We start from the raw sequence: 72,089 nt of genomic DNA on the forward strand, positions 1-72,089 counted from the left end.
TTTCTAAATAAAATTTGATTGGAACACAGCCACTCCAATTTGTTTCTGTATTGTCTGTGGCTGCCTTTGGACCACAGTTGTAGAGGTGAGTAGCTGCAACGGAGACTGTGTGGCCCACAAAGCCTAAAATATTTACTATCTTGATTTTTACAGAAAAAATTTTCTGATCCTAATTCTACAATATCACCTTGCCACTAATCTCATCCAGCAATTCCTATTGCCATATCTGAGAAGCCCTTAGCCAATGTTGCTCCTCCCTAAATGATTGCTTATTTAAGATAGGTTCTTCTCCATGCAGACACTCAATGTAACTTTTGGGATCTTAGAGCCCACTCCTGCTCAGTCAGCCACTTCCAAGAGCCTCTGAGAGCCTGTTCACCAATTGCGCTCTGCTTGTAGCCATTGCTATCATCTGAGGACTCACATTCAGACTCTTTGTGGTTGATGCTGTGCCTAGAATTCTTGTCCAGGCTTCTGCTGTTATGGAAGCTGGTGCAGACCCACTTACCTTTCCTGGGTTACCTGGATGCAGCCACTGCACGGACTTCTCTGTGTCCTGCTGAGTTGTGTCAACCTCTTCATTCCTCTTCAAATGGTTACTCACTCTTTCTGGAGCCTAGTCTGTCTACCTTGAGACAACCCCATTTTTCTTGGCTGCCCTCTGCTATCCTCAGTGAGGGTTTTGCTACAGAATAACCTGTACCCAGGCACTAGAGCAATGAAAAAGAATCCTGGAAGCACATTATTCACTATGGACTCATTGGCAGTGGGGAAGAAAATTGATTTTCCTATTCACAAGGAATGCACGTGGGTATTCACTATTTAATTTAAAAACAAAAACAAAAACAAAACAAAACAGTAAGGTAACAAACTAAAAAGGAAATACTGTGTTTCTGCTTGACTCACTCACCTACATAATTCAAATATGCTCCAGGTACTTTCTGTACATTTTTCCTTTTAATTCTCCTAAGCACTCTGAGTATTATGATCTATTATGATATTTTACGGATTTCCTGGTGATAAATCAAACCTCTGAATGTTAATGCCATGAATTTAAGAACTCGCTATGCTGACTGATGTCAGGTCTTACACAAATAAGCTTTTGGGTTGTGGCCTTCCTTTAGAGATCCTCTCTGGACATTTTCTTGCTAATAGGACCATCTTTCTCGGTCTGTGGAGTTAGGATTTTTATGCTTTTTATGTGACTCCAGCTTAGTCTTTAACGACTAGGAATCTTTCTCATCCGATTTATGGAAGGGATTTTGTATTGTTTCTAGTATCTCTCATTTCATTTTTTCACAGCTTTATTAAGGTATAACTGATGTATAAAAATCTGCACGTTTAATGTATACAATTTAATGAGTTTGCACATGTGCATATACCTGTGATACTATCACCACAACCAAAGTAATAAGTACGTCCATCACCTTCAGAAGTTTCTTTATGTTCCTTTGCTTTTTTGTGTGTGGTAAGTACACTTAACATGAGATCTAGCCTTGTTTTATTCTGCTTGTCTTGCTATAAAGGAATACCTGAGGCTGGGCAATTTATAAAGAAAAGAGGTTTATTTGGCTCATGGTACAGCAAGCTGTACAAGAAGCATGGTGCCAGCATCTGCATCTGGTGAGGGCCTCAGGTTGTTTCCACTCATGGTGGAAAGGGAAGGGGAGCTGCCATGTGCAGAGATCACATGACAAGAGAAGAAGCAAAAGAGAGAGGGGAAGAAGATGCCAGACTCTTTAACAACCAATTCACAAGGAAACTAATAAGAGTGAGAACTCACTTATCCCCTCCCATGAAAAGGGGATTAGTCAGTTCATGAGGGATCTGCTCTCATGATCCAAACACCTTCCATTAGGCCCCACCTCCAACATTAGGATCAAATTTTAGCGTGAGGTGTGCAGGGACAAACATCCAAACTGTTGGAACCCTCTTAAAATTTTGAGTGTGCAACACTGCATTGTTAACTATAGGCACTAAGTCGTATGGCAGACACTAGAACTTATTCATTTGTTTATCTGGGACTGTATACCCGTTGTGCAACTTCCCATTTTGCCCAAACCCTCATCTCCTGGCAATTATCATTCTATTTTTCTTAAAGAAATATCTGCACTCTTTAATTTATAACAGTATTATTCACAATAGAGGAATATCCTTCAACTCAACTGTCCATCAACAGATAAATGGTAAGTAAAATGTGGTGTATTCCTTAATGAAATATTTTTCAGCCTTAAAAAAGAAGGAAATCCTTCCATTTGTGACAACATGGATAGACCTGGAAGACACATTCTCAGTGAAATAAGTCTGTCACAAATACTGAATGATTCCACTTACATGAGGTATCTAAAATATCAAACACATGGAAGCTCTTCTTTCATTTTGCATAAAGCTTTCTGTGTTTTTTATATTCACAAGTCCCTATTATTTGGTTGTCCTGACATCATATGGTGGCTATAAAGGAATACCTGAGGCTGAGTAATTTATGAAGAAAAAGTTATGACACAATGTGGTGTCAGGACAACCAAATAATAGGGATTTATGGATATAAATCCATAATAATAATCAATGGATATTGACTCATTGATTAGTATCTGATGGAATTGTCACTCTCCTTCAGATATGGTTTTGGAATATTGTGTCCTTACCACTCATTTCCATATGCCCTGGGAAGAAAGGTCGTTGATGTGGCCTTAGTTTTCTCTTGCATCCATCGGTTCTCAAGGTTTTCTTTACTCTCTAAGAATGAGCTCCTCCCACCAATCCACATTTTGATTTGAATTTTGCATATGTACTCAAAATTCTATAACACATTGCATTATCATTATGATTCAAGAAATAAAATGGAACTGAGAAACATTTTGAGCTTTGTCAATGTCATTAGAATAAAATACACAGGAAAGTAGAAAATGTTCAGAGAAGCTCAATATTACCATAGCATTCAGCATCCCTGAAATCCCCCATGCTCAAATAAGGTCTATGCTGAGTTATAACTGCTGAGCCTTGTAGACTCTCTTTTGGTAGCTGTTGCTTCCACACCGTCTTTTATGTATCAGAAAAGATATGTTTTCCAACAATAGTAGACTTTTTAAGCACCCAAACCACACACAAGTTTATCACAATTCTCCCTTGAGATGGAGAATGGAAACATTGTTGAATATGTATTTTATTTTATTTTATTTCTTGACTTTCCTTTTATTTTCCCAGATTGACTACAATTCACTCACCTACACTCTTAAGCCATTAATCATCCTTATGTGATATTTTTTCACAAGAAGTGATGTCATGCCTGCATCCATTATTTAAAGTTGCCCTTCATATATCTGATTATGGACATCACATTCAGAAACAAATGCAAAACGGAGGTGTCATTTAGCTGAAGTCAGGAGAACACCGGATGTCCTGATGTTTGCTGCTCCTGCAATGGGTGTGAATTAAACTACACTTTCTTCTCTAGCACTGAGTTTAGGTAATGTTTTTACCACACCGATCACTCACTCGGTCTGTTTTCTGTTTATGCCTCTGTAGGCATTGTCTTTTTTAGGAAGAGACTGGAGGATTTCTTTTGACTGAACTATCCAACAGCCTCCTCAGCACTTACTTCCATTGCAATGTGTAGCTAACCATGAGACCTTCCCTGAGACTCAGGCCAGGAGGTGTTGAGTGGTCTACTTAGCATAAGATGAAAAAGATGGAGAAGTCCGGGTGCAGTGGCTTACACTTACAATCCCAGCACTTTGGGAGGCCGAGGTAAGTGAATTGCTTGAGGCCAGGAGTTCAAGACCTATGTGGACAACAAGGCAAAACCACATTTCCACTAAAAATACAAAAATTAGCCAGGCACAGTGGCACATACCTACAATCCCAGCTGCTTGGGAGGCTGAGGCACAAGAATTGCTTGAACTGGGAGGTGGAGGTTGCAGTGAGCCGAGATCGAGCCGCTGCACTCCAGCCTGGGTGACAGAGCGAGACTCTGTCTTAAAAACAAAAACAAAAAACAAAACAAAACAAAAAGATGGAGAAGCATGGCACCTGGAAAACCTGGTAATTGCTTCAGGAGAAGGCTTATTCTTCAGTAGGAACTGGTCCAGGGTAACTTTTCTTATCTCTTACTTTGTCATATTAAGATTTTTGGAACAGAATTATTGTCATTGGGATTAGTGATATTTTAAGGAAAGTGTTGTGGTTGCTTCTCAACAAGGAAGCCTAGCTGAAAACAGTCATATTGTAAGCAGAATGATATATGACTTGGAGTGCTCACTGAGTCCAGGGCTTGCCCCTTAGCCCCTGGGCACTCAACATTGTCAGAATCCTAAAGCTAAGCAAGCTTGAGGAATGCAGAATCATGTTAACCAAACTCCAGAGAGAGAATTTTATACAATAGATACCAGTTATTCATCTGGAATGAGGAATAAAATAATGCCCAAGGACTGGATTTCCCTGTGGCATACACTGCTGGAGCCTCTACTCCCTGAGATCAATAAGTGGCATGGGAAGCCTTGTAAGTCAGAAGGTTAGTTCTTGAGCTTAGAACTGAGATGATTTTATTGGCTAGGCTATCTTCATGCCTCCACATTCACAGAAGGTGTTTATCTTTTTCCAGGAGCAGAGTGTGCTCAACTCCATGGCCGGACACCTCCTTCTATGGGGAGGATACATGAGTCCTACAAAATCTGCTTCCCTGGTTCTTCATTTCTAATGCTTTCATTGCTGCCCAAACTTTTTACAGGAAACTTTCCCCCTCTGAATTCAATAACATCTCAGTCAATTGTTTTCTTTGCGTTCAGTCTCATTATACGAATGTATATCTTGCTATCCTCATTTCTTATATTTTTGTCTGTAGTAATTCTCAAAAGACAGTCTTAGTATAAGTTCAAGGTCACAGAGTTAGGGTGACGGCAGGGAGAAGATTTATTGCTGCCTCAGATTAGACAACTCCTTCCTCAGGAGGGGAAAAGAAAGATGCAAATGTGGGTTACACAGCCCTTCAACCCAAACAAAATTTAAAGTATATGCATCATGCATTTGCTGTTATTTCATTTTCCTTCTATATTGTGCCTCACTTCCTAGTCCCTAAATTCATCCTGCTCAAATCAGTTCTCTTTAATTGCAGTTACCCTGGCTATCCCTTACATGCCCAGTGTCTGAAGTTGTTCCCCTCTTTCTTGATATCAATCACCACCATTGAAATCTTTTATTTTCTTAAGTGAGAATTAGAAAACAAAGTCCATTTGGTCATGATGATGTAGGATGAGTTCAGGTTGATTATATCAGCTGTATTCAGTCTAGGATTTCATAGGAAAGACACAAAGATGATTGGCCAATGCAGGATCTGAAAAGGTGAGCTTTAAAAGTGTGTTTCTTAGATTACCTTATGGATGTTATTTTTTACTTTTGCATCCCAGAATGAGGGTGATGAAATACAGAGTATGAAAAATCTGAAAGAGTTATCATCACTCGTATTAAACATCATACTAGTCTTACCTAGTGCAATAAGACAAGAATAGGAAAGAAAATATATACAACTTGGAAAGGAAGAAAGAACTGTCTTTATTCTTAGATTATATGATTTTCTATGTAGAATCGACAAGAGAATTCCTGGAACATAAATGATTATAGCAAGATTTAAGGATTCAGTGCTAACACATAAAAATCAAGTAATTTTCTATATATCAGCAATGAAGAATTATAATTTGAAATAGAAAATACAATAGTATCAAAAAATAAAATATTTAGGCCTACATCTGGCAAAATATGTTCAGGATCTTTATGGAGAATATTACAAAACCCTGACAAAAGAAATCAAAGAAAATCTGAATCCTGATGAAAGAAATCAAACAAAATCGAAATAAGTGGCTAGATATTCCAGGCTTATGAATTGGATGTTAACATGCCAGTCATCCCTAAATTGATCTATAGATGCAATGCAATCCCAATTAAAATACCAGCAAGCAGTTATGTAGACATTCGCAAACTGATTCTAATGTTTATAGAAGATGTAAGTGGTCTCTAACAGCCAACACAATATTGAGTAAAAACAAAGAGGACTGATACTCATTGACTTAAAGACTTACCATAAAGCTACAATAATTAAGACAGGGTGATATTGATGAGAGAATAGACAAATAGATCAATGGAATAGAATAGAGAGCCCAGAAATAGACCCAAATAAATACAGTCAACTGATCTTTGAAAAAGGAGCAAAGACAATACCGTGGAGAAAAGATAGTCTTTCAAATAAATAATGTTGGAACAACTGAACAGCCACATGCAAATACAAATGAATCTAGGCATAGACTTCACATCTTTCAAAAAAATTAACTTAAAATGCATCATAGACATAAATGCAAAATGCAGAACCATAAACTATCTTCAAGAAAATAGAAAACAAAAATCTAAATGAGCTTGAGTTTTTGTGATTTTTTAAAATATGTTGTGAAAAGTGCAATCCTTTAAGAAAATATTGTTTGTTTAAATATTATTAAAATTACAAAATTCAGCTTTGTGGAAGACCATTAATAGAATAAAAATACAAGCCACAGTTTGGAAGAAAATATTTCCAAATGTCTTATATCCAACCTATATGAAAATCAAGAAAAACAAAGCAGCAAATCAAACATCACAATTAAATAATAAACAAAAGATCTGATCAAACGCTTCACCAAATAAAAATGCAATGGCAGATAGGCATAAGAAAAGATGTTCACATCATTTGTCATTAGAAAAATGCAACTTAAAATAAAAGATCTGATATCATTGCACACCTATTCAAATAGCTACAATCAAAAATAAAAACCTGGCAATACCAAATGCTATTTAAGACATAGGGCAATAGAAACCCTCATTCATTTCTGGTGAAAATGCAGAGGATACAGTTACTTTGGAAGACAGTGTGGCAGTTTCTTACAAAGCCAAGCAGAGCCTTGCCATACATACTATATTAGTCTATATTCTGTTGCTTATAAGAGAATGCCTGAAACTGGGTAATTTATAAAGAAGAGAAATTTATTTCTTACAGTTACAGAGGCTGAGAAGTCCAAAGTTGAGGGGCTGCATCTGGTGAGAGCCTTCTTGCTGGTGGGGACTCTGCAGAGTACTAAGGTAGTGGAGGGAATCCCATGGTGACAGGCTGAGTGAATTAATATGTAAGTCAGGTCTCTCTTCCTCTTCTTACAGAGCCACCAGTTTTATCCCATTATAAATCATTCATTCATTAACGCATTCATGGATTAATCCATTCGTGAGGGCAGAGCCCTCATAATACAATCACCTCATAAAGTCCCAACCTTTCAATGTTGCCACATTGAAAATTAAGTCTCAACATGAATTTTGGAGGGGACATTTAAACTGTAACAATTCTACAATTACACACCTAGGTAGCTTCCCAATTATTTTGAACACATGTTCATACAAAAACTTGCTTGAGAATGCTTATAACAACTTTATAATCACCCCAAACTGGAAGCAATCCAGGTGTCCTTCAATAGGTGAAGGGATAAAATACTTTTTTACGTCCATGCAATAGGATATTATTTGGCATAAAAGGAGAGAAAAAATGAGCTCTTAAGTTATAAAAAGACACAAATGAATTGTAAATTCACATTTCTAAGTAAAAGAAAAACTTCATACTAAATGATTTCAATTATATGACATTATGGAGTGCAAAATTATATACAGAGTAAACAGATCAGTGGTTTTCAGAGGTTTGGGGAAAGCAGGGATGGAGGGGGATGTTGAATGGGTGAAGCCCAGGAGACTTTTGAGGGTGGTGAAACTATTCTGTATTCTACTGTAACGGTGGATACATGACATTATGGCTTTGTGAAAAACCTGTAGAAATTTACAGCACAATGAGTTAACCTTAATGGATGAAAATTATAAAAAAAAAAAAAATCACTGAAGAGGTCGGGGATTCCAGGATGGAAAGCAGAATGTGACAAAACCATCTAACTTGATTACAAATGCATGAAAACATCCCACTGAAGGTGATAGATGAATAAGGTGCTAAACCAAAAATGAATGAAGTCCGCAAGACTAAAGGCAAAAGTAATTTTATATAAGCATTGCACTCTAGTTGTTAAGCTGTTTGCCACTGGGATACGAGTTAACCATTCTCATACAGATGGACCCTGACTTATGATGGTTCGACTAATGATTTTTGAACTTTATAGTGTGTGAAAGCAGTACACATTGAGTACAAAGCATACTTTGAATTTCGATCTCTTGTGTCTATTTTTACTATTATAGAATAGGCTTTGTGTTAGATGATTTTGCTTAACTATAGGCTAATGTAAATGTGCTGAGCATGTTTAAGGTAGGCAAAGGTAAGCTATGATGTTTGGTAAGTTAGGCATATTAAATGCATTTTTGATGTGATATTTCCAATTTATGATGGGTTTATCAGGATGTAATCCCATCGTAAATTGAGGAGCATCTGTACTGTTATGCATGTATGCTGGAGTCAAATACATAAGTAAATGGGTGATAGATGGTTGGATCCAGGTTTTTCATTGTTGGAGCTGGAATTACAGATCAACAAGGGGAGAAGGAGGCTAGAGTGATTCATGTGGTAATGGATTAGGGTTAGAGACAATAGCATAAATTCTTTTTTTTTTTTTTTTTTTTTTTTTAGTATAGTGGCGTGATCTTGGCTCACTGCAACCTCTGCCTCCCAGGTTCAGGCAATTCTCTTGCCTCAGCCTCCTGAATATTTGGAACTATAGGCATATGCCACCATGTCCAGCAAATTTTTTTTTGTTTTTGGTAAGCCTTAATGCAGGTGTATCTGTAGTGAGTGGGGGCTAAGACAAAAGAAATTAGAAACCTTTAAAACTCTAAAGAGATTGTTCATGAGGCATATATACTCTAATCAGATCCCAGTCCTGGGCTCTTTGGAAATGTGCTTCTCCAATTAAGCCATAGAAAAATCCACAAGGCTGCTAGTTTTGAGTGGGGCCCAGACTGAAATAAGCTCTGTAGCAGTTCCAGGCTGCGATATGAACCTCCCTTCCACTTGAGCCCTAAGATCCAGTAGACTTAATGATGCTCAAGGAGAGGTCTCTAGTAAATAAGGATGGCCCTGGCTGTCCCTGAAATAAAAATCATGAGGCAGACCCTGGGGGGTTTAGAACAAAGCCATGCTTTCTTCTGTTGATGATGATACACCTTTTAATAGACAGCTTCTTGCTTGCCATTGAGTCCTGACAGAGACTGCCACTTGCCATGAAGCACCAAGTGACTATAAATGGGTACTAATTTCATGTGTATGCCCAGAATGCTGGTCTCGACAGGTACCCATTATCTAGGAGCAAATAGTCTGATCAAGCCATGTTATGACAACAGATAACTTGCTTATGACTGGAAGAGAACCACCTTAAAGAATGGATTGCTATTCTATCAGATGGAGCATATAATGAGCCAGGGCCTGGATATAAATAACTTTTGCAGGGGTTTTGCTTTACGTGCCTAAAATCCTGAAATCTGCTGGTCTAGAGATCCTAGTTTCCAAGAGAGGAATGCTTCCCCCTGTGGACACAACACTGGCCCCTTTCGGCTGGAAGTTGATACTGCCGCCTGGCTAATTTTGTCTCCTCTTGATTGTAAATCATTTGGCACATGAGGAAATTACTGTGCTATTTGGAATGATCAATCCCGGTTATTATATTAAATAGGGTAAATTGGATTGCTATTCACAATGACAGTAGTGATTAGATCTGGAAACTAGGGAATTCTCTAGAGTGCCTCTCAGTAATTCCAGCTTCAATGGTAAAAATCAATGGAAGACTTCATGACTCAATAAAGTGAGGACCATTAAGGGACTCTACCAGGTGAAGAACACAAATCAGGGAAGTGCTAATTGAGGGCAAGAGTAACCTGGAATGGGTGTGGGTGACAGAAGTAATAAATATTAATTACTCCCTCTTTACTAGTTACAGAAAAGAGGACTGAAACAATTACATATTTCCGTTGTATATACAATAGCTGAACATTTCCTTTGCACTCCTGCATATGAGGAGTGTTGCTGCTATTTAGTTCAAAGATTAACAGATCACATAGAGTCATATCCACACCTCAAGCGGGGAACTGTAGATCTGTGGGACACTGGGTGTGAAGGGGATACGATGAGCAATGGGGCTTGTCTTGTTTGGGGAAGGTGCAAACGTGTCTTCATTTATGCAACTGTTAGCTTGTGACATAGGGAAGAAAAATTTTAAGTACGGGCAAATTGGCGAGAGCAAGCAGTGAGCAGCAAAGTATATGGGCTGTGCTGAGCTTGCCTCGTTCAGACCACCCTTCTTCTTTCTCCTCCTCTGCTTGGTCTTGCAGAAGGGCTGATTCCTATAGGCTGAGTGTGAAGGCTTCTGGGTCAACTGCCTCCTGTCTGAGTCAGTCAGTTAGGAGGCATTGGGGGATACTAGAGGACAGGAGGAAGGAAGAGAGAGCAGTATCATAGGCAATAGCAATATCTTGTGTATGTTTGCAGCTTCTGGCAGACAGACCCATTGGAATTCCGGTTTTTGTGGGATGACTGTAGCTGCTGGGCTTCAGAAAAGCCTACTCCTGTGTCCTTCTGGTCTAAGGGTTGAAAATGATGGCTTCCTGATATTGCCCATTTCTGGTGTGCTTCACTGTGTTTCTTAGTCTTCTCAGCATTTTCATAACCTGAGTAACCAACTCCCTGAATTCAGTTCTCTTCGTTTCAAGTACTTAAGGTGCCTTCTGGTTTCCTGGTTGGGCCCTAACTGACAGGGCTGGGTTCATGGATGTGTAACCTAGGCTACTGCACAGGGACCTGGCCTAGGAAGGGCTCGTGCTTGCCTTACTGCTCAGCTGTTGCCGTATTGAAAAAAGAATCTTCAATTTCATTTTGCACTAGGCCTCATAGATTGTGCAACTATTCTTGCTGATGAACACACTTGGAAAATCTTAGAATTGCTTGCTGTAATAGAACATGTCTAGAAGGGGTTTGTTCTTGACAGGTCACTTGCCAAGGCTTCTAGACATGGGGTGGGTTGTTCACTCTGACATGTAGACAGAAGGGTCACCTAAAGCTTCTGTTAAGGACAGAAGCAATGAAAGTGACCAGGAAAGTGTCATAGAGCATAATGACTGAGGTGGTGAGGTAAGACTATAAACAAGATTGTAAATAACAGAGTGAGAAGCTGGGAGAATGGGCAATTGCTTGTTGTGGGTGTCAGTGGTTTTGCCAGACCATGAGCAATGCAAGGATACTGCAGACCCAGTGTTCATGGTGCTTGAACATCTTAAAATTCACACATTTTTTCCTCAGCCTATTTTCTTTTCTAGAGACACTATAGTATGAAAGACTTGGGGTTTTTTCACACATATATTCATGCTGTTATTGGCTCATTTGAGAAATATGGACAATTTCTTCAATCTGTAGCCCAGCAGGCCACGATGTTCCAAAATAATGTTTGTACCTATACCAGGAATGAGTCCTCAAAAAAAACAATCTTCTGCAATTGAGCCAGAAAAAGTCCAGCACTGCTGTCATCTCCAAAGACAACATATTCTTAACCTAGAGCTCCTGCCTCCATCATCTTGACCCATTCACTCTATGAAGGAGATTTCTATCCAGAACATTATGAGGCTTACAAACCCTCAACGGAGAGAAGAAATTCAAGTCTTAGTGTCTAATAGCTACGGCATGGATGTTTGTCCCCTCCAAATCTCATGTTGAAATTTGATCTCCAGTGTTGGAGGTGTTGGAGACGTAGGGACAGATTTGTCATGAATGGCTTGGTGCCATCCTCACAAAATGAGTTATCAACTATTAGGTCTGTGAGCTCTTGTGAGAGCTGGTTGTTAAATAGAGCCTGTCACCCCACTCCCTCTCTCTTGCTTCCTCTCTTGCCATGTGATCTCTCAACATGCCAGCTCCCCTTCACCTTCTACCATGAGTGGAAGCAGCCTGAGGCCCTCACTGACACAGATGCTGGCACCATGCTTCTTGTACAGCCTGAAGAACTGTGAGCCAAAGAAACTTCTTTTCTCCATAAATTACCCAGCCTTAGATATAAAACACAATCAGACTAAGACATTAATTTATAATGAAAACAACTGCCAACATTCATATAAGGCATAATATATTTCAGGTACCCTGCTAAGCATGTTCCTTTTGTTGTCTTCATAAAAATTTGATGAGGTAAGACTATTGATATGCCCCTTTCACTGTTGAGAAAACTGAGGATCAGAGAATTTAAATAGTTTGTGCAAGGTTCCATAGATAGTAAATGTTGGAGTTGAGATTCTCACCCAGGCAGTATGCCTGCAGAAACAATTTCCTTAGCTAAGGGACTTAGCTCCTTGTTCGATGTGAAATGTAATTCTGGCCCCATTAACATAATTGTTTATATTGAATATGGCTAAGAAGGTTAACGTTATGGGATTAATTGCTTGTTTAATACAAACTCTTTATTTTAATCCCTGACCCACCACATGAGGAGCTCAGACCCTTCTCCTCACTCCTGTATCACCCTAGGTAGTACCCGACTGTTGCATTGCTTAGAACACTGGGTTTGTCCATCTGCTAACCAGCCTGCCCTCTTCTTCAGTCCTGGGTCTCTTGAAGACAACAGTGTTGTAAATCTGATACCAGCCTTTAGAACAACGTCTAACACATAAAATCACGTCACACACTTCAACTGAAAAGGTGGCTGAAGGACTACGTATAATTCTAGACTGGAATTTGGAGATCAAAAATGAGGTTCTGTCCACCACTCTCCTGAAGTTTGACTTCTGCCAGCCTCGCCTTCCGTGCCTTCTGTTTTCGCATGCACTATTGACCACCCTCTTTGCAGTCTCCTCATTCCTAATGGTTGACATTTTTTTAATGACAGTAGCTAAAAGGAGATTATTGTCTAGCTTAGATCTTTTTGTTTACTTTGTTACTTTATTTTTCCTCTTCATTCTTGATTCCTCCGGAAATCAAGAACATCATAGGGAAGATTTAGGGAATCTTTGAAGCCTTTCCAAGCAACATAGTAACAGCATACTTCTAAGAAAGTTAAGTTCTGTCTTCAGGTAAGCCAGGGAATTTGAGGAGTTGAGTAGAGATACTTTGTTGATTCTGGGGAACCTGGATTTTTGGCAATCTTCCCTACTCCCTACACCTGCTACCTTTTATTTCTCACCTTTCTCATCTCAACCCCTGTCAAGCTACCATTTTCTTGACTGAAAAAGATTTGGGAGCCAGGAAAACGTACCATTCCTGTTTAGGTGTGTATTTTTTATTTCCACCTTCAAAGCTGTTTTTATAGCTTTTGCTTTTTCTCATTCCCCTCCAGCCCAGCTCCTGGGATGAGATGATTCCACAGAAGCTGTTTCCTCATTTGCTGTGCCTTCTGAATCATAGGGTGATGTGATTAGTCACTCGTGAAAAAGGCCAAACTAAATCAAATTCGTATTCTGATCATGTGGAATCATTTCTCATGTACGAAGGCTGTAAGGTAGTATTGTGTAATGAAGCAAAACAAACAAACCCTCCTATGAAATAAAATAAAAATCCTGACTGGCTCTGGTTAAATCCCAGGACATTCTTTAGATATGGAATCTCAGAAAAGTTTCTTTATCTTTCTGAATCTTCTTTCTTTTTCCTGTAAAATGGAGGCACTATTGAACTGTGTCATGATTTAATTAAAGCAACCACCTCCACCACCACCCATTTGCCTGGGTAAGGTATCTCTAATAGTGTCTAGCAAATACTAGGTGTTCCAGCCATGCTAATGTGCTTGCCAGTTGTCTACATGAGAAACGAGACATCAAACATTCACATAGTATAAGCACTTCATCCTTTTCCAGTATCCTAAACAGCTAGATGTTCTGCCTTTGCTTGAAACTTCCAGTGATGAGTAACCCTCTGCCCCCCATGGCAGTCTATTCTTTTTTTTTTCATAAACCAATAACATAATCGCTTATTATTGTCAAGTATTATGTACTGTACATAATTGTATGTGCTATTCCTTTTTATTTATTTATTTTATTATACTTTAAGTTATAGAGTACATGTGCACAATGTGCAGGTTTGATACATATGTATACATGTGCCATGTTGGTTTGCTTCAGCCATCAACTCATCACTTACATTCCATATTTTTCCTAATGCTATCCCTCCCCCAGCTCCCCACCCCCTGACAGGCCCCGGTGTGTGATGTTCCCCACCCTGTGTCTAAGTGATCTCATTGTTCAATTCCCACCTATGAGTAAGAACATGTGGTGTTTGGTTTTCTGTCCTTGTGATAGTTTGCTCAGAATGATGGTTTCCAGCTGGATCCATGTCCCTGCAAAGGACATGAACTCATCCTTCTTTATGGCTGCATAGTATTCCATGGTGTATATGTGCCACATTTTCTTAATCCAGTCTATCATTGATGGACAGATGGGTTCGTTTCAAGTCTTTGCTATTGTGAATAGTACCACAATAAACATATGTGTGCATGTGTCTTTACAGTAACATGATTTATAATCCTTTGGGTATATACCCAGTAATGGGACTGCTGGGTCTAAGTCATAATAGTAGAGAGATCTTTCTTAGCATGAGCTGAATAGACAGAGTAGCATCGGCCAGAGATTGCAGACATTTGCCTCAGCCTCCTGCTTTCATACCCTGATGGCCCAGGGTAAAGTCTTGATGTTTCTGTGTACATCACCCACCAACCCTGAAAAAGGAAAGATTATAAACTCTCTTATGCCTGAGAGTTTTGTAATAAAGTTTGAAACAGGTAAGAGATTAAATTAGCCTCATAAATCATGAAGCACAAATTATAGTTGTGAAACAAGTTAGTGGTTAAGAAGAAATGTAGCTAGAATTTTGGTTTTTGTTTGACTGTTTGTTTTAACATTTCCTTTCCTACTTCTTTCTAAGAAAGACCAGTGTGGCTGTCAAAGTCTGAGATAGTACCCAAGGATCCCTGCCTCTTGGGGCTCACATCCTTTGGTTAGATTTTCCTCTTGAGCACGGACTTTTATCCAATAGAATAAGGCCAAAGGAGATGTTACTTCCATGACTGAAGTTGGTACACTTGTAATGTGTGTCTTTCTAGAAGACTTTAAGGTTCTATTAGATGATGGTTCCCAAACTAATTGGCTTGCTTGTAATCACTCAGGAGAACAGAGCATCTTTTGAATTTGTCCTCGGTCTGGTGGGAGGCCCACATACACAGGCGCTGTACTATGGAGCCTGTGTTTGCAAGTGTGGCCTTGGGCCTGCCATGCCTTCCTACAGGCCTACCTGCACCTGCCACCTGCCCTGAGCCATAGCTTCACTGTGATGCCCTCTCATTAGTTTCCTCCCTATCTCCAGCTTTGGTACCACAGTTTATTGAGGCTTTTGTGGCTGTCTTTTTTTGTTTTTGTTTTTTGAGATGAGTTTCGTTCTTGTTGCCCAGGCTGGAGTACAATGGTGCAATCTCAGCTCACTGCAACCCCCGCCTCCCAGGTTCAAGTGATTATCCTGCCTCAGCCTCCCAAGTAGCTGGGATTACAGGCACCCACCACCACGCCTGGCTAGTTTTTTGTATTTTTAGCAGAGACGGGATTTCACTATGTTGGTCAGGCTGGTCTCAAACTCTTGACCTCAAGCGATCCACCTGCCTCAGCCTCCTAAAATTTTGTGGCTATCTTACTGCCCTACCTGCAGGCTTCTGGCACATTCCTTGACTTCCTGTTGAACATATCTTGGACACACTATGCATGCGTTAGAACCCCTTGGCCTGCTATCCTAAAGCCCTCTAGCAATGTGTCACATGGGCAGCCTCCAGTGGTCCTGGCCCACGGTTGCCTGTGCCTAACCCCTTTCTTGTGTCCTTTATTGTAGGGCTAGGTGTGAGAAACTTAAAAATAGTTTTTGCAAGGAAGAAAAAAAAAAACCTAGTTCTCCGCACCTACCAAACTAGTCGAGGAAATTTTATCCTTGTTGGTTTCCATTCTGCTATCTTTGTCACTGCTTCTTAGGTCGGTTGAGACACTGGCATTCAATAAATTTGCTAATCATCCTGGCTTTTGTCCACTTGAAAAAATGATAAATGTATTGCCCAAATATTCACATCCATGACACTTTTTTAGGACAAATCTGGACAACATATTGTCTTTTTCTCCAACGTAGTTTAAAAATTTGACATATTTTTCCCACATAGTTTAAAGCATATACAAATAGAAGATTTGCCTTAACATTTAATGCAACAGCTTGAGAGAAATTTAAGACTCTTGTGCTTAAGAAATCACATCCAAATTACGTCCAAACTGATTCTGCTTCTTTATGCTTAATGGATGATTAGGTGTTTTAGGCTTTAATTTTGGAAGGAATATAAAAGGTTATAGTATACACAGCATGAAAATGTATGTGACAAAATCTTTGTCATATGTGAGCTGCATTTATTAGCATGGACTCTTCTTTAGCATAATGTGAATCTAATGCCAAGTTTATGTTTACCTAAACTGATGATGTTCTGGATGGAGATGCTTAATCTACTCTATTACAAGAAGGGGGTGAAGCAGAAAAGTAGATGTGTGGCCTCTTCCTTCTTTCTCCCCTCCTTCTTCCTCAATGCCCTGCAAGACGAAGCCAGGGATCTCACATTATACAGTCAGTGGCTTCTTAACCTGTCTCAGGGTATGTGAAGATGGATGGCAATTAAGAGCATTCATCTGACTGGGCTAGACACATGTCTCCACAGCACTGATCAGGGCTCCCAGCTTCTTTATTGCAGGTCATCGGGTAGTAATAACTTTCAGTCTTCACAGTGCAGAGCTATATACAAACTGAACAAGGAGAAAATGCTGTAGCTTCTTAAAAACCTATTCCTTGAGTTACTGATTCTTAAGAAACAATCTAATTTTCCTCCTGATGGTTGTGTTTTCAAAAGGACTGATAGTGGCTCATGCCTAAGTGGAGAAGCCTTTGATGTGTCATAACTGTGTGTCCACTTTAACAAGCTGGTGCCATACAATAATAATATTCATGGTTCCCACGTATTGAAAGGTTTGATGCCTACTATACTCTTTCTTTAGAACCCACAACTTCCTTATTATGTAGGTATTAGTATTTTTCTCTTAAAAGCAAAAAACAAAAAAATAAAAAAAGGAAGCTCAGAAGAGGTACATGTTCCGATCTACATAACTACAAAGTCCCGTTATACAATGATAACAGCCCATTTTCCAACAGGCAAACGCAAACATAGTTTGGTAATGAAGCATCCTACAATGTGAGATAAGCTTGGTACAGAGCTGTAAAAATACTTGTGTCAGTTTAAAAACAACAATAGGATTTCACATTTTTATTGAATGAAAATGTGCATATTAAATAAAAATTAGGCAGATGGTTATTTAAACAGTTGTTCATTTGATTAAAGTGAAAAAACACCTAAAAAGATATAATCATATTGATGAACTTTGAGCAAGTTTGAAATCTGATCCTAGTGCCTTTTTGGTTTCTTTTTCTTTGAACACACATATATAAAAACTACAGGAACATTTATAGACTCACAAATTTCCTGGAGTTTGACAAATCTTCAGTACCAAATCACAGAAGTCATCTGCTTGAGTCAAGTATATGGATTCTATTTATTCTTCTTAGCCAGAATGGAAACTTTCTATTTCATACATTTTTTAGGAAAGGAAAAAAGTTATTCCCTAACTATGCATCCCCAAAACTCACTTCTTCTAAATCTATCCTCCCATCAAAACTAATCTGACTGTTTTGATCCCCTGAGTAAAAGCTGTCGGTGGTTCCCCAGAAGCTACCTGTTGTCAAATTCTTTCAATGCTGCGGTAAGTTGGATGATTGGCCCCTGTTCTTCACCCCTCACTGTATCATACCCTCTGCCTCTTTGCTGCGGTATTCCTACCACAAAAGCAAAGTGTACTCACTCACCCCTTGACACTGGGCTGTGCCTTGTGACTTGTTTTGGCCGTTGGGCTAACAGCTGACTTGGCACAGGCAGGGGCTTCCCTTGTGCTTGTGCAGTTGGGAGAGCTCCCTCATGCTTCTGCCACTGCCATGGGAAGGGGACATTCTGCAGTAGCCAGCTGGTCCTGCATGAAGGTTGAAGGACACATTGAGGAGAGTCATCCTGGCTTGTCCACTAATATGCGAACAAGACATAATTACTGAGTTCTGTGTGCCAGTGACATTTGAGATTGTTTGCTATGCAGTGACCGTAGACTGTTAGAAATTCTTTGCAGCACTTTCCAGGGTCTTGTCTCTTCTGATCCTTTGCTTCCCCTCTCCCCACTGGTGATTTTTCCCCAGTGACTCCCACAGACTGGTGGCTCCTGAGCATGCCTCATCAGCTCATGTTGTTTCCCTGCCAGCCTGCATTCCTGCTGTGATTTTCCTGAGCCTTGAGTCCCCCTACTCCTTTCAGAGAAGATGATAACCACAGGGCTTAGGGGATTGGCTTTGGGTGTCAAATGGCCCTTCACGGTAGACACAGACCTAAGCTTTGGGCACATAACTGCTCTAGCCTCAGTGCTCTCATCTGGAAAATATGGGCAATAATATCTCATGGGGTTTTTATGAAGATTATGTGTATTTAAATCACTGGTTGCTCTAGTTTAATGTGCTCAATAAGATTTGCGAATGTTAAGTGTTTTTACATAAGATCCATGTAAAGGTCATCTTGTCTTGACAATTACTTCTTCCATTTCCCACTTTCCTGTATCCTTTCTCTCCAAATGTAGAAATCTCTGTACTGCATTGGGATTGGTGTGAGACCTTAAACACCATAAGGCAGGAATATATTTCTTATTCGATGCTGGTTGGCACAGAGTAGAGGTTATGTCTTTCTTGTACTGAATTGAACTTTGCACTTGGCTTATTGTCTCCTGGGGGGCCCTACCAGCAGATCCAAATTTCCTAGAGCAAACTCCATTACTTGTGTTCCATTTCAAGCCTCCCTCCGTCCTCACCTCTGACTGTGCATTCTGTTTACTTCTTATAACCAGGAACATTAATCATTTTTGTATGCTTTCCTCCAATGGGACATGATGGACATGATTATTCATATGTAGGAGTAAACAAACCCAGCTTGTTTTCTTCTGGGAACCAATAAACCTAGAAGCTATTAATTTAGACTGGAGAACAGGAGTTTAAAAAGCTTTTCCCTTTTTAATGATGCATTCCCTGTAATTCTATAGTATTACATTCAGGAAGTAACATGAGAGTTCTCTTGTGGCTAATTTAACACCTGTTCTTGTATGGACAGGTCATTGAATTTATTTTTAAATGCTTTTTTTTTTTTTTTTTTTTGCTTTTGTACCATCAGTGCGTTTGTCTTATTGCATTTCTACTGAAGAAAAGATAAGATTAAATATCTTTCACAAGAATTAAACGAAACCAAATTAAATGTAAGTTCTAGGTAGTGCTGTATCATTTAAACACTTTCATGAATACTGGATTGAGAACTGAATGAGCCTCATCATTGATACACATAGTACTTCTGACAATTTTTGCAATCTTTTGGTACCTGTTTCTCTGTACAAATTATGAAGAAACAGTTGTATTTTTTATAGCTTTTTGACATCTCAGAAGCAAATAGGTTTTAGGGATTTAAATTTCTGCAGAAGGAAGCATGGTGTATACAGTAGGAAAGAGTCCCCATTTAAAAGCCAAAGAAAAGTGCGTCTGGGGAATTTGCTCACTAATTGTATGAGAAAAATGTAAAAACATTTCCTCTGAGCCTTTTCTCAACCACAAGATGGAAATGATAGTATGGACGTCACAAACTGATTGTGGGACTAAATATAAAATTTTCCAAACATATTGGGTTCCTTCATTTGAATAATATTTGTTTGGTGAGAAACATGATAGAACTTATTTCTCTGTGACTGGAGGGACAGATGCACCTGGGATTGCTGCCTTCAGCTTAGGTCAAATTGTGTCCAGAATTGGTAGGTTCTTGGTCTCAATTGGTGGGTTCTTGGTCTCACTGACTTCAAGAATTAAGCCGCAGACCCTCGCAGTGAGTGTTACAGTTCTTAAAGGCGGCGTGTCCGGAGTTTGTTCCTTCTGATGTTCGGATGTGTTCGGAGTTTCCTCCTTCTGGTGGGTTCGTGGTCTCGCTGTCTCAGGATTGAAGCTGCAGACCTTCCCGGTGAGTGTTACAGCTCTTAAGGCGGTGAGTTTGGAGTTGTTCTTTCCTCCCGGTGGGTTCGTGGTCTCACTGGCTTCAGGAGTGAAGCTGCAGACCTTCCGGGTGAGTGTTACAGCTCATAAAGGCAGTGTGGACCCAAAGAGTGAGCAGCAGCAAGATTTATTGCAAAGAGCGAAAGAACAAAGCTTCCACAGTGTGGAAGGGGACCCGAACGGGTTGCCACTGCTGGCTGGGGCAGCCTGCTTTTTTTCTCTTATCTGGCCTCACCCACATCCTGCTGATTGGTCCATTTTACAGAGAGCCGAGTGGTCTGTTTTGACAGGGCGCTGTTTGGTGCGTTTACAATCCCTGAGCTAGACACAAAGGTTCTCCACGTCCCCAATAGGTTAGCTAGATACAGAGTGTCGACACAAAGGTTCTCCAAGTCCCCATCAGAGTAGCTAGATACAGAGTGTCGATTTGTTGCATTCACAAACCCTGAGTTAGACACAGGGTGCTGATTGGTGTGTTTACAAACCTTGAGCTAGATACACAGTGCCGATTGGTGTATTTACAATCCCTTAGCTAGACATAAAGGTTCTCCATGTCCCCACCAGACTCAGGAGCCCAGCTGCCTTTACCCAGTGGATCCCATACTGGGGCCGCAGGTGGAATTGCCTGCCCGTCCTGCGCCATGCGCTGGCACTCCTCAGCCCTTGGATGGTCGATGGGACTGGGCGCCGTGGAGCAGGGGGCAGTGCTCACTGGGGAGGCCCTGGCCGCACAGGAGCCCAGGGAGGGTGGGGGAGGCTCAGGCATGGTGGGCTGCAGGTCCCGAGCCCTGACCCGCGGGAAGGCAGCCAAGGCCCGTGAGACATCGAGCGCAGCGCCAGTGTGCTGGCACTGCTGGGGACCCAGCACACCCTCTGCAGCCGCTGGCCAGGGTGCTAAGCCCCTCATTTCCTGGGGCTGGCAGGGCCGGCCGGCTGCTCCGAGTGCGGGGCCCGCTGAGCCCACACCCACCCAGAACTCGTGCTGGCCCGCAAGCACCCTGCACAGCCCCGGTTCCTGCCTGTGCCTCTCCCTCCTCACCTCCCCGCAAGCTGAGGGAGCTGGCTCCGGCCTCGGCCAGCCCAGGAAGGGGCTCCCACAGTGCAGCGGCGGGCTGAAGGGCTCAAGTGCCGCCAAAGTGGGAGCTCAGGCAGAGGAGGCGCCAAGAGCAAGCCAGGGCTGTGAGGGCTGCCAGCATGCTGTCACCTCTCAAAATTAAATATTTTTCATTCACTGTGTTACCTTGAGGAAGTCACTTAACTTTGTAACCTCAGGTTGGTCAGCTATAAAGAAAGACAGTTATAAAACAAACTTTAAAGGGTTATTTGAGTAGGAAATATGTCAGATGGTATAATTATCAGTTAAATTAATAGCATTCCTTTTTTTGCACAGCTTTATTTAGCTACAATTTATACACTGCAAAGTTCACCTGTGTAAAGTGTATGATACTATTGATACAAAATTGTGAAATCATCACCATAATCTAATTTTAGAACATTTTATTTACTCAGTAAAGGTATTTTATTTTTCTTCTAGCAAAGCATTGAATACCAGTTTTTCCACATCCTTGCTAACCCTTGTTTTTCTGTTTATCTACTTCAGTCATTCTAGTAGGGATGAGGTGGGATCTCACTGAGGCTTTGATTTGCATCACCTCAATGTCTAATGAGGATGACTATCTTTTTAGGTGCTTATTGGCCATTTGTATATCTTTTGGAGAAATGTCTATTCGAACACTTGTCTTCTTAATTCAACATTTGTCATCCTGCCCTGCCTTGTTTATATGCTGTTAAACGGCATTTATCACAGATTACCAAAATTCCCTGACTCTAGTTTAACTGTGGCTTGATGAAATAGAAAGAGTAGGGTTTGGAAGTTAGGCACATATATTCTTGATTCTATGTTGTTTGCAAATCACCTGACATTTTCTGAGCCTCAGTTTCTTTTTCTGTAAACATAAATAATAATACTTTACTTACAAAGATAATGATTAGATGAGATAATGTATGTAAAGGGGATACACACACACACACACACACACACACACACAGACACACACACACACACATATGCACAAGGCCCTGAACATAGAAGGAGATAAATAAATGGTTGTTTATTTTTCTTTCTCACTTGGGCCATGGGGTATAAATATAGACAAAAATCATAACAATTATTGGGCAACTTTCAGTTTCCCTTCTGTTCTGCTGAAACTTAGGAGTGCTTCATAGCACCCCACCAGTCTGGCACTGGGTGTACTCCAGGACAGTGCTGGACATTAATTGTAGGGCTGGAATCAAGAGAACGCAATGGAGCGAGAGGGCAGATCTATCCCAGACACCTCCTGGTTCAGGATGGAAAGGTGTGTAGTGTAGTCAGTGTTCGTGGTTGTAAATTGAAACAGAAAATACATGTATTCAGTAGATACTGGGAGTTTTCAGGGTCCTCTTGAGGGGCTGTGGTCCAGGCTGGGAGAATGGCCAGGACTAGAACCCAGGAGGTCAGGCAGCTGAAGTAGTGCCTGGCTGGGATGGCACCACTGGTGTGACCACACCACTTATGCTCTGCAGCCACCCCCTGGAATCTCCACCTGCCCTGGGCCTCTGCCTCACCCCTCTACCCCTATGTTCATAGTCTTGGCTGTGTCTGGAGTGAGATGGTGACTGGGCCCAGGTTACCTCCCATCTCCTGGCTGCTTAATGTGGGAGAGATTATCTGCTCTCTGATGGCTTCCTTAGAAAAAGGTGGGGAACTGCCTCTGCCAAGGGCAAACAATGAGAGACTCCTCAGACAAGAAAAGGGTTCATTTCCCAGGAGTCCCCAAATAACAAATAACTAGTGAAGGATCCTAGGTTTTTGGTCTGTATGTCAGGTGGGTGGGTGAAGAAATGAGTGAATGATTATATCCCCCTACAGATAATTGCAAAAGTGAATATTCGCTATGTAAGGCAATCAAGGTATTTGGCTTCCTTAGACTTGTACATCTAATAGCATACACCTGACATGTTTATATTCTTTCTACTTTGTCATGGCTTTTCTTTTCTTAGGGTCCACTGAAAAGAGAAATTTCAGTGACTAAGAGAAGCGACTTCCAATTCCCTCATTTGTGTAGGTTCTGGTTTTCCAGGAGATAATGCGCTAACAGGTTGGTATCAGAGCCTTCCCCAGGCTACATCCCCACCTCTCCTGCCATCATCTCCTGCCTGTCTCTCATCCTGTGCTTTCTGTCTTCAATAGAGTGGCCAGAATGACCTGCCAGCCCATTGCTCCAAAGGCCACGCTATGTGCTCTGCCCCCACCATCTCTTTCCCCATTTCTCCCTGGCTAATGTCTACTTAATTATCCAGGACCCAGCTCAGGCATCACCTCCTGCTTTCTCCTAACTCTAGTTGCTTATCCATGTGTCTATTATAGCTACTTAATTGCTTTTGTGTGTAGATTCTCCTCTCTTAGATTACAAATTCCACAAAGGCTGAAAACAACTCATCAGCACTTGCTCTTAGTCTCACTCCTGCTACCAATCATCCAGCAGAGGATGTGGTTCACAACACACATTCAATCCGGGAATACTGAACACGGTATTTCATTACTGTCAAGGAAGGCCTTAGAAACCCTGGGGCCGCCTTTGCTTTTCCCAGGTCCGATTGTGTAGATTTCTACTTGTTCTCCCCAAGGAAGGAAGCTGTCCCGAGGTCTCTCACCAACTTGTTCACTCTCACAATCCATTTTAGACTCCATAAGCAACAGATTAATTTGGCAGCCCAAAGACAATTTCCCACCAATGAGTCTTCTAATTCTTCCTTTCTGCTTTCATGTAAACATTTGCACTTGCTGACACAACTTCTACTTAGCATTTATTTCTCTTTTTACCAAATTAGGTTACTTATTGCCTCATTTGCATATAAGACTCACTACTTGAGAAGTGTTCACAAATCACAATAATTAATACTTACTTGCACTCGATATCACCTATCTACAAGGCAATTTAAATTTGTTAAGTCAGCTAATTGGTAAACAAGTATAAACCATTGCCACAGTTACAGAGAGTGGGAAATTGAGATGTGGAGGCACTAAGTGATTTATTTAAGCCATTCAGCAAATGAACTGCAGAGAGAGAGTTTGCATTAGTCCGTTGTTGGCTCTCAGCCCCATATCTAGACAACTGGCACAGCCCAAGCCACACAAGCAACAGGGGGCAATTAGTTATGCAAATCAGGTAATTACAGACATAAATACTCATTGTCTCATGCCATGTCTGCTGGCCTGAGAAGGCCCATTTAGAGCCAGGTCTTGAAGGACTATGTTAACAAACTCAGCAGGACTTTGTGGCTCAACATCAATAGGAGAATAGACTATTATGTTAGTGACTCTTGTCTACCACTGCGTTGTGTGAGGAATATCTGTGCTCTCAAATTCAGTATTGTCTTTAGTGGACTTCTCTTGTCATTTTTATACCAAATGATTTCTCTTTGAGAAAAATAAGCAAATTCATCACGTAATTGGTAATTCAAATAAAACATTTTTTAAGATCTTCCTTTGTGGGCATTTGGGAAAAAGGTAAAGAAGACTCAGATTCCTTCCTTATAAGAATTATCAAAAAGTGCTGCTGTGTTCCAGTTGTTGTTGTGTGTGTGAAAATCTCTTATTTTCCTAGGAGAGCTCTGGGAGTTGCTACTTTTCTTATTTATAAATAGAGTCCAGAACAGATAAGCACACTTGCCCAGAATCAAAGGTAGAAATGAATGCTTGAAAATTTAGGCTTAGGTTTGTGTGATTTCAGATCTCATATATATTATAAGGTATATCATGAATACAGGAAAGTGCACAGATCAAAAGTGATACATTTTCACCAACTGAAAACACTTAAGTAACCAACATCAGATTAAATCTTCCTGACTAACAATGAAAGTTATAGTTTCAGGCACTTGTTAGGAGATAGTCTACTCCTCTAGAGATCACACACTTTTACTCACAGTTGTAAAGTGAGGACATACAGGCCAAGGGAAGGATGAAGCCACCATTTGCTGCAGTAGAGCCTTGTGTGTGCATGTCTGGCTTGGTCTGAGTTGGGGTCACCTGCTACCTTCACTTTCCTTTTCCACTGCTCCACAATGTTGGAGGCTCCCAGCTGCACTCAGGAGGTAACTAAGGCTTGGGGCACATTCTAATCTTCTTGAATTCTCCAGAAAGCCAGCTACTTACTTATTCATGATGGACACAGAGGAAGCAATTACTCTGCATTTAGGAGATTTGGACATTGTTTGTTGGTAAAATACTTTCTGCAATGTGGTGGCCCCTTGTCAAGTCCCAAGTCTACAAGAGCATAGACAAAGCATTAGGAGACATAGAAGGTAAAGAGAAAGAAAAACAGAGAAACTCTAGTTAAAATACAGATAGTCTCTTCAGACATATTCATTCTACTATCTAGAGGCTGTGGGGTTCAATTAGCATGAAACACCACCTTTGCTGTAGCTGGTTTTAAATGCAGACAGTGGTGTGAAATATAGGGACATGACACATAGTGCCTATTCTGTGATCAGCCCTCTCTGGGCTTCAGTCTCCACAGAACCTAGAGTTTTGGATAAGATAATTTCTTCCCTGACTTTCAGCCCTAAAGCGATCATGTCTTGTTTAGTGAGGATGAACTGTAACAGGAATGTGGAGGATGGCAAGGACCCCTGATATAGCAGGGTCAAGAACATGGATTCTGGTGCCACTCATACCTGTGCACAGATCCTGCCTCCAGAACTTCCTGGCCCTGCATTGTGAAGCAAATTGTTTAGACTTTCTGTGTATATCTTTTTTCATTTGCAACTTAAGGACAGCAATAATAACTTCTGTAAAATATTTCTGTGGGAATTAAAAGAACTAATAAATCAGTCAGAGCAAAGTCTGGCATCTAACAAGATCTCTCTAACAGTCTGAATTAGTGCTGGGCTCATGGATCATGTTCTCTAAGTCGCCTGAGGGCAGGATTGGGACATTGTGGTTCACTGCCGGGCTCCTAGGACTTGGCATGGTGTCAGTACTTGGCAGGCACTAGCTGAATGGCTGAATCATTTTTTAAAGGAATGATATGTAGACCAAGGCTTCGTGCTAGGGCTCTGTTAACATTTCTACCATGACCCCATTGTCATCTTTGTTTATTCCTTTGAGCAGAGTTTTATAGGTTTTTTTTTTTTTTTTATGTCTCTTATCCTAACATAGGAGAAACCCTAGACTGCTGTTCTCCAATGAAATGCAGACATGACCTTTTGGTAAGTAGAATCCTGAACATCTGATCTAATTTCTTAGCCATATGTGGGTAGCTATATGCTCCCTTGCTCTATCTGGCATCTGTGAATGAGCAAGCCTTCCCATATTACACCATAGAAAAGGAGGAGGGCAGGTGGTTGGTGTGAGAAATGAGAGAATAAGTGGCTGTTAAGAAGGGGTTGCATTGACCAGTGGGGAAGGAAGGAGTGTTTTGTAGCTCTGAGCATCTCTTTGCAACATTTGCTTTTGGTGTGGAGGTCACATCTGTGGCTCTAAAAAGGATGCTGGGAGTTGGATTAAAAATGGAGACTGGGAGGGGCTTTTCAGTACTCCTGACTGTGGGCTGTTCTGGTCTTAGTGAGACCTGGAGTGAATCTGATGGGTGTTCTGAGAATAATGTCAAAAACATAAATTCTAGAAAGCAGTCACATTTAAATAAAATTATGACCACCCAGAAATAAATATAAGGAGTTAAATATGACTCTCAGTGAGAACATCAGACCACTTCATCTCTCACAGTGGAGAGCAGATCATCTCCTTTGATATTTCCTTTGCAGATTAATTTTTTGTTATTAAGAAAACAATCAACACTTCAATCTGGATAACATTGAAGGCAACCGATTAATTTAAAATGAGAGAACTGCTCTCAGATGAACTTACCCTGCAAGAAGAGAGTCATGTGCCATGAAGAGAAAATCAGATTAAAATGGGCAAGGTTTGTAATAAAACTAAAACATCAGACATCTGGGAATTTAGCCAGGAAGATGCTCCTAGCTTCAGTTTTTCCTGAGGAAAAAATACAATTATCGGGTATCCTGTAGTAGGTGTTTCTGTTAGGTAGGGCCCTATTCGTTGATGAGAATGGTAGTTTTTCAAATAGAGATGTATTTGTACTTGTTTGTGAAGTTTTAAAATTCATTGTTGTGTGTGTACATGTAGCATGTTTGCTAGCTTTTTGCTGGACTATTTACATAGTGCAGGCTTGATAGGGCTAAACAAAACATTCTAAAAGTGTGTGAGATGATAACTAACACTGTATTGACCAATCACAGTCGGGACTAATCTTACAGGTACCATCTTCTATATTTGAGGGATTAGGTATTGGTGTTTTATTTTTTATTTCATTTTAAGAAAACAACTAAAGAGAACAGGTATTAGTCATGTAAAACGTCACATTGAGAGACTGTGAATATTCATTATAAGGTGACAATCTCTCTATGGAATGTGTTGACAGGATATGCTGTAATCTAAAAGCTCATGTTTATTCTCCTTTTCACTAATAATAATGTATCCACTATCCCAAAGATGAACACCTCTAATTTGTTTATGTGTTCCTTTGTTTCCACCACCCACACATGGCATTTTATTTATTTATTTATATTTATTTAGACAGAGTCTTGCTCTGTCGTCCAAGCTGGAGTGCAGTGGCGCAATCTTGGCTCATTGTAACCTCCACCTCCAGAGCTCAAGTGATTTTTGTGCCTCAGCCTCCCAAGTAGCTGGAACTAGAGATGTGTGCCACCATGCCTGGCTAAGTTTTGTAGTTTTAGTAGACAGGGTTTCACCATGTGGGCCAGGCTAGTCTGAACTTCTGACCTCAAGCAATCCAACAACCTTGGGCCTCCCAAAGTGCTGGAATTACAGATGTGAGCCATTCATTTTATATAAGTATAATCATACTGTAAAGAGCTTTTTATATCAAAATGTACCCATTTAAATTAAATCATTAGTAAATTCGATAATACTATGCATTTGGAATGCCTTTTTGTAGTAATGAAGTGAGTAATAAAACATAGTGTAATTAAGGTTTCCTCTGTTATGGAACTTTTCCCCCTAAGTATTCTCTTTTACAATGCAGTGTCATCTCACCAGTGGCAAGTCTAGTTTTGTAGATGGGTTTACTTTGGAACCAGTCAGAAGTCTTTCATACTCATATCTGGCATATAAAGAGGCTTGTGGGTTTTTTTTCCCCCACAATTTAAGCAAATTCTTTAAACATTACAGGGCAGCCAGATGGGTGGCCTTCTCTGGAAGCACAGTCACTGGTCATCTAGCAGTAGACCTGCCGTGGAACTTTCTCCAGGTGTCCACTGGGATGACACTGGGTGAGAAGGCAGTAGCATCAGAATAAAAGTGATAGAACCAGGAAATGTTGAAAGAGGAGACTTGACTGGTGAGGGAATGTAGAGGAAGTTGTATTTGCCTTCGTCAAATTGATGCCATTCCCGTCACTGTGTATGCCAGTCACGTGTTCTTAGGTGGGAAGACCCGCCAGCCATTTAGGAAGGACCCCACCTAACCTAGACCAATCAGGTAATATGGGCCCCAGCCTTAGTGATGGGTCAGGAGAAGGGTTTGTGTCTTGAGATGATCCATGCACAGTGAATCTGAACATGTTTTTATAATAGCTATGAGAAGAGACATATGGTTTCCCCCAGATGTGAAGCTTGAAGCCCTGTTACTACTGATAGCCTCTGTCTTGGGACAAAGGCAGTGCATGTGGGTGGCAAGAGGAATTGCAGGGACACAGCTGGAACTCTTATGGCCTCCAGCAGAGAGGGCAGGAAGCCTGCAGACCTCCAGACCACTCAGTCACTCAGCCGATAAAGCTCCCTGGTGATCTAAGATAGTTCAGTTACTTTTTTGTTTCTTCCGATGGAAAAGATTGTAGTGATACAGAAATGCTGGGTCATGCTGGCCTAAGGAGGAGAGGTTATCTGAAGAAAAATAATGGTAAGGAGAGAGAGTCACCAGGATGGAAAAGACCAGCGAGCAGAAGTCACAGAAAAACAGACAGGATCTATATGTGAAAGGGAAGCGAAAATGGTGAGAATACTCTGTGGGGCTGGTTTTGCTGTCCCTTGTAAATAACTGAAGTGCAGACCAGTTAATTTTTGAATCCAATTTAAAGCATTGATTAAGTGAAGACAGGAATCGAGCCCAGATCTGGCCAATTCCATGCTTTTTCTATTAAACGTTTGCCTCGCTACCATTCACAGAAAGCCCAATGCCCAGTTGTAAGGGAAGATGTAGAAGCTACCTCTGCAATAGGTGGGTTTACAAATTAAATATTCTGGAAGAACACTCTCTTTCACAGCCAACATTCAATGTGTGTAACCAGAAACAAAGAAAGTTGAAATTCATCCGTTTAGGGGTCTGGTTCAGGTGGGCATTGGGAACTTTGTACATGTGTGCAAACATGGGTGTATAAACACTTTCCTAAGGATGACTATAAGGCACAAGCATTAGACCTAAGGCAGCACAGAGTTCATAAATACTTCAGTGGGGGAAGAAGTCCCAGGATTTTGTATTCTTCTATCATTGAACATTCTAGAGCTGGGTGGACTCCTTTACATCAACCATTCAGTGGGACAGAATATTTTGGATATTGATTTAATTCTGGAAATAGATGATAGCATGTCATCTGCAGCCCCAGCATCCGGGCAGCAGGTGTTCTTTAAAGTGCTTGCCAAGTGAAGACACAAAGGAATTCTTGTGAGAAAATCATTCACTCTGCTGACTTCCACCTGTAGCAAGTTCACTCTAGAGACTAAAAGTCAAATATATTTTTCCAGGAAAAAAGAACTTTATTGCATGTTTCTGTTGTACTATCATTTTTGACATACAATCCTTGATTTAGATGGACTCATTAAGGAGGATTGAGAAATTTCAATTGGTGGGTTATACGTGAGTCAAGGGATCACAGAGACATATGGATGGTGACTGAATTGTGTAGGGGTTCAGCTACATAAACTTGAGTTATTTGTATGTATGATTAAGGGGAAGGAAAAGGAACCAAGAGTAATTTAGCATTTTTAATGTGCCAGTCACAGTGCAAGAGGATTTATAACCATTACCTCATTTTGTCCTCACAATAATCTCATGAAGAAAGCAATATTGCTGCCATTTTCTAGACAAGGAAAATGGGCTTTTGAGAGGACAATAACACAGCTGAGGAAACGACATGTTGGATTTAATCCCATGTTTCTGGTTTCAAAGCTACTGCTTATCCCTCTTATGTTAGAGAAATCTAAGGTTTATGTCTGGTTCTTGAGATTCCAAAACCTGTACTCTTTGGTTAAGAAATTGAAATAAAAATATACAATAGAAGAGAATGATGCACTAATATGATATTGCACTTTAGTTAAATGGAGTTTATATTATTGTTAAAATATTCATAATACTAAACCCTTAACATTTAAAAAATCCATCCCAATTTAGCATGAATAAATTAGACCATAGTTTTGAGTACAAAACGTAATTACAAATTAATTACAAAAAATTTGGAATGAAGCTGAGAATTAGAACTAGTATAAAAGTCTTTGAGTATTTAATTTTCCATTTGTAATACAGAGGAAATTTACCTACATTTGAAATGACTTGAAGACCTAGTATATTACTAGCATATTACCTTGGATATTACTGACTGGTAGTAGGTTTTCAAGTATATTGAACATTTTTAACATCTAAATGGTGATTTGGTTTAATTGCAAGATATTAAGCTAAAACAAAAAGTTGGAGATAGGTCACACAAACTAAACTTGTGCTAGTATTAAAAGGAAACACAAAACAATCATTTTAGCAATGCTTTTTAATTCTTCTCCTTCTCCTTCTCCTTCTCCTTCCTCTTCCTCTTCCTCTTCCTCTTCTTCTTCTTCTTCTTCTTCTTCTTCTTCTTCTTCTTCTTCTTCTTCTTCTTCTTCTTCTTCTTCTTCTTCTTCTTCTTCTTCTTCTTCTTTCTTCTTCTTCTTTCTTCTTCTTTTGTAAGTATTGTGTCTTCTGACTAAAGTTTAGAAAATTCAGGTAAGAAAATCTCTAAAATGAAAATCACCAATAGTCAGAGCTCTTAACAATAAAAAAACTACGAATGACTTTAGTGATAATATGTATAGAAACCTACCTAGTGTTGACTCCCACACTTAGTCAGTGGTGCATGCTGTTCCCTCTTATCATCCCCACGGTGGAACCCTGGCAGCAGGTGACTTCCCCTGCCCTCCACTCCTGCACTTGGTGTTGCTGTCAGAGGCTGCTGCTCCTCTGGGGATGCGTCGCCACAGCGCTGCCAGCTCCTTCCTTAGCTCTTCAGACAGAGCTGAGAATGGAGGGTGTCAGGCTGGGGTCCTCATCACTGTGCTCCACCCCCCAGGGACCCGTGTTGTATGGATTTACATTTGAAGGGGAAATCACTCAATTCCGTGCCTCTTAGATTCTGAACCACAGTTGAGAAACAGGCTTGGGAGCTAGGCAGGAATGAAAACATCAAAATTACTACTAGTCAAAGCGTAGTGATGATGATGAGGTTTGGCCGAACGACTAGACTTTCTTTGATGAAATCACAGGCGGCCCAAGTTGAGAACCACGAGCCCTGCTAACACACCACACCCTCAGGGCCTGCCCAGCTTCCTCTCCTGCTTAACGTGGAGCCAGGAGTGAGGAGAAGAGCACTGCTGCTGCTATACAGGAGAAAAGGCAGGGCCGTGCACACCCTCAGCACCCTGTAAGTAAAGACATTTGACAGCGGGCACTGAAATTTTAATTTAGCATAGTGCTGCTTCGAGAGAAAGGCAGTGTAGCGCTGCTTTTAAAAAGCAGTAGAAAAGGCCCCATAAGCCATCATGAAAACCCGTGGAAGGCTTGCCAGGTGGAAAGCGCTCAGCTCTCTTGACTGCAGCAGCTCCCAGGGCTCGGCTGCCTACTGGAATGACCTGAGTCGTGTTGGAAACAACGGATGACTGGGCTCCCCTCCAGATATTCTGATTGAATTTATGTTGGACATCAGCGATATTTTAGCTGTTTGAACAGTTCTCCCCAGGTGATTCCAATGTGTGGCTAAGGTTGAAAAAATCCAAAAGGACTTTCAAAATTACACCAATTTTATCTATTTAAAGTCTACTAAAAATCATGCAAAATCATGTGGCCCCCACGAAGAAAACAAGCATTGGATAGGAGCACAGAGAGGCAATGACCCTCCATGGTGGCTGGCAGTGATTTTCAGGGCCTTCCACTAACCAGCCTACAAGGCCCCTCCTGCTGCCCTTTGGGGAAAGACCTTTATTCTAACTTGAGTCAGAAACAGACTCAACCACAATGAGGACAAAACATGCCTATAGCAGAGGATAATCGCTGACCATGACATTTGTTAAATAACACCCTTCCTGGGACTGTACTTAATTAGTAGGAGATATTTAAGTTACACAGCAGCAGAATCAAAACCTCCTTCACAATTCTATAGATAAGACGGAACAGGATTTATGCTGAATATTTAAGCTGAAGAACAGATCCCTGATGTAAGTGAGGCTCAAACCAGTATGGACTAACACAGAGCAAAATCACTGTCGACACAGAAGCTTTGAAAAGAGGGAAATTCAAGAATTCAGACTGGGGCAATAACGGAGGCTAAGAGGGAAACCTGAGTTTTACCCCCAAATCCATCCAGGATGACAGGCTTTTTTGTTGTTCCCCGACCCTAGTTATGTTCTTTGGAACTCTTGGGTCTAATGGCAAGTACTTCTCCCTGCTATAAGCCATTCCTTTCTCAGCCAGAGCAACTCTGCTTTTCATTATTCCACATATGAGGGTTTTGAATGAGATTTTTTGTTTGTTTGTTTGTTTGTTTAGGGAAAAATGTGTCTGGTGCTTAAAAAAGCAACTGGGAAGCCACTAGCTTAAGGGTAAATGTGTATTACTCCCATTCCAGAGGGGGTCCAATGAGTCAAAACAAATCCTTTACTTGTCACCTTGTACCAAATTACAAGGGACATGAACTGCCATGGTTATTGCTCTAGACACGAGAATAGGCTGTGGGAGCCCCACCTTGAGTGCAGGGCTTCAAGGGCCAAACAAGTTGGGTGATGCCCCCCACCAAAGAAAAACCTTCAACCTGTATATTTCTTTCTAGCCTAGTAGGCTTCCTGCTACACAACAACATATTTTTATGACTCATATTGAATCCACATTCAAACATTGTTTAGTATGCTAATCATCTAGGCACCAAAATAATAAAGGAAAGTGTTAATGTAAGCAAGTTAGTTCACATCATATAGCTAAAAGAATTGAAATGCAAGTGTGAGCCCCTCATGTCCACAGAAGGTCATACAAGTCAAATGAACTTGTTTATGTATACAATTAAAGACAGATGTTTGCAGCTGTTTTTTGCATATTTTTTATAGTGACAAATTACAATTGTATTTATTTATGGGGTACAAAGTGATGTTATGGTGTGTGTATACAGTGTGGAATGATTACATCAAGCTAACATATCCATCATCTCAAATACTTATCATTTATTTCCCTTGTCTAACAGAAATTTTGTATCTTGTGGCCCAAATCTTCCTATTTCTCCCACATCTCACCCTCTGGTAACCACTATTCTACTCTGCTTCTGTGAGTTTGATTGTTTTCGATTTTACGTATAAGTGAGAACATATGGTATTTGTCTTTCTGTGCCTGGCTGATTTCACTTAAGAAAATGTCCTCCAGGTTCATGTATGTTGTCACAAATGGCAGCATTTTCTTCTTTTTAAGGCTGAATACAATTCCATTGTGTATATATACACTACATTTTCTTGATTCATTCATCCCTTAGGTTGATTCCATAACGTGGCTATTGTTGATACTTCTGCAATGAACATGGAAACACAGATATCTCTTTGACATAACTGATTTTAAATCCTTCATATATACACTCAGATGTAGGATTACTGATCATATGGCAATTTATTTTTAGTTATTTGAGGAGCCTCCATACAGTTTTCCATATTCTCTATACTAACTTACATTTTCACCAACAATGTACAAGAGTTTCCTTTTCTCCACATCCTCATCAACACTTGTTATCTTTCATCTCTTTGACAGTAGCCATTCTGATAGCTGTAAGATGATATCTCATTGTGATTTTAATTTGTATTTCCCTGAAGATTAGTGGTGTTGGGCTTTTTTTTCATGTTTCTTTCGGTATTTGTATGTCTTCTTTGGAGAAATGTCTATTCAGTCCTTTGCACTAACAACAAACTATCCAAAAAAGAAATTAAGAAAATAATTTAATCTATGATAGGTATAAAAATACTTAGGAATACATTTAACCAAGGAGGTGAAAGATCCTGTAAGTGATAACAATAAAACATTGATGAAAGAAACTGAGGAAGACACAAATTAATTGAAAGATATTTTGTGTTCATAATTGGAAGAATTAATACTGCTAAATGTTCATATGACCCAAAACAATCTACAGATTCAACGTAACCCCTATCAAAATTCCAATATCATATCTCATAGAAATAGAAAAAAATTCCTAAAATTCACAAACCTCCCAAATATTCAAGGAAATCTTGAGCAAAAAGAACAAAGCTGGAGACATCACACAATCTCACTTCAAGCTATATCACAAAGCTATCATAATTAGAACAGCACATGCTACTGGCATAAAAATAGACGTATTGACCAATGGTGCAAATAGAGAGCCCAGAAATGAACTATGCATTTACAATCAATGGATTTCGACAGAGGTGCCAAGAATAAATGGGAGAAAAGACAGTTTTTTTCATCAAGTGTGTTGGAAAAACTCGATATCTGTACGCAGAAGAATGAAAGCGGACCCTTATCTCACACTATATGCATTAATCAACTCAAAGTGGATAGAAGACCAAAGTGTAAGACCTAAAACTGTAAAAGTACAAAAAAAATTACAGGAAAAACTATGAAGTTGGTCTGGGCAATGATTTTTTTGGACCTGATCCCAAAAGCTCAGGCAACAAATGCAAAAAATGATGAATGGGGTTACATCAAATTAAAATAGCTTCCATGCAGCAAAGAAAACAATTAACATAGTGAAGAGACATTCTACAGATCAGGAGAAAATATTTATAAGCCATACAACTGATGAGGGGTCAATATTCAAAATATAAAAGGAGCTAAAACAGCTCAATAACAGGAAAACAAATGATTTGTTTAAGAAATGAGCAGCACTGTTTGAATGGAGAGTAAAGTGAGGAAAGACGTTGGTCCGAGGGTACATACTTTCAGTTGTTAGATGAAGAGATTCCGTGGATCTAGTGTACAGCGTGGTGACTAAAATTTATAATATTTTATTGTTTAACATAGATAAGAAAGCAGATTTTAAGTGTCTTCACCCCCTTCCAGACAAATGGTAACTATGGGTAGTGATGAATATTTTAATTTATTGTAATCTGCATAACATGCATACATATTATAAATTATCATATGGTACATCTTGAATATATACATTTTTTTCTTTGCCAATTACCTATTTTTTTTTAAAGTTAAATTATCCAATTTCTTCTTGTAGTACCTCAACTTTTCTAAATTTGCATATGGGCCACAATTGGGAAAGAAGGCAAGGACTGAAGCCTCCACGCAAACCTTGAAGGGTTTAGTGACACTAAGTGTTTGAAGCAGAAAGCAGGGCAGACGTCTAAGAAGTGTGCACATGCATGCCTTTATGTATGCATGCACGTATACAAACTTCGGTTCCCTGATTCAACAACCATAGACATTCATTGCAAACATTAGGGCATGAGCTGTTGGTGCAGAAACATTACAAGGCCAAGTTTATTCCTTTCATGACTGGAATTTAATATCATCCTTTGGTCCTCAGCCAAGCCTTATAATTCCTTATTTAGATAAAATGACTGAGGATTAACCCTTACTTCATGCCTTAGATCTGATCAACAGACCTACCATTAAGTTCACTGAAGCCATTCTTGCCGTTACCGTTATGTATGCTGCCTCCTGTTTTAATTTTAAATAAAATATAGCTCCTAATCATCTGATTTCTATATCCTAGAGAGAGTCCCCAGTTGGCCTAGAAGAAATTATCTTAGTCACATGTCTGTGAATCTAGATTAGTCGATCTGGTGTGGTCTCAAGGATCTAATTACAATTTTCCATGTGTCAGCAATTAAAAAACATAGCCTTCCAATATTCATAGCTGTGTTGAAAACGTAGGAGGTTGCGATATTTTGTTCTAATTTTATTCTACCCAATATGCTCCACTGAGTATTCCTCAAAGCCTAATGAACCTGCACAAGTAAGTTATTTCACGTAGGTTAATGCTGTAAACAATAGAATATGTTACATTTTTTCCCAACCTTTAATTTGAATCTCTGTTGTAATTTCATTAATTCAAATATTCCTGTTGCTTTTATCATTGCTTTTTTCACAAGTATCTTCATGTTGCCCTAATTTAAAGAATGTGTATATTTAATCATAGAACTGTTGCTTTACAAAACACAGGTTTGGTGAAATTAGTTTAAGCAAAAACGGGAAACTTGAAATTATAATTAATTGGCAAACTTGCAGATCCCAGCATCAAAAAGTGGGCTTGGACTCATGAAATCTGACAATGAGGCACTTGCTCCTTCTTGCCCTGTTTCTCTCAGAAACCTGATCTCTCACCTGGGTTTCATTATACACTTCTGCATTCTCTCTCTCTCTTGTTTCTTAACTTCTTATTCTTTTCATAAATCTTGCTGCCCCAAACTCAGATTTATGGAGCCTCTCAGTTTAAATGACTAATGGACTAGCTATAGTTTTTGTGTCCCTATTCCAAATTATTGAAGGAACAAACAAAGTTCTCTGGCTTGCACTCACAGTCCACTCCAGTTTCAGCCATCTCTAGCCTGGCTCAGCAGGCCTGGAGGGATGATACTGTCGACCCGTAGGCCATGAGTTCCACTCCTTAACGGGCAGGTAGGAGCAACTATGATGACAATCTAGGCCCAGAGAAGAGGACATGAGCCAGGCCAGCACCATAAATAAGAAACTGTTAGACTTTTTTATATGGTCTATTCTTTTTTCACAATATTCCACTATGTAAGAGTAGTGCAGGAAATACGGGAAGAGAAGACTTGAAGTGTGAAACTTTGGGTAGAAAAGTAAAATTTATTGAGATAAAAGAAGAAACAAGATAGTAACAATGGAAGACAAAAAGTCAACTGTCCATGTGACATCAGAGATATTTCACCAAATGGATATTTTCATCAAAAAATATTCTATAGGTACAGTGTGGATATCTATCTATCTAGCTAGCTAATTGTGTATCATCTGTCAAGAGCAAGAGGCAGAGAGAGGTAAAAGAAGATAACCCTGCCCTCTCCCACCCAACACAAAAATCGTCTGATTGAGCAGTTTGCCAATATTAACTCTAGTGAGATCTCATCCAGTCATTTTCTACACATTTCTGAAAATAGGCAAGGGTTTCTACTGAAGGTGGTAGAGATTTGTGTGATATTAATTTTTCTGGAGGGAGGAGAGTATATGTGTAGTGATGCGAGAGCATTGCACGTGGTCGAGAGTACCTGAGAAGATGGAATCTACATCTCCATCACCAACTATCTCAAAAAAGGCTGAAAAGTCTGGGAAGTGAACAGATGGAAGAAATGGGAAAGGTGATTCGTCAGCTCTTTCAGGAGTCTGGTAGTCACTGTTACATTTTAAGTAAATATGAATCTAGTATTAGCACGTTTTATCTGTGGGATACAGTCATCCAAGTGATTTTCTATGATGCCAATTCCTAGCTTAAAGGTAGTACATAATGAAAAACATTTCTGTTTCATCTTGTGTACAATATTGGGATTACATGAATGGCTAAAATTTTCTCTTCTAGACCTTGTCTAAAACCTGTTTGGCTGTGAGTATATTTTGTCTCAAAATAAAATTTACATTTTATAGTATCTCTTCTAATTTAGTTTTGACTTGACAGCTAAAATATGTTTTCTAAGAAACATTTCATTGAGGAGAATTTTTGTGTCCTCTTGTTCTGGTTAAAATATCAATCTTCAAAGGTGGTTGTAAAATCACTAAGCAGGACTTTTATTGGGATCATGGTTGCAAAAGCCTGCATTTTCTTTTTCCTCGTAGAATTTATTCAAAAGTAAAATTTAAAAGAACCCAGAAAGCTCAACTTTCAGTAAAGTGAAGATATGTATAATTCTTAGTCTGTAACGACATACATGAGACAAACAAAATGAGGGGAGAAAAGAAAGAAGTGAGAAGGAATGAAGAAAGCACAGAGGCCTCAGTGGCATGAGATTGATCACACAGAAGCACTGTCTCCAGGTGAGAAGCCCACACTTTTAAGTGTAAACATCTTACAGCAGAAACATTGTAAACTGGCTTCAGTTCGCAGGAGCAGAGAAGGCAGCAAGAAAAAGAGCATATTTGTGTTGTGAAAACTAGAAAGCTTTAGAAACTACTTTGGCTTTCCTCAGCCAACAGGAATTTGGTTGGAGGAAAGCCTACATATTAAATGACAAGACATATAAAAGATTCAGTATAATACTGGAAGAAGGATACTGTGTGAAGAAAATGAAGAAAAGATCAGTAAAAATAACTAATAGAGAACATTCACTATGGAAATATTGCCCTGAAGAGATAAAAATTATGACAATAAATTTGGCTTAAATTAAAAAATAAAATCAGAAATTTGGTAGACAATAGACTTTATAAGGAGAGACCACAAAATAAAAAAATTTTTAAAAATCAAGAAAGAGATGACATGGCAAAGGAGGAAATGCAACATTAAGTGGGGGAAATTAGGAGAGAAGTAAAATAAAAAAATTAAGTCATCATAGAAATAAAACAGTAAAGGAGAGGATAGAACCTACTGAAATCCTAGCAGGTGATGGAGAGGACAGAAATAAGAAGAGTAAGCAAAATAAAACATTTTCAAATAAAAAGAACAAAGAGAAAATTTTTTAAAACCATAGAACACAGGGAAAGGAGATCCAAAATATGCACAAATTGAACTTCCAAGGAACAAAATTGAAACAGTGGCTTAAAAAAAAAATTTAAAGACACAATTCAATGAATAAAAATGATTTGAACTTACACTCTGAAGGATTATACCAGGTGAAACGTTTCCTAAAGTGGTTGATACTGAGGCATAGAATGGAACTCATGCGTAAATAATTACTTGGGCACTCTTACAAGAAAGATCAAGTCATTTATAATGGAAAAAAAATAGTCTCTCACTTCTCTATAGCAACAGTCAACACATTCATAGTAAGAAGACAGTAAAATGCATTAAATATTTGTGAGAAAATAAACTGTGAGTCTAGTATTTTAAATTCAGCCAAATTGTTCTGCTAGAATAAAGGTTGCAAAACAAGAGGTTTCAACGTGCAAGAAGTCAGGATACATTTTTTCTTGACAAAATTTCTAGAAGACACACTTCTACCCAACTAAAATATTCCTAAAAAATGGTGATAAAAAGACTGGCTGTAAACTTGGAATACATTTAACTAAATTAATATGACAAAAGATGGATTTTGGGGTGACAAAGGAGAATGGAAACGTCCTATAATGATGTAGGAAATTGGAACAGAAAGTGGTGAAGAGGGTGGGAAGCAAACTCAATAGTTGCCTCACCAATAAGAGCTGGCAGTCAAAGGACAACATACAAAGTTTACAAATCCTCTAATGGAAATTTTAGCATAACTAACAATACACCAAGCAAGATAAATTAAGATTTAATTGGGTGGTTGAGAAGAGAGTTTAGAAGGGCAAGAAGAGGGCATAAGCCAATTTCACCATGGCTCATAGTTAGAATTCACAGATACTGTCCAAATCATTAGAGATAAAGCTAACATATCGCTTATAAAGAAACATAAAACTTGTAAATAGCAGAACTACACACAACATATACACACACATGCACACACACACGCCATGTGTAAACATGTGCACACACAACATACCCAAGGCACATAATAAAAGACTTAAGGAAAAAACAGAGAATAACATTACAAGATATAAAAAATGTAGACTGAACATATCTGTCATAAATGGGCTTAATTCACAAAAGTAAAACAAATAATATTTTCATATCGGCTCATAAAACAAAACCCAACCCTCTGCTGAGGATACTGTGGGATTCAAATGGTTAAAACTAAAATGTTATGAAGGCCAAGTGCGGTGGTTCATGCCTGTAGTCCCAGCACTTTGGGAGACCGAAGTGGGCGGATCACTGGAGGTCAGTTTGAGACCTGCCTGGCCAACCTGGTGAAACCCCGTCCCTACTAAAAATACAAAAATTACCTGGGCATGGTGGCATGTGCCTGTAATCCCAGCAACTCGGGAGGCTGAGGCAGGAGAATCGCCTGAACCTGGTTGGCAGAGGCTGCAGTGAGCCGAGATGACATCACTGTGCTCCAGCCTGGGCAACAGAGCGACATTCTGTCTCAAAATTAATAATAATAATAATAATAATAATAAAAAATAAAAAATGATATTCAAAGATAAAGTGGGAAAAGTAAAAGCAAAAAAAAAAAAATTCGTAATGGTAATGTCAGACAAAATGAAATCCAATTAACATTATTAAATGAGAAAAAGAAAAATACGTAATCATGCTAAATAATACAATTATGAGTAGCTATATAACATAAATACTTTTGAAGAAAGAGCAGATTATGAAGTTTTTAAAAATGAATATTCCAGGAAATAAAATGTGGAATAGAAACACACTGGAAATAGGATAATTTTATTCACTTCTCTCAGTACAAAAACAGATTAAAAGACCCAAAAGTAGTGTAGCCAATGTGATATAATGAACAAGTTACATCTGATTAATATTTATTAAAATATGTGCTCTGAATAGAATATATATATAATACACATTTAAGTGCCTCTGTATTCACAAAAATTGACCATACATAAATATAATATAACTAGAAATTAAATTTTAAAATAAGAAATGAACTTTTTTGTCCTAAAACTTTAAATATTCTTACTTAAATATTGTTACTTATCTCCTTGTTCAAGGAGGAAACAAACACCAACAAAAAATGGAAGAACAGCTGGAAAAGAAAACAATGAAAACACAAGTAAAAACCTCCAGAATGTAGCTTAATGAACATTAAAAGAAAACTAGCTATAGACTTAAATACTTATATCAATAAAACAAAGCATGAAAGTAAGTGATTAACTATCTGACTCAAAAGGTTAGAAAAAGAAGAATGAAATAAACTAAAGGAAAGCAAAGGAGGGAATTAATAGGGATGAAAGGAGAAACTGACACAGAACAGATAATTCTGAATTAGGAAGTAAATTCTAAATGTGGTCTGTTATAAAAACAGTAAAAAGATAAACCATTAGCTGATGATTGCAAGAAAAATGCTCAGAATAAACAATAAGGACATAATAACCACAAGAAAAGAGGAATTAAAAGAGTGATGCATGTACTTTGCTCAATTCCATGCAAATGCTTTTGGAACTATGCTTGAAATGATAATCATATTACTACCTACATATTCTGAAAAAGTATTTGGAAAAATAATTTAAAAGTCTCAATGTGATTAAAATTTAAGTGAAAACAAGTTGTACTATTATAGAAACTTAATAATTAAAATATCATGGCACTGATGTAAGATAATTCAAAAATACACATACATGCATATGAAAATTTAGCTTAAATTAAATTTGGTACTTAATTTATATATATATATAAATTAAATGAAAAAATATATATAAATGGACTATATAATATATATTATTGAGAAAATGAAGCTATCCATCTGGAAAGAAATTAATATGAACACTTCACACTGAACAGCTTGAAAAAATTCTATATGAGCCAAAGATTTAAATATAATTAATGAAAATTAGAATCTATTTATGACATTACAGTGGAAAAGGACTTTCCAATCATAATTCCGAATTCAAAAGACACCAAGGAACAAGATGAAATATTCTGTTACAGAGAAGTTAGTAAGCACAACCACAAAACATACGCTTGGTAAAAACAAACAACAAACAAATGTAATCTAAGCATAGTAAAATTCAAACTACTGGAGAAATGCTCCAATTTAGATCACAGATAAGGGGATGATTTCATTATATATCAATCGATCCTATAAGCCAATACAACTTTTAAAAATCTATTGCCCCCCATCCCTGAAATTATCATAAAGATAAGTGGCTGCAAACATCAGACAGTGTGATCAAGCTCCCTCAAGCTCATTATCAATTGACAAAAGTTTAAAGTTTGTTACTATTCTCTATCAGTGAGGCTGTGGGAAACGGGACCACATACACTGTTGGTGGAAATGCAAATTGGTTAAACACCTATGGGAGAGCGAGTGTAATTGATCAACATTCATCAAAATTATCAATATATATACCTTTTGGCGCATCAATTCTACTTTTAGGAATTTATGTTATGGACATATTCACACATTTAAAAAATAGTGGATGTACAGTATTATTCATTGCAACATTGTTTTTAACAGCAAAACAGTGGAAAAAATCCTAAATTTTCATCTGTATGGGATGGTAAAATAAATTCTGTACTTTTTTTCTGACGCTTATATGAAACTATAAAAAAGGGAGCCCCCTATGTAGTAAAATGGAAATATCTTCAGGATACATGGTTAAGTTAATAAGTTAAGATGCAGCATACTGTGTATCACATGCTGCCATTTGTATTAAGAAGCTTGCTGGGCTGACTGTGGTGGCTCACTCTTAAATTCTCAGCACTTTGGGAGGCTGAGGTGGGAGAATTGCTTGAGGCCAGGAGTTCCAGACCAGCCTGGACAACATAGTGAGACCTTGGTCTCTACAAAATAACTAAAAATTAGCTAGGTGTGGTGGCACTCCCCCTGTAGTCTTACCTACTTGAGAGGCTGAGGTGGGAGGGTCACTTGAGCCCAGGAGTTCGAGGCTGCAAGGAGATATAATCACACCACTGCACTCTAGCCTGGGCAACAGAGCAAGATCCTGTGTCAAAAAAAAAGCTGAAAAATGAGATGTAATTTTTGCTTGTGTGTGTGTAACATATGTCTAGAAGGATACACAAGAAAGTAATAATAGTTACTTGGCTGAAGATGAGATGGATGGTAATTTGATAGATGGGACAGATTTCTTACTCTATTATTTTACTGTTTGACTCTTAACCATATAATTGTAATATATTTTTCAAGAATTCAGTAACTGCTGTGAATACAAATGTTACCGTATTTCTTTATGTTTGGGGAGGAGGGGGACAATTCTTAATGGATCTGAGTGAGATTCAGTGACAACTCTGAGACACATTCTAAATCTTTTGACACTTAGGTTTTTGCTATGGAGTTTCCTACTGCCTCATTCTAAACTTTCGTTTAATGGAAACGATTACTTTTTCCTCTAAGTATTTTTGATAATTTTCACCTGAAATGTCAATTATTTCTGAGATAGGAGTTTTTTCTCTGTGCACTAATTGCTTCTCCAATAATTGTGTTCAACAGCTTGATATCAGTTATTTTAATAGCTTAAATGGTAATAAAATTGCTCTTTTAGGTGCTATGACTATAACATTTATATTAAATGGAGGTAATCAACATAGTCATAGGTCAAATGTGGACATGTGAAATCTGAGACAGGCAAATTTATTTTCTGATTACACTGCTAAAGTGACCCAAGAACTAGAGAAGTTCTTCTTAAGATTGAACTGAGGTTTTGGAGAAGCACCTGAAGAAATGAGAAAGGAAAGACGCACGCACACAGTTGCCTGGTTAGCCAACTCTGGGTGTCAGATGGAGACACAGGTGTGGCATATTGATCACCAGCAACCTATGTAGAATTGCCAGCTAAGTTTAGGTAATGTTTTCTAATTTTCCTTGTGATTTATTTTTGATGCATTGATTATTTAAGAGCATGTTTTTTAAGGGCATGCTATTTAATTTTAATTATTAAATATGAATAATTATTAAGAGCATGTTATTTAAGAGCATGTTATTTAATTTGCACATTTTTATGAATTTCTCAAACTTTCTTCTGTCATTGACTTCTATTCAACTGTGGCTGGAGAATACACTTTGTATGGCTTCAGCCCTTTTACACTGACTGATGCTTGTAAGAATTCGTGTGTGGTCTGTGCTGGAGACTGTTCCATGTGCGCTTGAGAGGAATCTGCACTCACTGTGGGGTGGAGGGTTCTTTAGATGTCTGTTAGGTTTACATTGTTTATAATGTTGTTCAAATCAACTATTTTCTTGCTAACTTCTGCCTAGCTGTTCTACCTAATATTAGAAAGCAATAACAAGTATTATTAAGCAACTGTTCTATTACAGACATTGAACTAAATTTGTGACCTTATTTCTATGTATATGTCTCAAAAATAATGACAACAAAGAATATAGAAATTCAAAAATATTTTAAAAATAAGTAACTATGTACATGGACTATATCCTATTATGAACCAATTTAAAATACCAAAGTAAATATATCAAGGCTCTGAAAATAAGGCATGAAGTGGAAATCACAGCACCTAAATTTAGGAACATCTGGAAATCCGTCTGTTCTGCCATAGCTGTTGGATGGATGGTCACAGGTGCTGTCCATTCCCATTACAGGTTAAATAATGAGGAGAGCCATAGCTTCACATGTTCTGCTGCTTTTTTCCCCATCCACAAATCTTTTCTGTATTAAATAACTCAGGACAGCTACTTTTGGTAGATGTATTATCATATCACAGATGCTTGTTACTGTTCGTTCTCTGGTATTTGTATTCTTTTATTATACTTTAAGTTCTGAGATACATGTGCAGAACGTGCAGGTTTGTTACATTTTTTATGACTTTTTGTGATTCGTGTGTATTTTTGTGATGTGTGTGTATTTTTGTGATTTTGTGATTTTTGTGTATTTGTGATTTTTATAAGACAGAATTCTGCTTGTAGGTAGGACTTCTGTAATGTAAATGGGGGACATTATGTATTTACCAAAAACTCATGTCTGTTTCTTTCTGGTCTTATTTCTATGCCAATTTTCCTCTACCTCTTGGTCTAGAGTCTCTACACTTAAAAAATTATTGATGATCCTAAAAATGTTATTGTTTGTGTGTTTTCTGAGTGTTGAAATCAATTGTATTAGAAATAAACAAGCAAATTTTGAAATACTTATTAATTAATTTAAAAATAGTAAATCTACAACGTTAACATATTTTTTCATGAAAAATGAATATATTTACCAAAACAGGAAAATATGAGAAAAGTGACATTATATATTTGCAGATTTCTTTACTGCCTGAATTAACAGAAGATAGCTGGATTTATGTACCTGTTTCTATTATATAGCCAATCTGTTTCAATTTGTGGTTTTGGTTGAAGTATATGAAAGCAAATGTGTCCTCACACAGATATGTAGTTGGAAAATAGAGTAGGATTTTAAAAGTGTTCTCATTGTAGATATTAATTGGAGCTACAATTATAGACATTATTCTTGGATTCTAGATCAAAACTGGAGAAGAGACAATTTCTTAAACGTTAGTTGCAATGAACTTTATATACATGGTGGCATTAAAGTCCATTGATCTGTCTTGCATTTGAATATATCTTTTATCCACGCATGATTGTTGTTACGTAATGATTTGGTCATATGGAAAATATTGGTTCACTGGCTTACGCAAGTCTTCCTTTAAGTGTTAGAAATGTAAAAGCTTGGCCGTGTGCGGTGGCTTATGCCTGTAATCCCAGCATTTGGGAGGCCGAGGTGGGTGGATCGCTTGAGGTCGGGAGTTCAAGACCAGCCTGACGGGGTGAAAACCTGTCTCTACTAAAAATACACAAAATTAGCTGGGCATGGTGACAGGTGCCTATAATCCCAGCTACTTGGGAGGCTGAGGCAGTAGAATTACTTCAACCTGGTAGGTGAAGGTTGCAGTGAGCCGAGATCATGCCACTGCACTCCAGCCTGGGTGACAGAGTGAGACTCTGTCTGAAAAACTAAAAAAAAAAAGGGTAAAAGTTTGAGGCACTTACATTTTCACAAACTTTAGATCAATTGTAAAAACTGGGAAGCCACCAAAGAAAGCAGAAAATATAATGTTCAAGTCAGATTGGCCCTCAAAAATGAATGCAAAGGGGGTATCTGTGAATAGGTGGAGCGAAGTTACTGATAGTAATGGACTATGGAGATTCTTCTCCAAAACAAAACCAGGAGCTAATCAGCAAAACACTCCCAACCCAGGAGAGGATAGCTACCCATCAAGGCTTATGGGTGAATGGACCTGTGTGCAATGTTTTTGCAACTCTGAAGGAGAAGGTTTACTGAGGTTGCCCAGCCTCTGCTCTCCCACATGTATTGCACATGTATGTGATGACCACATGACTTGCACTGCAAACTAATGTCACCAGCCCATGAAGGGCCACATCTGCAGCAGAAAGTGAATGATGTTACATATCATCTATATTATTTTGAAATTTGAGCTGGTGTGGTACTTAGAAGGAACCTGAAGTGCCTTCCTTGGATAAGAGCAAGTGATTTTCTGTTTAAGAGAAAAAATGAAATGGATGTTTGGGCACAAGAAGAGTGGACTATGGCAGAGACAGCGGTGTGCTCCTCCCATTTTGTTTCCTCTCCCCTGTAAACAGTGGGGCTACATTTCCATCATATTCAGGGATCTCAGGTAGTTTCAGTTAACCTGCCTCCCAGGGGTGACTTCTCCCCTTCTGTCTGATTCACATCAAAGATGAGTCTTAGACATCACCAGACGCTCAAGCGGTTTATTCTGGCAGTGTTCTTAAGAGTCAGATAGTGGGAGCAGGCTGGGGCCTGGGCCAGTCTCAGACAGTGGTCAGGTGATGGCCTGGCTGAGAGGATCTCCATCTCAACACCATTCTCGGAGTTTGGAGGATTCTTCCCCCTTTCTTATAACTGTATTCAGTCTCGGTCAGTTACCAAGTATTTCCTAAAGAGAGTTAAATATTCTTGCACGAATAACCTTTGTTTTAAGACTTATGACAGTTGAATCCAGCTGAATTGGCCTTATCTTCTGGAAATCCCCAGGCCAGGGTTAAAATTTCCCAGGTCAGATTTTAGCTTACTGTTAAGTGATGTGTAGTATTGGCCCTGGGAGATGTTTGGGTGGGCCTATGGCTATCATTAATGCTATAGCCACTGTATGACAATTTCCCAGCCTTTCATGAAGTCCACTGGGGCAATTGAACACTGACCACGTGAAAGGGTGGTCTTGCAATCAGGTATGTTAATATTGACCCTAACCTCAATGAGAAATAATGTTCTATTGTGTAAAATAACTGGTTTGTTGGTTGCTTTTGTTGTAACACTAGTCTTACTTGGCTGATGTTGCTAATTCAATGGTGTTTCCACATTTTAAAGCTCACAATGCGCCTATTTAATAGTTTCCGTGAGCCATATGGCACCTGATTTGATAGCAAAATTCAGTGAAAAGTATCATGCAAGAGTGTTGATTGATTACTAACTCAATGAAATCTAGAATATGACAAGGTACAAAAAAGCCTAGTGAAAAGGTCCTTCTGAGACCCTGATAGAGTAAGAAGCAATGCTAATTATTCCATCAAAAACATCCAAAGGGAAGAGAATTCGTAGCTGCAAGAGCAACATCAACCATAATGAACAGAACATGGTCTTTTCTCAATAAGACAATAGGGCTTTCTACATTCAATAATTTTGGAAATATAGTGTATAATATATTCCCCCATATGTTTATCTCATAATTTTGAACCTGTATGATTTCTCTATATTTACTGAATTCTATGAAGGTGTGTTTGGTAATATCCAATAATACTGTCTTGAATCCAGTTAAGATTCTTGATTGCCATTAGGGTATGAGAATGATTTACCTCTCTATTTGTCCCTGGAGGGTAATAATTTTTCTATTAGAAAAGGTGCCTCTGGATAGATTTTAAAGGCAACTCTTTGAAAATCATCTGTTATTATAACAATAAAGTACAAAATTTAACAACAAATACATTGATTGTATTTGGCATTAATTTGAAATGATCAAGTGAATAATGTTTACAGACACAAAGAAAATCTTCCCCTTGAAAATATTTGCTTCATAAAATAAAATAAGATAATAGAGTGATTGGTATTTATTCTCAAGTTGATTAGAGAGTATTTCATGCATCAAACAAATAGAGACAGAAAGATAATGCATTGAAAAGAAGACCTTAACGAACTAAATAAATAGATTTGGAAATAATTAAAGAGTAGAATTAAGCTTGCAGAAAAGATAATCCGTGATATTTAAGATAAAATTAAGAAACAGTGAATTAAGGCAATTATAGAAAGTATAATGAAATAAAAAATAGTATAAAGTAACTTAATCTAGGGAAGAAAGTAACTGTTGATGGAAAGAGAGGAAATAAATGAGAACATATTATGCAAGGTAAACCGGGAGAAGATAGCCAGAAATAAACAAATAAATGAACCTCTAGGATTGCCTAGTAATGTAGCTGATCAATTCCTGTGACAACTGCAAAAAGTTGTATATAATTAAGACACATATTGTTTTCAACAAAATGGATAAAGAAACTGTGATATATTTATATAATGAAAAATCATAAAGTCCTAGATATAAATGAGTTACACTCCGAGAAGAACATGGATCAGCCTCACGTACATAATATTGAGTGAAAGAAGCAGACATAAAAATATGTATTTCATAATTTTATTTAAATGAAGGCTATTTGTGACAATAGGGTTTGCTTATTTTTGCATTTTTGTGTGTGAATATATTTTAGAATTTTTAATACTCATGCCCTTAATAAATGGTCTGTACTAATATTATTGCCAATTATCAAAATGTCATTACTTTTTTGATTTACTTTTCCCTTACAGACTTCTCAAAATAGATGTAGCATATGAAGACCCCGAATTAGTGACAGGAGGATTTAAGTGCTAGACCTCTCTTTAATACAATGTAAAATTGTCGAAAAATCATATAGCTTCTTTATAGATTGGCTTCCTCATTTGCACACCAGATAGTGCTTTACAAGGCATAGAACAAGGGCATCTAACTATGGGCCAACATAGTTGCAACTCTACAATTTGACTCAAAGAATAACGATGACATCTTTTCTTTTTCTAATTCGAAAGATAATAATCTAATCCTTCATGAATGTAACTACTTCGCAATTTTTGATAGGTGGAAGCTATTCTTACAGGGCTTTAGGATAAATTATGTTATAACCATAATCTGTCAATAACAAGCAAACTTGAACATCAAGCAGATAATTCAAATAACACACACTTGTAAATATAAATCAGAGTTAGCTTTATGCCTGATAGTCTTTTCTATATGAAATGTATACTTTTCTAAAACAAATAGGAGCTGCAGCAGCTGCAAACTTGGTGCTTGCCAATTTGTCAGTTGTCTGAAAACTGTGCAAATTATTAGCACTTGTACTATACTTGGATACTTTGAAGCCATTTTTGCAAAAAATAGGAAGCAATTTTATCCTAACATGGATTTTAAAGCAAGCATATTGGCTAGGAAGGTGCACTGGGCAGAGATTTACATCAAACTGACACTTCAAATAAAGAGTATCGTGGGGAAACGTGATGCCACTTGCCTCTTGGAAACTATGACCAGGCTTTGACCTTAGAGAAGTAAAAGGAAACTTTCTGTCCTTATGAAATTGGCTATATAAGTGCGTGGCTTGGATAAGCAAATATGCAGAAAGAGAGAATTCCTCTAGCATTGAATAAGTTATGTGCTTGTTGTATACAATTTTAAAACTGTAGAAGTTACAAATAAAAAAAAATCAGCCATGTCCTCATCTTTCCAAGATAGAGTATCATTTGTTTGCACAAAATTGGAATCCTTCAGCACATTAATTCTCCATCTTGCTTTGTTCACTTAATATTCCATCATATAAATTTTCCTACATCATTTCTTTTCTTTAAAAATGCAGTTAATTACATTTTGTGATTACACATTATGAGTCCACTACAATTTGTTTAACCAGTACTCAATATTGGAGATCTACATATTTGCTCTTGTTTACAAAAACGTGGTGAATATGTAAATCTGATAAATCACTTAAAGTTTTTTTTTGCTATAAGCAAAATAAATTATTGGTTGACAGGGTGTTTTAATTTTTAAGGTTCTTCAGAAAACCAAGTACCGCATGTTCTCACATCTAAGTGGGAGCTGAATTATTAGAACACAGGGAATCATAGAGGGGAACAACACACACTGGGGTTTATTGGCGGGTGGAGGATGGCAGGAGGAAGAGGATCAGGAAAAACAACTAGGCTTAATATGTGGGTGATGAAATAATCTGTACAACAAACCTTCACGACACAAGTTAACCTATATAACAAACCTGCACATGTACCCCTGAACTTAAAATAAAAGTTAAAAAAAATTGTAGAATAGCTTCTGAAAAAAACTTTTTAAGATTCTTGAAGCCTATTTTGAAGTTGCTCTCCAGAAAATTTTTTATTGATTTTATATTCACAACAGATGTTGTGAATTTTTAACTTTTTGAGTTACATTATTAAATTGATATGGATTCATACAATTATTTGTAAGGTTCTTTGACACCCTGACCCTAACACAGACTGGAGGAATTCTTTCTTGTAGTCATATTTCCCTCCACTACCCTAGGGAGTGAGAAGTTCTAGGATGACCACGTGTGCTTGAGTACATTGAGGACAGAGTTCATTGGTCAAAGCAACTTTGAGAGCAGGGATTTGCTGGAAGTAATGAGAACTTCCTGTTTCTAGGGAGAGCAGATAATAAGAATCTATTTTTCTGTGGGATAAAATATTTATTTCTCCAGAAATATTTTAAAGAAATTAAAGGGTATATTTTTCTGGAAAGTTCATAATGCATGCTCTCCATTGTAGGCAGATACACCAAATAATGCTTAAAACAGTTTATAATATCTTTACATGATATTAAGATATAAATCAAGTCATCCTTTACATTCTTTTTATAAGATCTTCTCTGGACTTGTCATATAACCTGGTTTCTATTTTATATGATAGTTTTTTGTTGGGGGGGGGGGGGGGGGACTTCTCTCATTTATTGTGTCCTCCTTAAAATCTAGCACTCAGCCCCACAGGCAAACAGTCATAAAAACTTGTTGAATGGAGTAAACACTCGTAAAAATTTGTTGAATGGGGCAATGAATGAATCAATGAATGTGTACATGAGTTTTGTGTGTGATAAACCAGTTACTAGATTTAGCACAAGGATGATTAACCAGTTTATTAGGTCCTTCTTGGTTCTTCCCTCCCAAGGTATTTGAACAGTTCAACATTACTTGAACAGTTGGGTGATCTAATTCGTATTGTACTGCTTTTGCCCAGTCATTCTTAGTGTTGGATTCATAGAGTTATCAACTGTTGGAGTGGTTTCAATGCTTGGAATCCAAGGGATAAAGTAATTAAAGCAAACAAAACAGGGGCACAATAAAATGTTTCCTAACTTTAAAATTTTGTAAAAAAGATAATAAATACAATCATTAACTTATGCTATCACTTTTATTTCACAGGGTAGAAGTCATTTTGACATCCCCAGATAGGAAGAATTTACCCTTTGGGATTCTTCTGAGAGCTGATTGTATATCTAACAAATAATTGTTTGTTGATTGATTGATTAGTTTTTTTTTAGTATTGAAGAAAAAATGTTTTTTTCAAAGAAAAATGGCAATAGCCAATTATAAACCTACTTATTTTTTCAACTGCAATTTTGTTTTCATTACATGGAGAAGTGACTTACTGACTTACTATTTTAAATAGCTCCTTCCCCTTCTCATCTGAAGTTTATTGCCTACTTTTGGTGAATCCTTCCAAAGAGATCATTCCATTGTACCTCAAGTTCTGGCTTTGTTTCTTATAACAAAAAATGCAAAATGTAATTTCATAGTGTTATATGTGTGTGTCAATTGTTAAAAATGAAAAAAATTGGAATAGGCAATTAAGTTGAATTTTTTAAAAAATCCACACAAATGGGGCTTGGTTGAAGCAGAAATCCATTCCTGTGCTCCTGGACATCTGATTTGGCTCCATGAGTCTTTGTAAATTGTCTTTTTTATCCTAGCCACATTATGATTTTAAGAATATTAATTCAAATGTAAAGAATAATTTCATGGCAAAATATCTTGTGTGTGATTGAACTGAGGATATGTTGGCATGGGCTGGCATTTAGGAAGTGATGACAAGAATACCCTCCTTTCCAGTTTGAAATTCCTCTCTTAGTGTCTGTGCACCAGATCCTTAGCATGGGAGGTAACCCCTTTGTGCTGTGGGAGGCATTGTCACATTGAACATATCTGAGACCTTCAATATTTGGTAGAGCTGGAGCCTGTATCTCTTTTGCTCTGCAACCGTTTTATGAGAAACTCCTGAAATATCCTCCTATCAATTTGAAATTTTAAATAGAGTGACCTATCCATAGGTTTATAATATGAATGGTATATACCAGTTTATAATACAAAGGAAGAGCTCTTGCCCCCTTCCTCCCCACATACTTTCATACTTTCTCTCAATCTGCGGGAGGGCTATTTTTCTTTTTCTTTTCTTTCTTTCTTCCTTTCTTCCTTTCTTCCTTCCTTCCTTCCTTCCTTCCTTCCTTCCTTCCTTCCTTCCTTTCTTTCTTTTCTTTCCTTTCTTCTTTCTTCCTTTCCTTTTTTTTTTTTTGGACAGAGTTTCGCTCTTGTTGCCCAGACTAGAGTGCAATGGCGTGACCTCGGTTCACCGCAATCTTCGCCTCCCGGGTTCAAGCGATTCTCCTGTCTTGGCCTCCCTAGTAGCTGGGATTACAGGCATGCATCACCACTCCTGGCTAACTTTGCATTTTTAGTAGAGACGAGGTTTCTCCATGTTGGTCAGGCTGGTCTTGAACTCCCGACCTCAGGTGATTCTACCCACCATGGCCTCCCAAAGTGCTGGGATTACAGGTATGAGCCACTGTGCCCAGCCTGGGCTATTTCTTTAAACCCATATTTTCAAATTCTTCTGGGAGCTGATTCTATTTCTACTAAGTATTTAATTATTGATTAATTGATTGACTTCACACTTATATGGTGACCTCCTGCCAAGGCCTCAAGGCCCCCTAAAGTATCTTCAAGTGACTTAGAAAAGGCTGGTGCCTGAGTGCACAGCTTAGTAATCAGAGGGGGGCTGGACTCAGTCCCACTGGGTAATGATCTCTGGGCAAGTCACAACCACAGTAGCTATGTGTGGCACCCTCACTTCAGATTATGCTGGACAAGGAATGGGCCTTTCTTTCTTCAGCCCCTCCTGATTCTCATTGGGTTGTCAGAGACAACACAAGATGTACTTGGTTACACTTGATACCTCTTGCTAGTAATTCCTGATCTTGGCCCACCCTGGTTCTATTTAAGTCATCATGCCAAGATCAGGAGAACCCAATCCTTCCAGAGCGTTTAAACTTAACATGCACCCTATTTTGACTTTGGAACAAAGTCACGCACACACTAACCCAAAGAAATACTTTCTTTAAACAGACAAATGTCTACAATCCTCCTGGCATATGACTTCCAGGAAGTAAGTTGCATTGAATCAAATTTTGCTGTGGGCACCAACAGATTCATTTGAGGTACAAATTTTGTCAGGTTATGGTATGAGTATTAGAATAAAATTGTAATTTTTGTTGCTCTGGTTTAATATATGACTCAAGACCAGAAGCTGTTGCATCGGATTAAAGGGTATTAGCAAGAGCTCAGCGGACCTTACAAATAAGGTCTGCCATTTTCTATAGAGTATAAAATGTTCACTGATCTGGGCCCAAACAAAATCATACAGAGTTGTATTGTTGGGAAAGAAAATGAAACACCAAAATTGATATATGGATGAAGATCAATGGGTCCTGAAAATGGCTTTTCAGAGTATTTAATTAGTTTGATAGGAACCATCCACAATTCTCTAAATTTCCATCACCGAGGAAAAAAATACAATATTCCTTTGTTTACCATGGTCTTTGAAAGCAGAACAAAGAGAGAATCCACTTAGATTGCCTTAATACCTTTATTTTGCAACATTATAAAAGACAATCTCATTTGTACCCAAAATAATAGTGGCTGGCACATGTGCACTGTTTGCCAGGCATTCTTCTAAGCTTTTATATATATTGGCTTGTTTAAGGAATTCAGCTTAGCCAGACCATAGGAAAATTGGAATCTGAAGTTTTCATTTGTATCTTCCAGGATTGCATGGTATTTTAAATTTCTGCTTCTCCTTAGTTCCTGAAAACTGGAAAATTAGGATGTAGAGACCCCTTTTTTGTGTCTTTTAGGGGTTGCATAATATCGCTCATGTGTGTTACACATGAATTTTCCTCCTAACCCTTTCCTCTGTTTGCACATGGCCAGAGATGACCTGCCCAGATGTGGCTTCATAGGAGAGATCAGCTCCTGGGAGTGGAATCTAAGCACTTTAGCTCACTCTATGGGTTGGTCTGAGTCAGATGTCTCCCCTGTGTCCAGTAGGCTCTGGTGACATCTGTACGAGTCGTGAGGTACAATCTTTACCAGAGACCATCCTGAAGTGATTTCAGACTTGAAGAATGGACTGTCAGTTGTCCCAAATCACATCTCGGAACTTCGAAGAATGGGGCCTCAGCAAGAGGAGGTGGGCTGGGTCTTCTTGGTGAGTTTTGCAGCCAATGTCTGCCCGGATGGTGTACGGTAATGATGAGCCAGGCAAGGCAGGGGTGGAGCCTCTGTCCACTGCTAGGAGGCTGCAGATTCCTGAAGGTTCTTCCAGACGTGCCTCTAGATCTCTCCATCATGCCTGCTGGAGTTGATTTCTAACTGTTCCCTCTGTTTTCACGTCTCTCTTTCCTCTACACCTCAGACAGAATTACCCTTCATAAATACACATTGATCCTATGGATTTACTATTAAAACTTCATTTATTGATCCCCATGGCTTGCAGCAGCAGCGTTTACGGGGTGCCAGGTACACTGGTCAGTGTGACCCAGTTGGCGAGCTGGTTGGGGGGAGGGGGCTGTAGGTGTCGCCGCTAGAGGGCAGGAAGCGCCATCGCGGCGCCTTATCCCTCCAGCTCTGGGGAGTTGGAGTCACTGCGGGAAACCGAGGGAGGCTGGCCTGAGGAATTCTCACTGTGGAGCCTCCTCTCTAGCTGCAGCCCACCTTCTGCTTCAACTCGCCTCCTGTCAGGCTTAATATTCTCTCCCCGTCTAGACACCATTTCCTGAAAGTTCCTCTCATCCCTCCCTTGTTTATGTTCTTTTCTGTGACCTAAAATGCTCTTGCACACCCTCCTTCCCAGCCTGCAGAGACTCGTCTTTATGAATCTCATCTTGTTTCCTGGCGCAGCTTCCCTTTTCCCATCTGGCACGGGAAGCCGGCTGCTCCTCCTGGTTTCTCTGTATTGGACACGTATTGATCACAGCGCTCAGTGTTGCTTAGTGAGGCCTTTGTTCCTCCCACCTCACCGCGGACTCCTGGAAGGTGGTGAGCATTTCTATTCATCTTCCTTTCCGCAGGCTGCACTCAGCCTTCATGGGCACACTTGTCTGCTGAGACTCAGAAGTCTGAGTGCTTGGCTTGCAGGTGCTTGGCCATCCGCTCTGTTCGCCGCCGCCCTTCCTTCCTCACTCTCCTTGATTGATCCCTGGGCCGCCGCTTGCTTCAGCTCCTTGTGTTCGTTCGTGAGTCGAGGCTGTGGTGGAGTCTGGAGATGCTGAGCCGCTCTGGGACTTTGGAAAGGCTCTTGGAACATCTCCACTTAGCATTTTCACACCATCACGATGATCTGTCAGCACTATTATCTCCACCACGGGATGACGAGGTGTCCTGACTTGCCCTGAACTTTCCTGATCGGACTGAGGAAACCTCTCAGGCCTGGGCAAATCGGGGTGTTCAGTGTCCGTAAATTAGAACCTGGGTTCCTCCATGGCAGGGCTCTACGTGTTTTATCTTTTAATCCCTGTAAAGTAGTAGGGCACTGAAACAGGGGAAATGCTCAGTAAATGTTTGCTGAGTGAATGAATGAATAGATTAATTGCAAAAGGCTGAACAACAGCTAGGAAAAAAACAAACAAACAAACAAGATTCAAGCTGCTGATTAGATGGCGCTGACTATGAGGGTAGGTTTTCCCAGCAGCCCTCCTGGCGCAGCTGCAGCCAAAGCTTTAACCTAGAAGCATGCATTTCAATGCTAATGCTTCATGGTGCTGTATGATTCCCAGGGAAGAGCAAACACTGGTGCTGAGTAAGCTGCCCACTTTTGTGTCTATTGCATTTTAAGCAGGAAGCCAAGAACAGAGGCAGGATGCTCTGAGGACACGAGCTAAGCCTGCTTCTAGCTCTCAGCTGGCTGTTACTCACTTCTTGCCTTAATATTGATTTCATTTATTTTACTCCTGGATTTGTGGCAATATAATCCCAACAGATAGTTTACTATTCAGCAATGGTCCTTGTAACCATAAAAAAATCTCTATTTCATTGTCAATTTTTCCAGGCTTATAGTTCGGGGCTATGGATCTGATGATGTGGTGTCTTATGTGAGGGGGTCGAAGATCATTCCTTACAATGCTTGGACCCATCTGCACACCAGTTGTTTATCTGAAACATTTGCCAGATTAACAAATATCTACCTGAGCCTATTCTGGGCAAGGAATTGTCTTTGGTTAAATGCCCTCCCTGAGAAACCAAGCTTAAGGGCTCCTGACCCAGGTTGGGTTAGGGGTGGGAGACACCTAGACCAACTGTGGGGGGAGCGTGGAGCCTGAGGGAAGGATCCAGGAGGCTGTATGGGAGGAACAAAGCTCAGTGAAGTCATGAATATGAGGGCACTAGGCAGACAGGGACCAGAGGGAAATTAAGGAAATCATTGCAAGTCAGAAGTTTCAAGTCAGGGTTGGAAACAGCACCTGGAGAAATTCCCTGATGACCCGAAAGAGAGAATCTAAAGCTGCCTGTTTATTTCTGGGCAGAAAGGGAGCCAGTGTGGACCAGTGCAGCCTGGCTGCTCTCTACCTCTCCTACCACTGGGAAGACCTGTTCACCAGACCAACCCTCAGATGTGAGTCCTGCCTCAGACCCTTCCACAAATGATTTAATATCATGAAGCCTCAGTTTCATAAGGTATAAAATTAGGTGAGGATCAGGCTGTCCTGGGCAGTTTGGGAGATCATTAAGTGAAATAATTTATACAGGCAGTAAAGGACTAGCTTGGTCATAGTTGTGTGTTGTCATTCATTTGAGAACCTCTTTGGATGACTTCAGGTTCAGCACACAATGAAATGTGAACCTGTGAATCAGTCCCGTAACATATACTCGTGCTTTCGGGGAGCTCCCTGCAGAGGTATAGTTCCCTGCGATCAAGGGCTTGCAATCTAGTAGTCACTGTAGGAAAAATACCTGGGTAACCACAGTAAAACCTAAAACCTGCAAAGTGCTAATAGCTAGAAGTACAGCTAAAATAACACTGAGTTTTAAAGGAGGGAGAGATTTGTCATTTATTCTATTTCCCAGGTTGAGATGTCTTCACAGAAAAGTCTGGGGAGTGCCTAGAGAGGTAATAATTGGACTAGTGATTCTCAACTTGGCTGCTACATGTGGGAATTTTTAGATATTAAAGATGCTTGGTTCCACCTCCAACCCACTGGGTTGGGGTGGGGCAGGGCCATGTGCATGACACAGAACTCTACACAGCTCTCATGCCCATCAGGAGCACACAAGTGGGTCTGATGCATGGAGAGGTTTGGTTTTGGTCCACATAGCCAGAAGTTATAGAAAATAAGGAATTGTAGCTGATGGCATACTGCAGCCTTCTCTGAAGCCTGTGTAAAGAGGTTTGAGTGTCTGTCAATGGATTTTGGGAAGCAGAGTTGCATCACTAGACCTAAACTTTACCAAGCCCCTCCTAGATGCAGAGGGTACATGTTTAGAGGCTGCAGAGGTATTCCGGGTGATACATGAAAAGGTCTCAATTTAGTGAGTGGGATAATATGGGACTAGAAGTGGGAAACAGGCATCCTTCTGGAGAGGCAGTCTGAGGCTCTTATGTGTCCATTCACCTTATGAACATAACTGTGCACTGTACTATCAGCAGGTACTGCGCTTTCAGCACTGTGCTAGGGGCTGGGTGTATGGGCAGTGAAGAAGCTACAGCGGCTGCCTTCATGATGCTTATGCTGCATTAGCATCCTATTTACTGTAAAAAATTGTCACACATGTGATGGCTTCAAACAATACAAATTTATGATCTTATAGTTCTGGAGGTTAGAAGACTGAAATAGGCCATAGAAGGCTAAAATCAAGGTGTGGGCAGCGCTGTGTCCTTCTGGAGGCTCCAGAGAAGAACTGATAACCTTTATTTCCAGCTTCCAGAGGCTGTCTGTATGGCTGGCTTGTGGTCCCTGCCTCTGTCTTCAAGGTTGGCAATGGGGGTGAGTCTCACACCACGCCACTCTAACGTTGACTCTTCTGTCTCTCCCACGCACATTTAAGGGATGCCTGAGATTCCATTGGCTTTGCTTAGATGATATTGGGTAATTTTCTTATCTTAAAGTCAGTGGATTACTAATCTTAATTCCATTTGCACACTTAAATCCCCCTTACCATATGTCATCATATGTTCACAGATTCTGAGGATAATGCATGGACATCTCTGAGGAGGCACTCTTCTGCCCATCACACACTGTGCTGAGGAAAGCCAGATGACAAGATAAACAGGTACATGAATTGCATGCATTTCTGTGTATATGTGCATTTGTATACATACATAACTTCACATCGAGGAATGCATATTGACAGAAGCAAAGAAAATGCTGTGATGGAGAATAAAATGGATAACAAGTCTATTGGAAGAGGAGATATCTGTGCTGAAAACTGAGAGAGAACACAATCTCTCTTCCAATTTCTCTTCTCTAAGAAAATAGCTTCATGGTTTATACTCATAAGATTGTTTTGAGGATTGAATGAGGTAAATGATGTAACAATTTTTACAGAACATCTAGTATCACTGATGATTCCCCGATGCTTAGAACAGTTTCTTCACATAGAAGGGCCTCAATAAACACTTGTTGAATCAAAAAATCATTTTGAGTTTTGTGCTGGTGCAGCAGGGATATTATTTTTGGAAACATTTTCAGACGTATTTCTATATTCTGATGATTTTTGCCTTGGAGACTTCACCCTGATTAAAGCAATGAGTTTTAGTGCTTTAGAGAGAGAAGACATACCTACTAAATCAATAAACTCATTTCTCCAGTTTGACGTAAAAGTAGATTTTCTTGTTTAAATCTGTATCAAGAAAATAAGGATTGTAAATCAGACTTTGTGAGGACAAACGGGAGCTTGAGTAAAAGCAAGAGTGAGAGAGAAATAACTTTCTGAGGCCTTTTGGAATACCAGGAATCAAACCTGGAGGCAGTGCATTATGGCATTCCTGTTCCTTCCAGAAACGTGGAGTGGACACCCGCACCTATGCCGGCAGGAAAGTGAGCTGTGCAGTCAGGGAGAAGGAGGGGTAAGGAGAGAAGAAAGAGAAGGGGGAGCAGCACACATTGTAGGGCCAGGAGACTCTGCAAGCCAATTCCTTCAAAACTTGTAAGATGGTACAGAGGAAGGAGACAGGGAACAATCCTGAAAGACTGGCATTTCCTCCACTCCTTGGAGCTTGTGCCTTGAAATGGGGTTTCTCAAAACATCTTGATGGATATTGCATGTGAGAAGAACATCAGGAGCATAGCTCCTTTTGCTGGATGTGCAGTCATTTAGGGCAGTGGCTCTGAAACTTCAGTACACTTCAGAATCTCCTTGAATAAGCTTCAAGGGCTTTAAGATACAGATTGCTGGATCACTGCCCCACCCACAGTTTCTTCTTTGGTTGGTCTGGGGAGATGCTGGTGTTCATGGTCTGGGACCATACTTAAAGAATTACTGCTCTAGGGGAAGACCTCTGCCCTATGCTGGACAAGGATAAATTGACAACTTTGAAAGGAGAGGGCAAAAGATTTTTTTGGCACCATTTATGGATCCCTTTGGTCTTCCTATGCCATAAAAAGAAACTGGAAATTCCTCTGAATTCACTTAGAGATGCTGAGAATACAGTGGACTAAACAATTTGGGGTTAGGATTAAGATAACCTTGAAGGCAGAGAGTTTGAGAATGGATGCTGGAGGCAGGCACTTCAGGAATGAGTTCTGCTCTGGCAAGCGAGTTGGAATCTAAGTGATGGGGTATTTTGACTGAAGAAGCTGATATTTAGCTAAGAAAGAAATTTTAATTTTGTAAATCAGTCTAGATTTCTTGGTTGGTACTTACATCTATTTTACTTATTTATTTTCTGCTCACACTGTTGTGGATGGGAGACTATGTGAAAGACAGACTATAAATGAAATTTGAAAGCTGCACTTTTTTTCTCTAAACATAGTTAGAATATGGTGTCTGCAAAGCTGAGATCTTACTACTTTCTTTCATTTGTTACTATCTGCTTCTGCCCATTCAATTGTAAGTTCTTTAAAAACAAGGACCGGCCGGGGGCGCAGTGGCTCACGTCTGTAACCCCAGCAATTTGGGAGGCCGAGGTGGGTGGATTATGAGGTCAGGAGTTCAAGACCAGCCTGGCCAACATAAAGGAAACCACGCCTCTACTTAAAATACAAAAAAAAAAAAAAAAAATTAGCTGGGTGTGGTTGTGGGAGCCTGTAGTCCCAGCTACTCGGGAGGCTGAGTCAGGAGAATCACTTGAACCCAGGAGATAGAGGTTGCAGTGAGCTGAGATTGAGCCACTGCACTCCAGCCTGGGTGACAGAGTGAGACTCCATCTCAGAACAAACAAAGAAACAAAAACCCACAAAGTCCTTGCATGTCTTGCTGGTTCAAGTAAGTGCTTAATGGATATTTAATAAATGAATAAATAGAAAAGAAGGATCAAAGTGTAGTAGAAATGGTCACCAATGATATGAGGACATATAAAGAAAGAGTACATAGCCATTAAATTATTTTCCAAAATATCCAAAGTTATATAGTAATGTTTATATTATAATGTTAACAGTAAGAGTTGTAATTCGATATGTTCTCAATATGCAAAGAGGAACTTCTCTGGGAAAAGCACACCCAATGTAAACAGTTACTCTAGGAAGTGGGTTCCTGGGTCATGTTTATTTTCTTCTTTATGCTTTTCTGCTTTTGCTAAATTCACCTATTTAATGTTGGCACAGGCTCTTCGATGAAAAATGCTATGCCAAGTGAGTGAGCATGAATATTGACCAACATGCCCCTATTAAAGGAACATTATTGTAAAAGAAAGTTATTGCTTTAAGGAATGTAGCCATGAGAGCTGCAATGATGAGACCACAGGGAAGTGGGAATGTAATTTAAAAGACCAAGCAAACCATGGCTGCACAATACAAGCTAATGCTGGTAATGGTAAATGAAATAGTCCCTTGTTATTCTCATCAACTCAAGCACTTCCTGCAGCCCTGCCATGCCAGAATGCAGGGAGCTAGCAACCAAGGTAGATGTCCATGGCAACTGGGGGAAGACTGCCTCATCCATAGTCATGATCTTTCCATTTCAAACCAAGCAGAGGTGTTTCTTATACACACAGTGCACAAGGAAATGAAAAAGCATTCGAGAATTCTAATGCTTTCCTGCCTTTTCTCAAAGGGTTCATAGGCAGGCCAAGAATATAGATATAGAGTAAATGTAGAGGTTGATGTAGATTTAGGTATAGACATATGGATGTAGAAATTGGTATAGGCATATATGGAGCTGGAGATGATGCAGAGTTAAATATATAAATGTAGGTATAGGTGTGGATGTAGATGATGTTGATGTAGATATACAGATGTAGATGTAGGTGTAGGTGTAGACAAAGTTGACGTAGATATATAGATGCAGATGTAGGTGTAGGTGTAGATGATGGTGATGTAGACACTCAGATGTATATGTAGTTGTAGGTGTAGATGTAGGTGTAGATGATGTTGATGTGGACATACAGATGTAGATGTAGTTGTAGGTATAGGTATAGGTGATATTGATGTAGATATACAGACATAGATGTACATGTAGGTGGAGATCTAGGTGTAGATGATGGTGATATAGATATACAGATGTAGGTGTAGGTGTAGAGGATATAGATATAGGCACTCAGATGTAGATATAGGTATATAGATATAATTGGACGATAGGTGGACACCTACAATTGGACAATAGGTGTAGATGATGTCGATGTAGACATACAGATGTAGGTGTTGGTGTAGGTGTAGATGATGTTGATGTAGATATACAGACATAGGTGTAGGTGTAGGCATAGGGGATGTAGATATAGACACTCAGATGTAGATGTAGGCGTAGATGTAGATGATGTTGACGTAGACACTCAGATATAGGTGTAGGTGTAGGTACCCCACGATCTATCTTCTACTAGCTTCTCTGGCTTCCTCTTTCTCTTATTCTTGGTGGATTATATATTCTTTTGTCTCTTGTGCACATATTGTGCTGCTTCATATCCTATTGCCTTTCTTTATGTCATTTCTTCCACCTGGGAAACACTTTTCTTCCTCTCCAGGGCCGGACCCAGTAGTCACACTTTCAGGAAGACTTTCCTTTACTGTTTGGGCAGAGGGGTGGGTGCCCTCTCCAATCCCACGGATTCTGTGTTTTTCTCTGCCTTAACACTTATCACACAAGGAGGTCATTGCCTTCTTATGAGGACTGGGATTGGATGGAGGCTGAAGAGCATAATAAGGTATTTCTCAAATGGAGGTCCACAATTTTCTAGGCCATTGCTAGTCTACCCCTGAGCATAGCCAGGGATTTTAGTGCCCATGAGTTTGTATTTATAACTGAGTTGGCACCAAGGAATGCTTCTTTCACTGTCACAAGCTAATAGGAAATGTATTTGGGTGAAGTAACTAATAAATGATGTGCTTTCACCTAGTGGAGGCCAGATGGCACCACGGTGTGCGGTACTAGCGAAGTTTCGTAGCTGCTCAAATAGAGGGAAGTGGTGGGAGATGCTGGGGCTCCAGGACACAGGGGAGCCCTCCTCAAAGGGACTTTCCTAACTTTATGAGATTTATGGTTGCAAAACCTCATCCTCTGCCTCATTAACATTCAAGTTTAATTTAAGTTCTATTGGTTTTGTGGTTTCCATAGTACTTAAAGATGTATACCATGTTATGAGATGTGTACCAGGCATGAGAACTGAAGAAATTTGTGCTTAGTTTTAAGTCTTTAGGTAGCTACCATCACAGCACAATAAGTTACCTGATGAGGAGGATGGGGAGCCCCTGCCCCCTCTAATAAAAGGAAGCTTAGGAAACATATGTTGGGTGGTTAATCACGTGACCTCTAGGAGCTAACGGATTAGTTTCAAATTCCTCCTCCTCTACTTACTTTCTGAACGGTCTTAGGAAAACTTCTGAAACTTTCTGAGCCTCAATGTCCTCACTGGAAAATGGGGAAAATATTGGTACTTTATATGGTTGTTACAGAATTTTATTTTATTTTATGTTTTAAGAAATAGGATCTTGCTCTGTCACCCAGGCTGGAGTGCAGTGATGCGACCATAGCCCATTACAGCCTGGAACTCCTGAGTTCAAGTGATCCTCCCACTTTAGCCTCCCAAGTAGCTGGGATGGCAGATGTGCATCACTATACCTGACTGAATGTTATAGGATTAAGTGAAAGAATTCATGTTAAGTGGTTAGTACAGTGAGTCATGCTGATTGCAAATGAAATTCATGTTATTAATGTTATTCAGCAACTTCAGAGCAGATGCTATACCTTATTTAACTCTGTTCCCCTGAGCTATATCAGGTGATTGGAATATAATAAATGTTTATTAAAATAAAATCCTCTTCTCCACCATAGTTTCTGGCAAAGGGGTTTCCTACATGGAGGCATAGACCCAGTGTGACTCCTAAGTCAGCTCCCACTGAGACAGAAACTATGTTCCCAGCTCTGTCTTTCAATAATTGGATCTTTGAATGATGCAACAGGACCTTTGTGGAGCTCATGACTCCCAGAACCCAAAATAGCTCCCAGAAGTCTCTTTGCTGCCAGTCTGACCTGGGGCCTTTTGTTTAGAAAATGTTTCTTTAGTTATAGAAATTGTATCTCAGTGTCTCTCAACATGCTAGCTTGTTAATCCCATCCTTACCCCAGCTTCTTTGTGTTAACCCGACATTTTTATAGACTTTTGCATTAATCCCCATGCCCCAGTTCCAGCCAGTTTCTTTGCCACATCTGCCAGGCCTGTGGCTCCTACATACAGAGGGCCCTGCAGTCTTGGCTTGCTTCCACCAGCCCTCCTCGAAGGGAATATTCCTAACTTTATCCTAGTCCAGTGGCATGGCTTGCAGATGATGAATGTACACCCATGAAACACATTGCTTGAATCCCCTCCCCTGTGAGCTTCCTGTTACCTGAATGACGTCTAGATTCATCCCAACCTGAAGATTCTGCCCAGCTCACCCACTAGAAACTTCTAAGGCAGTCATTGGAACCTGATCAGATGTCTAACATAGGGCATCATTCCAGGGGCATCTCCTGGGCTGGTCTCTAATTTCCCCATTCTCTTTGCCTGCCTGAAGTTTCCTTTAGTATGAAGATGGTTTGCCCTAAAGTCTCAAAACAGTAAAACTCATCACAGATAAGAGTAGTGGGGGAAATTAGAGTCAGAGTCCTGGAAATAGCCATGCTCACTCAGGGTGTGATGCAGAGGCAATTTCTCTGGTGACAGGCTCATTGTTAGCATGGGCAATCAATGGAAAGTTGGGCAGAGGCCTGAACAGGTGTCTTAAAAAATAAAAACACATGTGCCCACTAAACCTGTGTGGAGATTTTCAACACTGTTAGTAAAGAGAGAAATGAAAATCAGCAACAGTCTGATTTAGTATTTTATACTCGTTCAGTAGGCACACATACAAAATCTGCAAATGTCAATTCTGGAGGGGATGTGGACACATAGGTACTCTCAATTTTTGCTGCTGGATTGAGCTTGGTGCAGTTTCTTTGGGAAACAGGTGGGCATTATTTCCTAAAATGAAATACTTGCATACCTTGTAACATTTGCAATTCCACTTGGTAAGAGAAACAATTACACATATCCAACAGAAGACATGCAAGAATGTTCATAGCTTCCCTGTTTAGAAGAGAAAACCTAGAAATGATTGAATGCAAATCACCTGGAGAGTAGACTAATCAACTGCTGTGTATTCCCACAATAGAATAATTTTCTACAATCCAAACCAGTATACTCTAGTGACAGATGAAACTGTGGATGAATCCTAGCAAGGTAGCATAAGTGAAAAATCCCCAAGGATTATACATGGCAGGATGACTGATATACAAAATTTTAAATAATATAAATAATATTGTTTATGTCTGTGTGAATATGGGTGGGGATGCAGAGCAAAATCATATCAATATGTATTGTTAATCCCATCATTACCCCAGCCTCTTTGGGTTAACCCCATATTTTTCTATGATATATTGATATGTTGATATGGTTTGGCTCTGTGTCCCCACCCAAATTCACATACGTATACTATAAAATTATAATATTTGTATATCAAGTCCTCCTAATAGCCACCCTCCCCTCCAGACTGGTACCCTCTTCACTCCCACCAGCACCTGGGGCCCACATGGGTTGGCTCCCATGGTACCATGTCTGCAATGTGCCCCCCAGCCCCAGGGGCTTGGCAGAGCTGCACCATCCTTGCAGGTGGGGGTTGTTGTGTAAGTTATTTTTGTATATGTTCAGGTGTGGGTTCTAAAGCCTCATCCCTTCTCCCTCAGCCCCACCATATTAATTGTACAGAATATTTCTTTATCATTATTGTTATTATACTTTAAGTTTTAGGGTACATGTGCACAATGTGCAGGTTTGTTACATATGTATACATGTACCATGTTGGTGTGCTGCACCCATTAACTCATCATTTAACATTAGGTATATCTCCTAATGCTATCCCTCCCCTCTCCCACTACCCCACAACAGTCCCCAGAGAGTGATGTTCCCCTTCCTGTGTCCATGTGTTCTCATTGTTCAATTCTCACCTATGAGTGAGAACATGTGATGTTCGGTTTTTTGTCCTTGCAATAGTTTGCTGAGAATGATGGTTTCCAGCTTCATCCACGTCCCTAAAAAGGACACGAACTCATCATTTTTTATGGCTGCATAGTATTCCATGGTGTATATGTGCCACATTTTCTTAATCCAGTCTATCGTTGTTGGACATTTGGGTTGGTTCCAACTCTTTGCTATTGTGAATAGTGGTGCAGTAAACATATGTGTGCATGTGTCTTTATAGCAGCATGATTTATAATCCTTTGGGTATATACCCAGTAATGGGATGGCTGGGTCAAATGGTATTTCTAGTTCTAGATCCCTGAGGAATCGCCACACTGACTTCCACAATGGTTGAACTAGTTTACAGTCCCACCAACAGTGTAAAAGTGTTCCTATTTCTCCACACCCTCTCCAACACCTGTTGTTGCCTGACTTTTTAATGATGGCCATTCTAACTGGTGTGAGATGGTATCTCATTGTGGTTTTGATTTGCATTTCTCTGATGGCCAGTGATGATGAGCATTTTTTCATGTGTTTTTTGGCTGCATAAATATCTTCTTTTGAGAAGTATCTGTTCATATCCTTTGCCCACTTTTTGATGGGGTTGTTTTTTTTTTCTTGTAAATTTGTTTGAGTTCATTGTAGATTCTGGATATTAGCCTGTTGTCAGATGAACAGGTTGTGAAAATTTTCTCCCATTTTGTAGGTTTCCTGTTCACTCTGATGGTAGTTTCTTTTGCTGTGCAGAAGCTCTTTAGTTTAATTAGATCCCATATGTCAATTTTGGCTTTTGTTGCCATTGCTTTTGGTGTTTTAGACATGAAGTCCTTGCCCATGCCTATGTCCTGAATGGTATTGGCTAGGTTTTCTTCTAGGGTTTTTATGGTTTTAGGTCTAACATTTAAGTCCTTAATCCATCTTGAATTAATTTTTGTATAAGGTGTAAGGAAGGGATCCAGTTTCAGCTTTCTACATATGGCTAGCCAGTTTTCCCAGCACCATTTATGAAATAGGGAATCCTTTCCCCATTGCTTGTTTTTATCAGGTTTGTCAAAGATCAGATGGTTGTAGATACGCAGCATTATTTCTGAGGGCTCTGTTCTGTTCCATTGATCTATATCTCTGTTTTGGTACCAGTACCATGCTGTTTTGGTTACTGTAGCCTTGTAGTATAGTTTGAAGTCAGGTAGGGTGATGCCTCCAGCTTTGTTCTTTTGGCTTAGGATTGACTTAGCGATGTGGGCTCTTTTTTGGTTCCATATGAACTTTAAAGTAGTTTTTTCCAATTCTATGAAGAAAGTCATTGGTAGCTTGATGGGGATGGCATTGAATCTATAAATTACCTTGGGCAGTATGGCCATTTTCACGATATTGATTCTTCCTACCCATGAGCATGGCATGTTCTTCCATTTGTTTGTATCCTCTTTTATTTCATTGAGCAGTGGTTTGTAGTCCTCCTTGAAGAGGTCCTTCATATCCCTTGTAAGTTGGATTCCTAGGTATTTTATTCTCTTTGAAGCAATTGTGAATGGGAGTTCACTCATGATTTGGCTCTCTGTTTGTCTGTTATTGGTGTATAAGAATGCTTGTGATTTTTGTACATTGATTTTGTATCCTGAGACTTTGCTGAAGTTGCTTATCAGCTTAAGGAGATTTTGGGCTGAGACAATGGGGTTTTCTAGACATACAATCATGTCATTTGCAAACAGGATCAATTTGACTTCCTCTTTTCCTAATTGAATACCCTTTATTTCCTTCTCCTGCTTAATTGCCCTGCCCAGAACTTCCAACACTATGTTGAATAGGAGTGATGAGAGAGGGCATCCCTGTCTTGTGCTGGTTTTCAAAGGGAATGCTTCCAGTTTTTGCCCATTCAGTATGATATTGGCTGTGGGTTTGTCATAGACAGCTCTTATTATTTTGAGATACGTCCCATCAATACCTAATTTATTGAGAGTTTTTAGCATGAAGGGTTGTTAAATTTTTTCAAAGGCCTTTTCTGCATCTATTGAGACAATCATGTGGTTTTTGTCTTTGGTTCTGTTTATATGCTGGATTACGTTTATTGATTTTCGTATGTTGAACCAGCCTTGCATCCCAGGGATGAAGCCCACTTGATTATGGTGGATAAGCTTTTTGATGTGCTGCTGGATTTGGTTTGCCAGTATTTTATTGAGGATTTTTGCATCAATGTTCATCAAGGATATTGGTCTAAAATTCTCTTTTTTTGTTGTGTCTCTGCCTGGCTTTGGTATCAGGATGATGCTGGCCTCATAAAATGAGTTACAGAGGATTCCCTCTTTTTCTTTTGATTGGAATAGTTTCAGAAGAATGGTACCAGCTCCTCCTTATACCTCTTGTAGAATTTGTCTGTGAATCCATCTGGTCCTGGACTTTTTTTGGTTGGTAAGCTATTGATTATTGCCTGAATTTCAGAGCCTGTTATTGGTCTATTCAGAGATTCAACTTCTTCCTGGTTTAGTCTTGGCAGAGTGTGTGTGTCGAGGAATTTATCCATTTCTTCTAGATTTTCTAGTTTATTTGCATAGAGGTGTTTATAGTATTCTCTGATGGTAGTTTGTATTTCTGTGGGATCGGTGGTGATATCCCCTTTATCATTTTTTATTGCATCTATTTGATTCTTCTCTCTTTTCTTCTTTATTAGTCTTGCTAGCAGTCTATCAATTTTGTTGATCTTTTCAAAAAACCAGCTCCTGCATTCATTGATTTTTTGAAGGGTTCTTTGTGTCTCTATTTCCTTCAGTTCTGCTCTGATCTTAGTTATTTCTTGCCTTCTGCCAGCTTTTGGATGTGTATGCTCTTGCTTCTCCTTGTTCTTTTAATTGTGATGTTAAGGCGTCAATTTTAGAACTTTCCTGCTTTCTCTTGTGGGCATTTAGTGCTATAAATTTCTTCATACACACTGCTTTGAATGTGTCCCAGAGATTCTGATATGTTGTCTTTGTTCTTGTTGGTTTCAAAGAACATCTTTATTTCTGCCTTCATTTCATTATGTACCCAGCAGTCATTCAGGAGCAGGTTGTTCAGTTTCCATGTAGTTGTGCGGTTTTGAGTGAGTTTCTTAATCCTGAGTTCTAGTTTGATTGCACTGTGGTCTGAGAGACAGTTTGTTATAATTTCTGTTCTTTTACATTTGCTGAGGAGTGCTTTACTTTCAACTATGTGGTCAATTTTGGAATCGGTCTGGTGTGGTGCTGAAAAGAATGTATATTCTGTTGATTTGGGGTGGAGATTTCTGTAGTTGTTTATTAGATCCTCTTGGTGCAGAGCTGAGTTCAATTCTTGGATATCCTTGTTAACTTTCTGTCCCGTTGATCTGTCTAATGTTGACAGTGGGGTGTTAAAATCTCCCATTATTATTGTGTAGGAGTCTAAGTCTCTTTGTAGGTCACTAAGGACTTGCTTTATAAATCTGGGTGCTCCTGTATTGGGTGCATATATTTAAGATAGTTCTTCTTGTGGAATTGATCCCTTTACCATTATGTAATGGCCTTCTTTGTCTCTTTTGATCTTTGTTGGTTGAAAGTCTGTTTTATCCGAGATTAGGATTGCAACCCCTGCCTTCTTTTGTTTTCCATTTGCTTGGTAGATCTTCCTCCATCCCTTTATTTTGAGCCTATGTGTGTCTCTGCACATGAGATGGGTTTCCTGAATACAGCACACTGATGGGTCTTGACTCTTTATCCAATTTGCCAGTCTGTGCCTTTTAACTGGAGCATTTAGCCCACTTACATTTAAGATTAATATTGTTATGTGTGAATTTGATCCTGTCATTATGATGTTAGCTGGTTATTTTGCTTGTTAGTTGATGCAGTTTCTTCCTAGCCTTGATGTTCTTTACAATTTGGAATGTTTTTGCAGTAGCTGGTACTGGTTGTTCCTTTCCATGTTTAGTGCTTCCTTCAGCAGGTCTTTTAGAGAAGGCCTGGTGGTGACAAAATCTCTCAGCATTTGCTTGTCTGTAAAGTATTTTATTTCTCCTTCATTTATGAAGCTTAGTTTGGCTGGATATGAAATTCTGGGTTGAAAATTCTTTTCTTTAAGAATGTTGAATATCGGTCCCCACTCTCTTCTGGCTTGTAGAATTTCTGCCGAGAGATCAGCTGTTAGTCTGATGGGCTTCCATTTGTGGGTAACCCGACCTTTCTCTCTGGCTGCCCTTAACATTTTTTCCTTCATTTCAACTTTGGTGAATCTGACAATTATGTGTCTTGAAGTTGCTCTTCTCGAGGAGTGTCTTTGTGGCATTCTCTGTATTTCCTGAATTTGAATGTTGGCCTGCCTTGCTAGATTAGGGGAGTTCTCCTGGATAATATCCTGCAGAGTGTTTTCCAACTTGGTTCCATTCTCCGCATCATTTTCAGGTACACCAATTAGACGTAGGTTTGGTCTTTTCACATAGTCCCATATTTCTTGGAGGCTTTGTTCATTTCTTTTTATTCCTTTTTCTCTAAACTTCTCTTCACACTTCATTTCATTCATTTCATCTTCCGTCGGTGATACCATTTCTTCCAGTTGATCGCATCAGTTATTGAGGCTTGTGCATTTGTCACATAGTTCTTGTGCCATGGTTTTCAGCTCCATCAGGTCCTTTAAGGACTTCTCTGCATTGGTTATTCTAGTTATCCTTTCATCTAATTTTTTTTTCAAAGTTTTTAACTTCTTTGCCATTGGTTTGAACTTCCTCCTTTAGCTCGAAGTAGTTTGATCTTCTGAAGCCTTCCTCTCTCAACTCTTCAAAGTTATTCTCCATCCAGCTTTGTTCTGTTGCTGGTGAGGAGCTGTGTTCCTTTGAAGGAGGAGAGGCACTCTGATTTTTAGAGTTTCTGGTTTTTCTGCTCTGTTTTTTCCCCATCTTTGTGGTTTTATCTACCTTTGGTCTTTGATGATGATGTTGTACAGATGGGTTTTTGGTGTGGATGTCCTTTCTGTTTGTTAGTTTTCCTTCTAACAGTCAGGACCCTCAACTGCAGGTCTGTTGGACTTTACTGGAGGTCCACTCCAGACCCTGTTTGCCTGGGTATCAGCAGCAGTGGCTGCAGAACAGCAGATATTGGTGAACCACAAATGCTGCTGCCTGATTGTCCCTCTGGATGTTTTGTCTCAGAGGAGTACCTGGCCATGTGAGGTGTCAGTCCACCCCTACTGGAGGGTGCCTCCCAGTTAGGCTACTTGGGGGTCAGGGACCCACTTGAAGAGGCAGTCTGCCCATTCTCAGATCTCAAGCTGCATGCTGGGAGAACCACTACTCTCTTCAAAGCCGTCCGACAGGGACATTTAAGTCTGCAGAGGTTGTTGCTGTTTTTTGTTTGTCTGTGCCCTGCCCCCAGAGGTGGAGCCTACAGAGGCAGGCAGGCCTCCTTGAGCTGTGGTGGGCTCCACCCAGTTCGAGCTTCCTGGCTGCTTTGTTTACCTACTCAAGCCTGAGCAATTGTGGGCGCCCCTCCCCCAGCCTTGCTGCTGCCTTGCAGTTTGATCTCAGACTGCTATGCTAGCAATGAACTAGGCTCCGTGGGTGTAAGACCCTCCCAGCTGGTGTGGGATATAATCTGGTGTGCCGTTTGTGAAGCCCATTGGAAAATTGCAGTATTAGGTTGGGGGTGACCTGATTTTCCAGGTGCCGTACATCACCCCTGTCTTTGACTAAGAGAGGGAATTCCGTGACCCCTTGCGCTTCCCAGGTGAGGTGATGTCTTGCCCTGCTTCGGCTCACACAAGGTGTGCTGCATCCACTGTCCTGCACCCACTGTCCAGCACTCCCCAGCAGGATGAGCCCAGTACCTCAGTTGGAAATGCAGAAATCACCCGTCTTCTGCATGGCTCATGGTGGGAGCTGTAGACTGGAGCTGTTCCTATTGAGCCCTCTTGGCTCCACCCCCCTGTACAGAA

The sequence above is a fragment of the Hylobates moloch genome, unplaced genomic scaffold (assembly GCF_009828535.3).
Source record: "Hylobates moloch isolate HMO894 unplaced genomic scaffold, HMol_V3 SCAFFOLD_1, whole genome shotgun sequence".
Classification (NCBI taxonomy): Eukaryota; Metazoa; Chordata; class Mammalia; order Primates; family Hylobatidae; genus Hylobates; species Hylobates moloch.